At 42.1% G+C, this 60,948-nt stretch overlaps 3 protein-coding genes across 4 annotated transcripts in view; all 3 read left to right on the top strand.

Annotated features, from left to right (window-relative positions):
• The first annotated feature begins 215 nt into the window (after positions 1 to 215).
• On the top strand, positions 216 to 12,987 carry LOC134629680 (zinc finger protein GLIS2-like). Its single transcript, XM_063477205.2, has 5 exons — positions 216 to 255; positions 375 to 943; positions 8,408 to 8,526; positions 8,875 to 8,990; positions 12,308 to 12,987. Exons 1-5 carry the CDS (start codon positions 216 to 218, stop codon positions 12,985 to 12,987), a joined length of 1,524 nt encoding a protein of 507 aa, XP_063333275.2.
• Positions 12,988 to 26,813: 13,826 nt separating this feature from the next.
• LOC134628476 (beta-1,3-galactosyltransferase 1-like) lies at positions 26,814 to 34,847 on the top strand. Its single transcript, XM_063475157.1, has 2 exons — positions 26,814 to 26,897; positions 33,642 to 34,847. The coding sequence occupies exons 1-2, from the start codon at positions 26,854 to 26,856 to the stop codon at positions 34,750 to 34,752; spliced, it is 1,155 nt and encodes a 384-aa protein (XP_063331227.1). The 5' UTR covers positions 26,814 to 26,853; the 3' UTR covers positions 34,753 to 34,847.
• Positions 34,848 to 59,457: 24,610 nt separating this feature from the next.
• The window catches only part of LOC134628475 (beta-1,3-galactosyltransferase 2-like), a 4,367-nt gene continuing 2,876 nt past the window's right edge, over positions 59,458 to 60,948 (top strand). The window contains exon 1 of one of the 2 annotated variants that reach the window (XM_063475156.1): positions 59,458 to 59,669. The gene's annotated coding sequence lies outside the window, so the exon portion shown is untranslated. Of the gene's footprint in view, positions 59,670 to 60,050; positions 60,428 to 60,948 lie in introns of those variants that run through there. The other variant, XM_063475155.1, reaches the window with a different exon arrangement.

The following is a 60,948-nucleotide window of genomic DNA, read 5'->3' as shown; positions in this document are numbered from 1 at the left end:
GACAGAGGACGCCATAATAACAGCTCATCACTCAACCCTCACACATCTAGACAGTAGTAACACCTATGTGAGAATGCTGTTTGTGGACTTCAGCTCTGCCTTCAATACAGTTCGACCACAACTAACTGGTTAATAAACTAAAAAACTTAGGACTCAGCAGCTCACTGTGCACCAGGATATTGGACTTCCTGAGAAACAGACCCCAGAACGTCAGAATGGGAGCGCACACCTCCTTCACCCTCATTCTGAATGTAGGTATCCCACAGGGGTGTGTCCTCAGTCCCCTCTTATACTCACTTTTCACCCATGACTGTTCTCCAATTCACACCAGTAACACAATTATAAAATTTGCTGATGAGACACCACCATCATAGGACTGATCGACAACAACAATGAATCAGCCTACAGAGAGGAGGTTCAGCATCTGAAGCAATGGTGTGAAAAAAACAACCTGCGTCTGAACACAGCCAAGACCAAGGAGATGGTAATCTACTTCAGAAGAACAAAGCGATCTGAGCACTCTACCCTCTACATTGATGGGGAGGAGGTAGAAAGGGTAGAAAGCTTTAAATTCCTCGGAGTCCACATCTCGGCTAACCTTGCCTGGTCCACAAACATTTCCCACCAGGTAGGGAAAGCACAACAAAGGCTGTACTTTCTCAGGAAACTGCGTCAGTCCCAGTTACCCCAGACACTGCTAGTAAACTTCTACCGCTCCACCATCGAGAGCCTTCTGACTTACTGCTGCACACTCTGGTTCAATTGCTGCACCGCGGAGGACAAGAGGAAACTGCAGTGGATGGTGAGGGCAGCAAAGCGGGCAATTGGCACCTCACTAACCCCCCTCAGAGACATTTATACTGGCAGACTTCAGCAGAAAGTCAGCATCATCATCAAAGACCCCTCGCACCCTGGACACTCACTTTCCCCCCCCTTCCCTCTGGTAAACGTTACAGGTCCATCAGGACTTTAATGCAACCAACATTCGTAACGCTTTAAACTGTATTTATTATAACACTATTTATTATAGTTGCAACAGCACCCCCCCCCCCCCCCCCCACACACACACACACACACACACCGCACCCACTAAATGTGCAATATCACTGATCACACTGCACGTCACAATGCACCTGCTCCTCAGATGGCATGTATGTGTATGTATATATATATGTAAGCATGTATGTGGAAATATGTGTGTGTACGTATGTACGCATGCATATATGTATGTGTATGTACATATATGTATGTATGTGCGTGTATGTATGTATGGGTGTATCCGTATGTATTGTCGGCATACTGATGCCGCTCCCGATCCTTTTTTTCTGACCTGGTGAAAAACCAAAATGAACGACTCGAGACAGACTTCTTCAATTCAATCAACTTCTTTATTTCAACCCCTGCGCAGGAGGGAATCAGCTCAGCATGAAGCCTCTTGCAAATTCGAAGGGCAGTCCTTCGAACTTTACATTTATATTATTCCAAAGTTCCTTATTTACCTCCCACCTTTCCTGTTATTCTGATATCACGTTCGCCTATACGTCATACACAGTTTCAATCAAAACAACTTCTTCCTCATCTATCGTCTTCTACCTTTCCTTTTAAGGTCTTGCCCTATGTCTTAATTGTTTATGTGTGTGTGATGTACATGTCTCTATCTGTAATATGTGTGTGTGTTCCTGTCTGTACTGTAGGTGTGTGTGTGTGGGTCATGTCAAGTGTCATGAGTGTGCACTTTGTAGGTGTCAAGTGTGTTGCGCCGGGGGTTTACGCTCTCCTCCTTAGTTCTGCTTTTCTAGTCTATACTTAACCAATGTGTTAGACTGTTCTTAACGCTGCTCTTTCCCCCCGTTATCTACTGCAACTTCTGTACTATTTCTTAGTATCTCGCCTATGCATCTTTTTCCTGTGATGTTGCTTCAACTATTCTTACCCCTATAAGGTCACACAGGAGCCTGCTTAAAAGTATAATGTTTAAACAGTATAATGCTGAAAAGTATGTATGTGCGTGTATGTATGTATGGGTGTATCCGTATGTATTGTCGGCATACTGATGCCGCTCCCGATCCTTTTTTTCTGACCTGGTGAAAAACCAAAATGAACGACTCGAGACAGACTTCTTCAATTCAATCAACTTCTTTATTTCAACCCCTGCGCAGGAGGGAATCAGCTCAGCATGAAGCCTCTTGCAAATTCGAAGGGCAGTCCTTCGAACTTTACATTTATATTATTCCAAAGTTCCTTATTTACCTCCCACCTTTCCTGTTATTCTGATATCACGTTCGCCTATACGTCATACACAGTTTCAATCAAAACAACTTCTTCCTCATCTATCGTCTTCTACCTTTCCTTTTAAGGTCTTGCCCTATGTCTTAATTGTTTATGTGTGTGTGATGTACATGTCTCTATCTGTAATATGTGTGTGTGTTCCTGTCTGTACTGTAGGTGTGTGTGTGTGGGTCATGTCAAGTGTCATGAGTGTGCACTTTGTAGGTGTCAAGTGTGTTGCGCCGGGGGTTTACGCTCTCCTCCTTAGTTCTGCTTTTCTAGTCTATACTTAACCAATGTGTTAGACTGTTCTTAACGCTGCTCTTTCCCCCCGTTATCTACTGCAACTTCTGTACTATTTCTTAGTATCTCGCCTATGCATCTTTTTCCTGTGATGTTGCTTCAACTATTCTTACCCCTATAAGGTCACACAGGAGCCTGCTTAAAAGTATAATGTTTAAACAGTATAATGCTGAAAAGTATAATGCTAAAAAGCTATATAATGCTATAGAATTCCACAGTATGCAGGTGTATGTATAACTTGTACATATCTTTCTTGTGTAAATGTAAATTTGTCTGTGCTATTGTGTAAATACTTACGCTATTGTGTACTTCACACACATGGAGAGATGCCAAACTGCCTTTCATTGTTTTTGCAACAATGACAATAAAGAACTCTTCTCTTCTCTTCTCTTCTCTTCTCTTCTCTTCTCTTCTCTTCTCTTCTCTTCTCTTCTCTTCTCTTCTCTTCTCTTCTCTTCTAAAAAGAGCCTGCACATTATTCTGACTACTAAGTGTCATTAGCTCGCCCACTTTAAGCTTGTGTCACACATTCTTCTTTGTTTTGTAACGCTTTTGTTTCTTTTGTTGAATAAATTTGTTCTAAGATGGGTGTAGTCCAAGAAGTCACGAGTGTTGTGACTGTTATGAATCCGCAGGAATAAAACTTATAAAGATTTAGATTTAGATTAGGGTTACCGATCTATAACATGATGGCTTTATCCGAGCTATGAAATGACCTCGGAGTATGATCTTTTACTCGTAGCTGACTCTGGTCTTCTCAACATTCCTATCCTTTTGGATCTGAGCTCGGCCTTCGACACTATCTCTCACTCTGTCCTTTCAAAGCAGACTTTCCTCTCTTGGTATCTCTGACACACTCCTAGCCTGGCTCAAATCATATCTCCGTGACCGCTCCCAGTTTATTCAACTCAAATCATTCTGCTCTCGTCTTTTACCAGTCACTTCTGGTGTACCCCAAGGCTCAGTTTTAGGCCCTCTTCTCTTCATAATTTACATCCTCCCTCTTGGTACCATTTTCCGTAAATTTGATCTTCATTTTCACTGTTTTGCCGATGACACCCAGGTATATCTCTCCTGCAGGCCTGATTCCTCCCTCCTACCTCTTCTTTTACAGAATGCTTATCCGAATTAAAATCCTGGTTCAGCTCTAATTTCGTTAAGCTTAATGAGGATAAAACTGAAATCCTCGTTATTGGCACTAAATCCAACCTACTGAAGGCTAATCATTTCGTACTTACTATTGATAACTCCACAGTTTTGCCCTCACCTGAGGTTTAGAGCCTTGGTGTCATCCTAGACAGTTCACTATCCTATAAATCTCACATCAATAATCTCACCCGTTCTGCCTATTTCCATCTATGCAACATTAACAGAGTAGACCCAGTCTACATCCATTCTTGTCCATAGTCTCGTTACCTCCCGTATTGACAATTGTAATTCTCCTTGCATGGTCTCCCCCAAAAATTCCTCCATAAGCTTCAACTGGTTCAAAACTCTGCTGCCCGCATTATTACCAGAACCACCTCCTATCAGCACATCACCTGTGTTCTCCAGGAACTTCACTGGCTCCCTGTGAAATTGCAGATAGTGTACAAACTTCTTCTGCTCACCTTCAAGGCCCTTCATAACCTCGCTCCTCCCTACCTTTCTGACCTGTTGAGCACCATCTCTTCTGCCCGCTCACTTCGATCCTCTTCTTCTATCCAGCTTGCTGTGCCTTCTTTCCACCTCATCACCATGGGAAGCAGAGCTTTCAGCTGCTCTGCTCCCAGGCTGTGGAACTCTCTACCCCCAGGTATAAGAAACATTGATTCGCTCCCCCAGTTTAAATCCCTACTCAAAACCCATTTATTCAAATCTGCATATTCACCGTAAACCTATTGTTTGTTTATGTTGTCTTGTGCTTTTGTTTTCTTATTTTTCTTCATTGTCATTGCTCTATTATGGGTTTTATTCAGTTGTTAAGTGTGCTTGGGTCTCTTGAAAGGTGCTTTCAAATAAAATGTATTATTATTATTATTATTATTATTATTATTATTATTATTATCTTCTTATACTTAGACAAACTTATTACTTGTCATTTAAACTGTAGTTGACTCTGCCAAAGAGGTTATATTTTTGATAGCCTTTGGTTGAAAAGCTTTGAATAAATTCTGTTAAAACTTTATAGGGTGTAGAGTGGGGTCATGTTAACAATCCACTGTGACTTACCACCCCCAAGGTCTTCAAGTTCAACAATTTGATTTATTGGTCAGAAATTGACAAAAAGCCTTACAACTTAGAAAATATGATTATATGGTAATATGATTTTCACACTGCAAGTGTGCTGTGTATTGTCGACATAAAGAAGGAACCATGTAATCATGTCTCTTTTCATCTCTGACCTCTCATTCAAGGTCAGTAGACTGACCTGAAGGTCAAAGTGATAACAATGCTCAGTGTTGGGAAGGTTACTTTTAAAATGTATTCCACTACAGACTACAGAATACATGCTCCAAAATGTATTTTGTAATGTATTCTGTTACCTTACTCAATGAGAGTAACGTATCCTGAGTACTTTGGATTACTTAATATATTATCATGCTTTTTTACAACTACATGAATGTACTATTGCTGTGTGATTTATTACTATCATAGCTGGACTGGCCACGCATTTGCCCAGTGGACCGATGGTGATTTTTCATTTTTATGGGCCGATGTGTTTTTTTTTTTTTGTAACATAAACAATGAAAGGTGGTGGATTGGCCAGATGTGGCTGATGTGTAAAAATCACTTGTTTAGTGGTGGCTATGGCGGAGCTTCCACTGAGGCCAGAAGGTGGATGAGGGCAAGGGGAGGCAGGAGGAGGAGAGATCCGAGGCGGCCGCCGATCCGAGTGTCAGATGAACTGAACTTCAGGTAAGAAGTTATGACCTGCAGTCTATCTGGGTCAGATATAAACCAAGTTTAGGTGTAGTTTACTTTCGTTGTGCTGACTTTTTACAGTCAGTTACAATAACTCGTACTGTGTACTAGCTAGCATGACGGAGTTTCTATACAGCTGGGTGGGTGCTATGATGTTACTGATAGTGAACTTTATTTTATTCATAAGGTTAGTTAGTAGAGTTGCCAACCGTCCCGTAAAAAACGGAATTCTCCCGCATTCAGAGAAAATATTACGTGTTTCGTATTGAGCCGAAATGTTTGTCCCGTACTTCAGCTAGAATGGAAGAAGACACAAAGCTGGAGTTATTCTGTGTCTTTACGCTGTCAGCTGCTTCTTCTTCTCTCATTCTCTCCCCTTCCTCTCCTGTTTCTACTTCAATCATGAAACTGATCAATGATCAGCTGATCTGCTTTTCTCTCTTGTTTGTTTATCGCCCAGCGGAATCCAGCGGATGTCGCGCTAAACAACAGCAGCACGTTCAAGCTTGATCAGCTGTTGTTAGAATTTATTTACTAGTACTTTCTAATATCAGCTGATGTTTGCTGGAGCCATGGCTGTAAAAGCTGCTGGTCATGATATCGGTTTGGATATGTGGTGAGAGGGAAACATGAAGATGAAACCAGGAGATGTCCTTACTGAATCATCAGAGCTGAACAGGTGATGGAGAAACAGGTTTACCTTTTAGGTGACATGAATGAGTTGAAGGGAAGTTATGAACTGTTTCTGAGAGACAAATAACACCAGGATCCTTTTCTACGTAGCTGACAGCTGGCATCTGTGCAGGGGCGGGTCTAGCAAAGTTTTCCCAGGGGGACCAGGCAGGGCATTAACAGAGAAGGGGGGGGGGGCACAAAGAAATACTTTTCTTTCTTATTATAATTTAAAATGTCTAGCTTTTAATAAATTATTATCTGAATCTTACAACCAAAGTTTTCATCTGATGTAAAATGTACAGAAATCATACAAATACCAACAAGACAGTGTACATCACTGTCACAATAGCGTTTGTTTTCATTCAAAGGCTTTATGGCTTCTCCTATAATACCTGGTGAGCCAGTCTCTAGTCAAAATGCCCACGCCGATTTTTTTGCCCCAGTCCAGCCCTGATTACTATTACTGAAGGCTACTCGCCATACCAATAGCAACTAGATTTTTAAATCTTAAAATAAAATGAGTAACAGTAGGGTGGACATCAGGTAAGGCTGCACTTTTTGCAGCGATCTCGTATAGAAAACTATTCCGCGCCTATATAAAACAGGTTCGCGGCTCCGAACCATAGTAAAGGGACCTCTGGCTTTTATGTCTGGTTCCGTGTGGGGCTCGTAGCCAAAAACTAGCTTTTCTTTGTTGTCTTGGTCAACTTTGCTAGCGAGAGACAGAGAGAGGCATTGAAAGGCTGCTCCAACGGAGCTTATTGTTTCGGAGGAAAACACAAACACAGTGCACAGTTGAGTCTTAATAGCTTACTTACAACTGGGCTCATCAGGCACTCTTTTTGGCTGCAGTGGTTATTATTATATTTACATGCTTCCAGCTCCCGTTTCTGCTCGGTGACAGCTCGTACTTTTCCACTCTCCTTTTTCTCCCCCCCCTGGCGCTCACAGACACATAACGGGTATGGCAGTCCATTCTCCCTGCAGCACGGACTACACTGCCCATGAGGCTACATTCTTTAGGGCTATGCCTGTAACACTCTGCCTATTGCCCTCATATTAAATAATTTTTAAAGATATTTCTTCACGACATTATGAGACGCGAGATTGGGACACGCCGGTGGAAACCCAAACAAAATACCCATTAAGAGTATTTTGTTCGGGTTTCCACCGGCGTGGAATTACCAAAAATAGTGAGGGCATAGCCGAACATATGAAACAGGAAAAGACCGCCGTGTAATCCCTTTATTTCAACAAAGTAACTGTATTCTAAATACCATCTTTTTAAACGGTAACTGTAACGGAATACAGTTACTCATATTTTGTATTTTAAATACGTAACGGCGGTACATGTATTCCATTACTCCCCAACACTGACAATGCTATATAATAAGCTATATATGGGATTCTAAACATCACATTACTTTGGATGTTTTAGCTCTTCTTTAAGGTCAAATAAGGACAAATTATGTTTTTATCTTTAAAACTGTGATAATATTTTACTGCCTTTGTATTGGCAACATCTAAGGAATAATACTCAAATATCACATTATAGTTTGCACATTTGACCTCTGACCTCACTTTTATATGTCGCATCTGCTGTTCCTTCAAGTAGACCCCAGAACATGTTATATTTCTAGATATAACCTGAAGCAAAAGAGAGTGAGCTGTCTAGTTAGTTAGAAATATACTCTATTATAATGTTATATAATAAGCTTAAGTTATTTATGTCCACTTATTTACAAATCAATACCTATTATCCATGACGAACTCCTACATAATATAAATTTAATCAGAGAAAACATCTATCATGCTGCCCACATCTGATTTTTAGTTCAATATAAACTTTCTAAAAATGTGTTTAAAATGAAAAACAAAATACATTTATAGAAAATACTATTGCCTATTGGCTTGTTTTGTCTAGGATGATTCTGCTTTTTAATTTTATTTTTAATTTACATCGAATTTATAGATATAAAATCCATATCCTGGGACGATGCTGAAAATGCTGGAAGCAGTGGCTTATTTTCTCTTTGTTTTTCTTGTCTAAGTTTAATCCATAGAACTGTAGATACTAAAAGTTGCTTTTAATGACTTCTTGAAAGCATAATTAGGTGAGGCCAGTATACTGTTCAAACATTTTAAATAATAAAAAAAAAAACAGTGACATAAAAAGAAAAAAACATCAAGTGTCCTAAAAAGGTCACAATCAGGTTTCTTATCAGCCATCCGCTTGATTCCCTCTTCTGTCCTCCAGTGCCACCTGTTGTTCGATTCGCTGCAGGACCTGGTGGATCACATCAACGACTTCCATGTCAAGCCTGAAAAGGATTCTGGATACTGCTGCCGATGGGAAGGCTGTGCTCAAAATGGGAGGTATTCTGTGGCTTCATTCCATTGTCGTGAGGGCACAAAGCATATTTCTCATTAAATTTATACCGGTCTCTAGGTAACGGCTGTGAAAAGCAATGTAATTTCCTAAGTAATGCCTTAAAAAACAAAGACACAAAAACATGTTAGCAATAGTTAAGAAGCTAGAATCCAGTGTGACAGGTTATCAGAGTGAGTCATGACCTTTTCAGTATCATACAAGTACCATATGTCAGGCTTCCAAGATAAGACACATTTGAATATCAGCAGCCACATCCTAGGTAAAGATGCTGGAAACAATAAAAGCTGCATGTCTTGATTGTAAATGTGTGATTGATTTGTTATGATTTCTAGGTATAAAATGCTGATTCATATCCGCACACTTACCAGTGAAAAGCCACACCATTGTCCCACCTGTAACAAGAGCTTCTCATGTCTGGAGAACCTGAAGATACACACACTTACTTGCACATAGGTCTGTTCATTCAAAGCTGTGCAGTTTTCAGTTTTTATACCACAGATGTCAGACACACAGTGTTGATACAGTAATTTCCTCTCACAGCCATTGTGCTGTACTGGCAAGCACCTGTAGCTCAAAATAATGCCCCACCAACACAGTAAAGTTTGCTAAAAATACTGCAGCAGTTTTGGCAGATTTAACATATATTTCATTGAACTCACAAGCTGTCAAAAACACAGCTTGAAATGAATTACAGTGTTGGCTAGAATTTCTTTATTAGCCACATTATTTTGAACCCACCTCTTGTCTGATCAGGATTACGTTTGTAGTAATGACTTGACTGGTTGTACTCTGGTTATACTCTTATATAAAAGCGAGTGCGACTGCAAGTGATCACAGACCTGGTTTTTGACTTCAAAGCAACCATTTTGAAGGCAAGGGGATGGCAAGTTCATTGCACATGCTTGCAGTAGTTCTGGTTATGTTGCATTCTCCAACCACTGTTTTCAATGATTGACAGGTGACTGAATAATGGGACTAAAACACCAGCAGTAGACATTAAGCTAGTACGACAAACGTATTCGGTAAACAGTATCTTAGTTTAACATAGAGCAATATTATCATTCATTTGGAGCTGTGTGTGTATTCAATAGACAAATGTAAGCAGAACCTTTAGCTTCACACCACCTTTAGCTTTTTTTCTGGTCTCTTCCACCTCACTTTGAAAATGTCTCTAACTGTGTTAGCTGTTTGCTGCCGAGCACTGTTAGCTTTATGGATTTTGGAAACTGTCTTTCACATTCTTAAACACCACATAATTAAAAACACTTCTATCAGCTACCAGCCATCTTCTCTACAGATATGCTTTCCAGTATGTGCTGTGAAATGTAAATTACATCAACTGTTTCCAATATGAAAAAATTTAGCTACAAAATCCCGGTAATGGGGAAATGGTTTTAGAAGTAATGAACTGCTTCATGTATTACCTTATATACTGGTTCTTGCATTAATGTGCAGCTTCGTCTTCTTTCCTAGACAGTGTCATGACACAAGTGTCACATATGTATAGAACTGTGATATAGTCTGTTTGTAGCCTGCTTGACACATTAAAAATAGTCAAAAGTGAAACAGCAAGCACCATGATGCACACTTGTAACCCTTTAATACCAGCAAACATCCAACTATGCGGAATCTATGCTGAAACAAAGAATTTCTTTTTTAACTTTGTTTTTCAGAAAAGGAGTGGCCTAATCCTTACCTAAACCTACCAGGCTCAAAGAAAACATTTGATAGTTTTGTTTTCACAAGCTGTACTTGTGATCAGTAACCTCATCTTAAATGTCGTTATACAATGTGACATAATCGAGCATTTCCAACCAACAGCTTCTATGCTTACATTTTCTTTTCTGGAAAAACACTTTTTAATGACTATTTTGTGTACCTGTAATGTGTCTTTTGTTGCAGACCATGTTTACCGTTTCATGGCTGTGGCCTCTTTGAGCAGGATAATGCATCCTGCCACAAAGCAAAAACTTCTGGGGTGGTTTGAAGAGCACAAAAATGACTCTAAGGTTTTGACTTGCCCTACAGACTCCCCAGATATTAGTCCAGTTGAGTAACTGTGGGATGTGCAGACAAATGGGTCTGACTCATGCAAGCCCCACCTCACAACTTCAAGGACTTAAAAGACTCTCGATGCAGATACAACAGCACACCTTCAATTGTCTAGTGGAATCTGTGCCTTGACAGGTAAAGGCTTTTTGGCAGCAAAAGAGGAACCAACATAGTATGAGGCAGTTGATGATTGATCAGTGTATACAGCAGTGTATACAAACCGTTTCACATTGGACTGGGTAACAATGACAAAAGTGAAACATGAGGAAACATTGTGAATTAGTGTATTAATGCTGGCAATTGAGTTTTTTTTTAATTAATTAATGGCAAAATGGCAGATTAGCTTGAGATAAAAGACTGAAACATCCTGTGAAGTTGAGGCATACAACCATGTGTCCTGCTGGTAAAGTTTCTGGGCTGCCTTTCCTCATAACAGCCATCCCTCAAGACTTCCTCCATTTGAAGCAATGCACTATCACAGATTGTAACATCTAGTCCTTTTACTGAATCAATTTTAATTTTTTTTGTGTGTGATTGGCAACAAACGTGCTGATCTTAAAAGTTTTGAAAGCCCTTTGTTAATCTCATTTGGGAATATGCCAGTTACATTTTTCCAACTACAAAAACAAGTGTCTTTTCCTTGTAGCTTTTACCTGTTTAGCCAGTGCCAGAAAAACATTTTCTTGTAAAAGCATCATTTACTTTAGAATAGAACAGTATAGAAACCTTATTATGAAATATTAGTGGTTGCTGAGTGCTTGAGCCCTCAAGCTGGTGTACCATGGTCTTGAACCACTGTTTTGTGGTATTCTTTGTAAAGGATAACGTTGTCTGTCAAGCGAAAAGCCCCCACTCAAGCTCCCTCCGACACTTAAAAATCCTTACAGAAATGGAAACCAAGGCACCATAAAAAAACACAATACAAAAATTGGGTATCATTTTTTTCCCTCGTCCACTTTCCCATGTTTGCTTCTTTGTTAACAGAATTTAATGTGGTATGTGTCTGACATCTTTTGTTTATCGTTTGTTGTTTGCAGTACCTTACAGTACTGTTTTCTTCAGTCAGCTGAGACTGAAGAAGTCACTTGGACAAGTGACTAAACATTTTTTCGAATTAAAAAGAAACATCCAGATGACTCAACTTTTTGGTATTTACTTATCTGGATGATTAATCTTCTCATGTTTTTCTTCAGAAACAGCTCCCTTCAACAAACATCTTACTGCAACCTCTTTTGGCTGGGTACCCACAAACGAGTTTGTGAATTTACACTATTTAACTTCCTGCTTAAATAAAAGCTACAACACACACACACACACACACACACACACACACACACACACACACACACACACACACACACACACACACACACACACACACACACCTTCACCTCTCAAAATACTACTCTCTCCCATTCTCCCAGTGAGGCTCTTACAAAAGGTGACATCTTGGGATTTGACCATTAAAAATAAAGTATTTGTCATTATGCAGTATTTTAATCTTTTTCGTTCTTTTAAAAAGTGTCACACCAGAATAACACTTTCTTCTTTGTTCCTTTCCCTGTAAAGCAATGACACACCATGAATCTTAAGAGTTAGAAACAAACTGACAACATCCTTCTCTGTTTTCATTTCTTCATTTCTGTTCCCTCCATTTCTCCTTTCCTTTGTCCTTCTGTTTCTGACTCATATTTGTTTGTTTCTCTTTTCTTCCAGGGGAAAAGCCCTACATCTGCCCCTATGAAGGCTGCAGCAAGCGCTACTCCAACTCTAGTGACCGCTTCAAGCACACTCGCACCCACTACGTGGACAAGCCTTACTACTGCAAGATGGCAGGCTGCCTGAAGCGCTACACAGACCCCAGCTCCCTACGCAAGCACATCAAGGCTCACGGGCACTTTGTTGCCCAGGAGCCAGGAAGTTCAAGCAGGTCAGGGACAGGGCTGGGCCTTCCTACCCACCAGAGTGCCACTGAACAGCCCTCTGTAGGCGGGGCTCCTGTCATCATCCCTGGGGCTGCTGCAGCCCTTCTTGGGGGCCTTGGGACCTCCTTGCAACTCTCTGCTTTCTGCCATGCCAGAGCTCTAGGCCACCACCGGGCACCGCTCTTTTCCATGGGTGGAGGAGGAGGAAGCATGGGATCGCTCAGCCTTTCAGACTCCCCACTGTTGCGCTTTGGACTTTCAGCTGCGTCTATGTTTGGGTTGGGGGCTTTGGGAGGTCTGGGGCAGGTGGCAAGAAGGGAGCCAGAGGACGGGGAGGAATCAGAGGAAGGAGAGGACGGGGAAGTGCTGAACCTCTCTGCAGGCGTTGGGGTGAGACGAAGTGACGCTTTGTCCTGGGTGGTGGTTCCATCAAGGGCGCTACTCCTCAAACCAGCTGTTGTTAATTAAGATGAACTGATCATGGAAAATCATGGAAAATCCAGATAATTCTGTCTACAGTCCTTCAGTGTATGGCTACGTCATTTCCCTTTGTTGATATATTGTTGCTCTTTAAAACAGGACCTTTACTTCCTCATTTGGGTGTTGTATTAAGGGGTTAAACCAAAGGTGTAGATCTCTGTGAAGCTGGTGGCTCCTGACAAAACACTAGTATTTAATGCCCTGGGATGAAAACTAACATAATCTTAGTTATTATGTTTTACTAACATAATGCAGTGCATATGACTGTGGAAAGCTTTTGCGGGTGTATAAGGTTATAAAAATCACTTCCACATTTAGAGCCATGCAACAGTTCACCCATTCCAACCAATAATAACTAAAGACAGACTTGAGTACAGCGGTCTTGTAATGAGCAAAACTCTAGCAGGGCCTTTTTGTACTGCATTACAGTTAGTTTTTACACCATACATGCATTTAGCTGTCTTAACTTTGAAAAGGTCAGTTCACCCATATTGCAAAGAAAAGAAAAAAAAGGTCAGATCCCTAACCGGAGCATGCAGATCCACTTTGTATTTTCTGACATTGACCTGAGATACCTACTGAGTGTCATGGTCCCCGTGTCTGCCCAGCCGGCCCCGCAAGGCTACATGTGTTTTGTATTCTTTCTCTCCCTCTCCCTCTCTCTCCTCTCTGCCTGGGTGGAGCTCACTGCGGGCTCCCGCCCTTGGCCCACACACCTGTTCGCGATTAGCTGTCATTACCTGTCCACTATTTGAGGCTGGGACGCAGATCCTCTCGTCGCTGGATGATTGTGCGAGACACGTTAGTGATCCCCTCAGCTCCCGTGAATCTTTGCTTAAGTGTTTTGTGACTTGCGAGTAATTTCCCTCTCCTATGTGATAGTTTTCCTCCCCGGACCTGTGACCTTCCTGCTCTGTGAACGTGTGTGAGTTTGGGCGTGAAGACGAGAACGAGTGTGAGAGAGATTCCCCTTGGACCTTTGGAACCCTGGATTTTCCACCTCACTGTATATATTCTCCACTGGTGTTGTAAATAAACTACGTTTGGAAACGTCAACCTGCTCTGCGCTTGAGTCCCTGCTATTGACCGTGACAGAATCATCCAGTCAAGAAATTGGACTCAGCAGATTCGGCAACCTCGACCCCCACTCCCGCCACACTGGCTGCGATGCTGGAGCGACATGAACAAATGTTTATTCACATTCGGGCAGAGCTCGCAAACCTCACGCAGGCCGTGGCCCAGCAAACACCTCTGCCGGCAACTCCACCCACCGCCGAGGTGCCAGCTCCAGCAGTAAGTGCCACACCACCTGCTCCTACACCTGTTCAATCTGACAGATTTCTTCCTACACCGAGAGCTTTCACTGGAGAGTTTGATAAGTGCGCTGGTTTCCTCACTCAATTTGCCCTTCAGTTTCGCCAGCAGCCGCAAGCCTTTTCTAATGATGGTGCGAAAATCGCTCATATTGTCCAGTTGCTCCAGGATCGTGCTCTGACCTGGGCACTAGCTGTGCTTCAAGTTAACCCTGAAATCACTTTTTCTGATTTTCTTGATAAGTTTAAAAGTGTGTTTGACAGGGAATCCACTGCAGCCACCGCCGGCCAACGCTTACTCGTGCTCAAACAAGGTAAGCGGAGCATGGCCGATTTTTCTATTGATTTTTCTACTTTGGCTGAGCAGACGAAATGGGGGGAAGAGGCTCTTAAAAGTGCATTACTCGCTAATATTAATGATGGGATAAAGAATGAACTGATGCTTCGTGAACTGCCTTCCTCCCTGGATGCTCTTATGACCCTGTAAAGATTGTGCACGGTCCCTTCCCCTCCACCGTCTGTACGATTGCGCCATCAGTCTCTTTCCCAGAGCCCTGTTGCCATCTAGCCGACTATACAGCCTCACCCAGCCCGAGAGAGATGCTATGGAACGTTACATCACGGAGTCGCTCGCAGCGGGGTTGAGTCGCCCTCTTCCCCTCTTGCGGCTGGGTTTTTCTTTGTGGACAAGAAGGATAAGTCGCTTCGTCCATGTATTGACTATCAGGGCCTTAACCAGATCACTGTAAAGAACAAGTATCCTTTGCCGTTGCTTTCCTCTGCTTTTGACCTGCTTCAGGGCATGACTGTCTTTACCAAACTAGACCTGCGCAACGCTTACCATCTGGTGCGAGGGGGATGAGTGGAAGACTGCATTCAATACACACTTGGGCCACTTTGAGTATCTCGTGATGCCTTTTGGTCTGACCAGTGCTCCCGCTGTGTTTCAAGCCATGGTTAATGATGTGCTTTGTGATTTTGTTAACCACTGTGTTTTTGTGTACTTGGATGACATTCTGATCTTTTCTAAAACACTCGCGGAGCACCAAGTTCATGTGAGGCAGGTCCCGCAACGCCTCTTGGAAAACTGGCTCTTTGTGAAGGGGGAGAAGTGCGAGTTCCACGTGACCTCGGTGGCTTTTCTGGGCTATATCATCGAGAGGGGGAACTTAAGGAATGACCCAGAGAAGGTGCGAGCGGTGGTGGAGTGGCCCACACCTCCAAATCGCCGGCAACTGCAACGCTTTTTGGGATTCGCAAACTTCTACAGACGATTCATTCGTGATTTCAGCAGAATCGCTCTCCCTCTCACTAAACTCACCTCTCCAAAAGTTCCTTTTCAGTGGGATTCTGCCGCTCAGCAAGCCTTCACCCTGCTCAAAGAGATTCACCACTGCACCCATTCTCTGGCAACCGGACCTCACACGGCACTTCGTTGTGGAAGTGGACACATCGGATACATGTGCCTTCTATTCTCGCCGTCTCTCTCCCGCAGAATGTAACTATGATATCGGGGACCGGGAGCTCCTAGCCATCAAGCTTGCCCTGGAGGAGTGGAGACATTGGTTGGAGGGAGCAGCGGAGCCGTTTATCATATGGACGGATCACAAAAATCTGGAATAACTTTGCTCGACCAGACGTCTCAATTCCTGGCAAGTCAGGTGGGCGCTGTTCTTTACTCGTTTTGACTTTACCATCACCTACAGGCCAGGGTCACGAAACGTGAAGCCAGACGCCCTGTCCCAGCAGTTCTCCGTCACGGGGGAGGAATCGGACCCCGGACCCGTTCTCCCGGCCGCCTGTGTGATTGGAGCTGTTCCTTGGGAGATCGAGTCACTAATCCAGGAGGTGCAAGAAACCGAACCAGATCCGGGAACCGGTCTGCCCGACCGCCTCTTCGTTCCTTCGGCCGTCCGCCCTCAAGTTATCCAGTGGGCTCACACTGCCCATTTTTCGTGCCATCCGGGGGTCCTCTGCACCATATCCTTCCTCCGACGCTACTTTTGGTGGCCCACCATGGCTAAGGATGCCCGGGAGTATGTATCAGAGTCTGCCGCCCTCTACAGGTAACACCACAATACTTACCATTGTTGACCGTTTCTGTAAGGCTGCACACTTCGTCGCCCTCCTGAAGCTCCCCACTACCCTGGAGACGGCTTGGCTCCTCACCTCCCATGTGTTCAGGCTCCACGGGATCCCCGAGGGCATCGTCTCAGACAGAGGGCCGCAGTTTACATCCTGAGTATGGAGGGAGTTCTGCTCCGTGCTGGGGGCCAAGGTCAGTCTTTCTTCCGGATTCCATCCAGAGTAATGGACAATCGGAGTGGGCCAACCAGGAGCTTGAAGCTGCCCTCCGCTGTGTCGCCTCACATAACCAATCGACCTGGAGTGAACAGCTTCCGTGGATTGAATACGCACAAAACAGCCACACCTCTACCGCCACGGGCAAGTCTCCTTTTGAAGCGTCCCTGGGTTACCTTTGCTGCCAGCGATCGAAGGTGAGCACACTGTTCCCTCTGTGCAGGCTCACCTCCGTAGGTGTCGCCGTGCCTGGCGTGCGCTCTACTCCGCACAGCAGAACGGAACAAGGCTCTCGCTGACCGTCATCGGACACAGGCCCCAGAGTATACCGTCGGACAACAGGTATGGCTGTCTACTCGTTTTGTGCCATTACGGACCAAATCCAAAAAACTGTCACCCCAGTTTATTGGTCCTTTTCCCATAGACGCTATTGTCAATCCTCTGTCCGTCCGTCTCAAACTGCTGTGCAACATGTGCGGTCATGTGTCCCAGGTCAAGCTGGTGCTCTCCAGCCCATTGTGCCCTCCTTCCAGGCCTCCGCCGCATTTTTACTCCAAAGAGAAACAAAACCACATCGCTGCACAGCTAAATAACAGAAGTTAGGGAATATGTGTAATCTGAGTGACCTGAGCCTCCATAAACCCATCTTCTTATTTTCATCTACATCTTTTTTTTTTTTTTTTTTTTTTTTTTTAAACCTGTCCCGTTTGGTTCTTTTGCCATCAGAATTATTGTCTAAAGGCGAAGAAAGATGCCCAACGGATTTACTTTACCAAATGGACCATCCCAGCCTTGCCGTAATGGTCCATTTGACTTACCTTTTATTGTTTATTTTATTTTATTTTTTTTTTACTTGCTAGATACGGGACAGGGGAAAAGAAAAGGGAGAAAGAAAGAGGGGGAAAAAAAAAACAGCGGAGAAGAGGGACGGGGATAAAGGGCAAAAAACAAAAACCAACAAAATAAGCAGACAAAAAATACATATATCGATCACCTGGATCACCTGTTGAGAAAGAAAAAAGAAAACAAGCAGAAGAAAACGAGAGTAATAGAATAAACAACATCACAATGATATATGGGAATATAACACTAAATACTTAATATTAAACATTATTGTGCAGCACGTAAGATCGACAGCGCACAGTGTGCTTTGAGGTAGGAGCCAAAAAGGGTGTAGTTTGTGTGTGTGATCACCTGTGTGTACACCTGTGAGCATGAGCGCGCTTGTATTTAAAAGGTTCCTTAATGTAATGATCTGCTAGAGGGTGTGGGGGGCCACAGTCCCATCCTCCAGGGCATGAAGCAGGTATGGAGGAGATCAAAACTCCAGACATCCAGAGGCCCCCAGAACACAAGAGACCAAGGAAGACCAACAGAGGGGCAGCCGCGCCACTGTCCCAGAAAGAGCTGAGGAGAGTCCCAGATGAGGGATCACTCAGCAGCCGCGGAGCAGAAGCCAGGGGGGGTTGCAGTGACGTGCCCGTGAGCTCCGCCGGCAGCCAGCTGTGCCTGAGTGACCGAGCCCCAGGCCGAGAGGCCGAGGGCACCCCACCCCCGAAGTGGCCCGAGCGAGCCCCAGGTTCCAGGCCCCGATAAGCAGCCACCAAGGAGTGAGCCGGTGTGTACCCGGACGCCCACCCCCGGACACAAAGAACCACCAACGCATCGATGTCTGAGGGCGTCTGCCACCGGCAGGGGAAGTGGTGGGGGGAGATAGGCCTCCAAACCTTGGAGGGCCTGAGATGTCCCCAGAGAGGTGGCGTCTGATACCCAACCTGACATATAGACACAGACATACAGGCAAACTCAAATACAAACATCCATTCCCACCCTCATGCTCTCATAGGCAATTACTCCACACTCAACCAACGTGGAGACAGACATAAAGAGACGCTGTACACACAATCACACTCCCCAAGCGTACTCTAAGAACCGGGTCTAGGTACCCTTGCCCCTGGAGGGGGAAACTGCACCCAGACCCAGGTGGTGTTACCCTTTTCCCTGCAGTGGGGAGAAGCAGACTGCCCCGACTCCGCAGCAGCAGGGAGGCCCCACACACCAGACCCCAGTCGGACGGCCAACTCCTCCTCCTAGCCCCCCCGCTCCAGCAGGCCGCAGAGACCGGGGGTGTGAGAAGACTCCAAACCTCCCTCTACCCGCTCATATGTAGTGTTGATGTATATGTGTTCTAAGGTGCAATTAAAACCCAGGAGGGCATGGAGCTACCTGCCAGAGAGCAGCAGGTAAGCACATAGCCCCTCCTGATAGCCCTCAATGTCTACGTGTATTTAAAATTGAGAGGTGGGCAACGACGCCAGGGGTGAGGTTATACACCCTGATGGTAATTTGGAGTCCGTGTTGTGAGCCCACCCCCAAGATCCTATATGTATGTGTTATGAGAGTGTGAGTAATGTGAATGTCTAAGTTGTGAGATAAAATTGAGGCAGAGGCAGCCAGAAGGGGACAGAGGGGGGGGGGGATGCCTCCTCTGCACCCTGGTGACACACCCCTACCCCAAGGCCCTGCATGTGTGGGTGATTGTGGTGGAGCGGGAAGAGGGAGGCAGCTGGAGATGGGGAGGGAAGAAAGGGAGGGGCAAGTGACCCCTCCCTGGGGCCAGCTCCCCCGCTGACCCCAGTAGGCACCCCCATACTCTGCAACCCGCCAGGGAAAGGGGGCCCAGGCCCATCCGGACCAGGGCCCAGTGCAGCAGCGCCGCCCGGCCCCACAGAGCCCGGGACAGCCCACCCGACCCCATTACAGAGAAAACTGCACCCACCCCATCATCCACTCATCTTCCAGACTACGCAAGACAATAGACGCCCAGGCTGAGATCTTCCTCCACCTCTCCTATATCTCCCCCTCCTGCAGAGAGAATTCCTGAGGAGAGGAAAGCTCCTGCAAGATGTGACAACCTCCCCCACCAGTTGAAGAGTCCCCCAGGTGGCTCGATGCACTGGCGGCGCCCTGCGCCAGGACTGGGCCCCCATATACCCACCCGCCCACAACCCCAGCAACACACCAACCAGGACCCGAGCCCCCGAGGCCCGGCCAGGGCCCCAGCCCAGAGACGGAGCGCCCCCAGAACCTCACGCCCGTCCCGGACCCACCCAGGGGCAGCCAGGCTACCAGGTCAGTAACCCACGTCCGTCAGCACAGACCCTCCCCTAGCCCCGCTGCACGCAGCCACGAGGAAACCGTCACCTAAGAGCCAACAGAGCCCTTAATTGGCCATGACCGCTACCCCGGGTTGAGCCCCCCAAGGAAGATGCTCCTGGGGAACCCCCCGACGCCCTAAGCCTGTCCCTACCCCCACACCAATCACAACAGTGAAGGTGGGACAACCCCCACAGAGTGCTTCCATCGATTAAGATTGTTTCCTCAACAATAAAGCTGTGAGGAAACAAGGATGTGGGGAGCAATAGGAAGTACAGTCCACACGCCAAAACACACAACTGTGTAATATTAAAACATACAATGTAGAGCTACCCTTGATACATTTGATTTTATTTGAGCAAAGGTGTTTACACAATGTTTCTGCATATGAAGAGGTAATTATGTGTTTATGGAAAAGATTTTGCACAGCAGTCTGCTTATAGATTGTACTTAAGTCAGTTTGAAATCATAAGCTTTGACTCAGTCTGATCATGTAAAGGTTTCTGTGGTTTCAGTTTGGTACACCAGTTGCTACGTGCAATATGTACTCCTGGTATATCCCCTCACCTGCTTAATTTCCAAGCCAAAAGCAAACAGAATAATTGCCTTGCCTCCAACCCCCAAGAAACACTAAATCACGAGAGGTCTCACGCTACACAGGACAATGTCAGCAATTATCTCACTAATTTGCACATAGAAAAGTGCTCAGTGTTGCTCTCATCTCCACTGCTGTTTATTTTAGCTAACAGTAAAACCTTGACTCAGACTTAGAACACAATGACGTGTGACAGATTTTATTCAACACAAAGCTATATTGACCATGTGATTTTTCTAATCGCAAGAAGAACGAACAACCCCCCCCAAAAAAAACAAACATATTGACACAAGTGAAGGTCAGAGCTCCTTTACTCGCAGATTATATTAGCTTAGTGTTTGTTGTACTAATCGTTTCAAGACAATGGTCTAAACAGGATCAGCCCTGCCTGAAGGAATCATTCTTATGGGTAGACAAAGGTGTGTATACGGCAATAATGATTACACATTTGCTTTGAACAAACACTGAGACGTGGCATAAGTAGGAACAGGAAAACAAAGCAGTCTGTCCAGCAGCAGTGAAGGGGAAGTGTTTGACGATGGCCACACATGGCCAGTATCTGTGTTGACCTGTTTGCACATCCTGATCAGTATTTCAAAGGTGCCCCAGTAAGTGCCTTGTGTTTCAGCTAAACTATATCACTCAGTATATGGAACATATGTACTCAGCTGTAAAGTGCATATATATGCTTTTTTTTAAAATTACATTTTAGGAAACGTTAAACTTTTTAAAGGCTTGACAACAGATGTGATTTGTACATCAGGGCGACTGCAACACCTTTTAAACACTCCACTAGTGTTTATGACTATGGCAATGACTCAGTGTCAATAAATGCATTAATGGAGAGAGTGTGACACCATTGTGTATTTTTTGTGTTGTGATGTTTTTTGTTTTGTTATTTTAGAAGTTGGAATAGAAGAACACATGGTAGAAAAAAGAATTGTTATAAATTAGGGTTTTTCTTACTGTGCGTGTCCACTCTTATTTGTGTTTTTGCCCACTCACAGTTGGAGTTTACTTACCTAGTCAGTTTTGAAGATTAACAATGACTAACACTGAGCAGTGCTGATTTTCTAACACTGGAAAATAACTCAAAATGTTAGAAATATTCCAGTGTTAGAAAATCAGCACTGCTCAGTGTTAGTCATTGTTAATCTTCAAAACTGACTAGGTTACTTTTAAAAATATAACACTGTCAAAAGTGTTCATTTAACACTCAACGGTGTTATATTTAACACTCAGAGGAGTGGACTCATATAGACACTCTCTAGTGTCAGTTTAACACTGGAGATTTTGCTGTGTGGAAAGCAGGAAAAAGCAGACAAACAGGTATCTTCTTCTCGATGTAAAAGATTACCACGTGAATGTTACTGATAGCTCCAAGGAGAAACAGAAAATGGTCGTTATAATAATACATCTCCACGTCTCAGGTGACATATTAACAATAAAACGTCTCTGATGGGTGTTGCAATGGCATGCCTGTCACAGCTTTGGTTATAGTAAAGGCCCTCCTCCCCTCCAGGTAGGTAATTGTAGGCGAGAAAGAAAATTAGTAAATATCTGACATGGAAATACACCTTTGTGATGACAGCCTTAGGTTTCAGCACTTGGAGAAGTAATACACTTGTATAAGCATTGTAAAACAGCAATCTTTCTCTGGACTGAAGACAGTGGATTGGTTGCAACAAGTTTTATACCTCCAATCCAAAATGCATGGGGTGATGACACTCAAAATCAAATCAAATCACTTTTATTGTCACATCACATGTGCAGGTACACTGGTACAGTACATGCGAATGAAATTCTTGTGTGCGAGCTTCACAAGCAACAGAGTTGTGCAAAAATACAATAACGTAAAACAAGCAAAATATAAGAATGGCTAAATCTGAGAGTAATAAATATATGTACAATATATAAGAGTGTATGCATTACTGGATGTGTATACTAAATATGTTTTTCTACGTGTGTGTGTGTGTGTATACATATTTTACAAATTAAATAGATTAAACAATAAAATAAAATATATAAAATATACAGAGGTTGGTAGTTGGACATGTGCAAAACAGTGGCATTAATGTACAGTATGGAGTGCATAATGTTGAAGTTCCAGTAGTGAAGGTGAGGTGTCTATGACGTGTTCAGCAGTCTGATGCCCTGATGGAAAAAGCTGTCTCTCAGTCTGCTGGTACAGGACCGGATGCACTCAATCTGCAAATGCTCACTTAGACCCCTAGTCCCCACCCTAACCCTAATTCTAACCCTGATTGGACAGACATGAACTGGCAGCCTGAGGGAATAGGAAGTTTAAATGCAGTGGCTGTAGTATATAACATTCACACACAAACACACAAAAAGAAGGAGGGAATGGAGGGATGGGACTCCAACCAGTTACTGGCTTATTGTGGTTAACCACAGAAGTGTCTGATAAAAATGTCATGGGAAAATCCCCCCAGTGGGGAAAGGTTAATTGGTAGTTCTAAATTACCTGTAGGTGTTAATGTGAGTTTGAATCCTTGTCTGCTCTGAGTTAACCCTCCAACAGACTGGTAACCTGTCCAGGGTGTATCCCGGCTCTTGTCCTGTGGTAGCTGGGATGGGCTCCAGCCCCCTCTTGACTTTGATTTGGAGAAGTGGAACAGAATGGATGGATGTGGTAAAAAAAAAACTCCACTGGACTGTTTCTCTTGGATTCCTGCAATTCAGACAGAACACCCACGTCTTTACTAAAAGTGGTCCTGAACAATAGCTCTTTAAGCTTTTTGAAGATCTTTAATTTTTTTTTAAATTAAAGCACAGTTGCTGTATTCCTCCATTTATAAAAGAGCATTTTATTTTTTGTTCCGCATCAACCAGTTACAGGAACACAGAATTTGTTTCCATTTCTTTAACCGAATCTATGAAAAATGCCAACAATAAAACAGTTTGATAGGCATAAAAATATTATTTCTGCACCAACAGGATGATCTCCAAAGAGCCATCACCTGAAAACCTAGTGGATCTCTGCATGATGTGGAACGGTGGAGGACAAAAGAAAAAGTGAAAGTAAAAACTAACTGCAATAGATGAATAGTATCTGAAATTAAGAAATTGGAAAAAACAAAAATCCACTAAAGACCTGAAATGAGAAGCCTCATTAGAAATGGTCTCAGAATGTTAGCTGTCAAGGAAGGTTAACATGGAGCAAAGGCAGAGGTTGCCAAATTACAATTGTTACTCCTCTTATCAAGGAGTGAAATCAGATTTCAAAATTTTGAATCAAATGGTCATGAACTTATGAGGCGTACAACAGTGACTGCTGCATTTCAGCCAGTGATGTTGAGGATTTTGTCGAAATTGGATGGAACTGCGAACATATACAAACAATACCATCTGATTGGTGATGGCTTTTGTTTCGGCATGACAATGACCCCAAACACAATGCCATTCAGTAAACATGTACCTGTATGGGAAAACACACAGTAGAATACTATCAGTCATGGACTGGCTTCTCCAGAGCCTGGAGCTCAAACTTATTGAAGCAGTGTGGAATCATCTGGACAGAGAACAGAACAAAAGGCAGCCAACACCCAAAGAAGAGCTTGGAATGTCCTTCAAGAAGCCTGAAAACTACTTAAAGAAGTTAGAAGAAAGAAGCTACCTCATAGAATTCAGGCTGTGTTGAAGAAAAAAGGTCAGTGCATTTATTAACAGTGACTCAATGTGCAACATAGAAGATCAACATTAGTGATGGTCCCAGTCTCCTCAAAGCAGGATGATTTTCAGATTCACACAGATTCTCCAAGACACAAAAATTCACTGCTCTCCAGCAAAGTTTTCTCTAGAAGAATTTGCATACATGGAAAAGGCAGATAAGTTCCTCTCTCACAGGTAAGTAGCGCAATCTCAAAAGTTGGGAGCCAAACTGTAGCAATACAACAATCCAGAGAAGACTGAAGGTCTGGCACTACCTTAAGTAGCGGTCACAAACAAGGACATCAGGGACAGGTGTGTGATTACTCCAGGTGTGTGGAGGTAGAAGGCGAGGAGAGTCATGCTTCTGCACAAAACCCAGACCAACAAACACACAATATAATGGAAAAAAACAGTAGTGTGCTGACTGGAGAGGACAGAAGGACCATGAAAGCATTTTTATGTATGTTTCTACATTTTGATTAAATGCTGCACCTATTTTCCATTTTCCAAACAAATTTCAAAGAAGTGATGGGTGGCTCAAACCTTTTGCAAGATATTCCATAATGTCTGCAGATACCTAGTTCTGTGGTCTAAAGCATAAAGGCATTTTCCAAACTTAAAGTGTGTTGAATAAATATAAGAAAGGGCGTATATGTTCGGTCAGCTTAGTGAACTAAACAGAGCAGTTTGAACTTTGGACTTTTATGTCATTGTTTCTGATTTAGTCAGAGCACTGCAGTAAAGACAAAGCCAAGCTTGTTTTAATAATGAGTATGCATTTAGCACAATGAGTGTTCTACATACTGCCATTTTACACACATGCTGGCAGCTCTTTGAGCTGTACTTTGACCTAATCACTAATATAAGCACGTTAATATCCTCAATGCTTACAAGTGAAAGGAAATAAGTTGTAATGCTAGCCATGTTTAATGCTTTATTATAGCATGTTAGCATGCTAATATTGGTGAATTACTAACAATAACACTTACAACAGAGTAATACTTTTTGTTTTATTATAATTTTTTCATTATTTGAATGTTAATGTTCATAGTATAACTGAATAAAATCTTGATATGTTACGATAAAGATACTTAGTAAAATATAAAATGTAGCCTGAGCTCTGCACACTGTCAGGCAATTTGTCAAAAATATTAGACAAACAGAACTTTTGATGTAGTTATCACACAAGATAAAAAAATCATATAATGAATATAAAAGAAAGATATATCTACCCTAATGTCATTACCATGTTGTTGTTATATTGTTTAAGCTACTAAAATCTTATAAGAAAAAAATGTGTTAAGATGTGGATAGTATTAAATTAAATATTACAGATTAAAACTATGTTTGATGCTGTGACAGTCAAACAGATTCTTTGTATCCCTCTGTGTAACTCAATCAGGACAAAATTATTTTACAGTATACATATGTTAGTTTTAAGGGAACCCATCATTTATTTCTAATTTCCAAGGAATATTTCAAAGAGGTTTCATCTATTTGCTGAACAAACACTAGTGTGCAAACAAATAGAACATACACAGAAAAAATAGTTGTGCAATTCAAACATGCTTTAAAGTCAAAGTTTATTTAGGTATTTGATATGACCTATTTCCGACCTTATTTTAACCTTTATTCTTCAACACAGCCCGAGCTGTCTTAGGCAAGCTTTCTTCAAATTTCTTTAAGCAGTGTTAAAGGAATTACAGAGAGTAGTTCTCCGGTCTTCTTGGTGGCTGTTGATAGTCACTACACAAGAGTTGTTGCAATGATGTTCAGCGGAGGAATTTTGTCATTTAGAATACAAAAGCCTTTTACCGCCCTCCTGTTTCCCTTCCTTAAGAATGACTTGTTGACAGACACAACTGCAAATTACACTTGCAGGAGCTGCTCAGCAGAGGAATCTTTTTTCTTTTCTTTTTTTTAAAGCATAAGAAACACAAGCTCTTTGTTTTTCTCGTTACATGGCATGTGGCGTTAGAAAGCTATCTCGTTCCAAATCGATGCTTAGACGAAAAGGCGCTACACTATATGGATTAAAGCACTGGGCCACACTTCTTCATCTTTGAATTCAAGTGTTTTCAGGCACAGGTTTATAAAATCGAGCACTTGGCCGTGCAGTATGTCTCTAAAGAGCTCACTACTCTCAAAGTGCACAGCGTGGTACAAGCCAGGTCATGATATATCTTCCCACCTAGATATCCCGGTATTCGTCTGATAATGTTGTCGCACAGGGAGAGATTGTTAGGAACCACAGCACCTCAGCCGTTAAAAGGCACTTGACAGAGCCGATGTAGAGTGCCGAGAGGAGCACTGTGCGTAAAAGTTGTCAATACTCGGCTGACTCCTTCAATATTAAAAAGAATGCGTCTCCTCCCATGCGCGCAATTTTTGTGGTTAAGACCCTTCCTACTCCCAGCCCTAGACATCCATAGTAATACCATAAAAAACCACATGAAGTAAATTTTCAGATTACAGTTAACTTGAGTGGAAAGATGAGCTGGTTCTAATTAGGGGAAAATTACAAACTATAATTTCCCCCCCATCTGTGTCTCGTCTCTCTCCTCCCCCTTCTCAGTGCCCTCCCCAGTCTCCTCCTGCGCCTCCCTCCTTCTCTCACTTATCCTATATCACACACAATTTAAAAAACAACGAAAGGAAAAAGACAAAAAGAAGTCGCTTCATTCATTTATCTGGAAACATTAAAGGATGGAACTCCTTAAGTGAGCCACTTAAATAAATAATCGCTGGATTTTGTGGCTGAAGCGAAGAAGAAAGAAAGAGAACAAGGAATCACGAAAAGAAGGGACGGGGCCGATCATGGGGGATCCCGACACTGGCTCAGGTGCGAATGGAACGAAGAGGTAAGGACTTATCAAACTGCTTCCTAACCAAAACTCAGCTTTGGTTTCCTGAAAAGCAGCAGCATGTAAAGGCTCTGAATTCATCCTTCTGGGACGCATTAGTCGCTATTCTTTAGCTTTCATTCATATTTGTTTCCATTTTTTGTGATGAAAAAAAATGACAAGACCAGTATGAAAACGTTTAACTGATTAAGCTTAAATGTTAGCGTTCGGGGAGAAGCTGACTTATGCGATATTATAAGCTATAAATTTTCTCTACTTGAATACTGGATACCTGACAGACATAAAACTGATTAGCTGAAGTCACTTTCAACTTATTTAAAAGCAAGAAACAGTTTCGGTGGCAATGAATGATTAAAAAACAACACAAACAAAGAAACGAAAAACTAACTTTTTTTAAAAGATAATATTTAACGTCTTTTGTGTGTTTTATTGTTGATGGTGTGTTAGAGCTATTGTTCTGCCTGGCAAGTTAGACAAAGTTGACCGTCTTGTTCTAAGCAGGAAATGATTGATGATTAATGATTGATGACTTGGATCTAACTGATTTCTCATGGCTGAAGTTTGTTGCTACACATCAGTATAACAAAACATAGTGAACACAATGGGTAGACTATTAAAATGCAATTTGTTTAATCAGTCTGGCTGACATAACAAAATAAATAATAAAATACAAAAAGCAGTGTGCAAATAAAACATTCCCTGAACTGCAATGCTGCGTATACGGGTCTTTCCACTTGGCTTGATTGAAGTACAAGGAAAAACTTTTGGGGAGTCAAAGTTACAGACAGTAGTAATATGAGCAGTATTACTTGAGAAAAGAAAATGAGTCAAACTGGTGTGGCTCTACTGAGGCAACCAGAAGTTTGGTGAAACAGAAACCAGTGTTTAATCGTAGGATAGGCACGTTTGAATCCAGGTTCTAGATGGCATCCATTGTCACGCAGCATACATTAAATAAAAATGTTGAGGAGGCAGAAAAATACATTTTGCATTTCTTCCTCCAGATTACCATTAACAAAATAATAAAGATAAGATAAGATAAGATAAGATAAGATAAGATAAGATAAGATAAGAGAAACCTTTATTAGTCCCACATATGGGAAATTTGTTGTGTCACAGCAGAAAGTGGACAGTGCAAAGTTACAGCAGCAAAAATTAAGAAGAACAATTGAATAGGATAAGATAAAAACGATAACATACTATATACAATAGAATAAAATACTACATGGTCAAAAAAAAAAAAAAAAAAGGTGCGACCAATGTTCCCTCTAATTTTTCACGTGTCTGAGCGAACACACAAACTCCCTGAGCGATCCCTTGGACCGCTGTGAGCAACAGCAGATGTGTGCACTGTGGTCACGCCAGCGTCGAATCCATCCAAGTTACAGGGTTTATTAAAATAATCAAATTACAGCATTTATGTTAGACTACTTTTAATTAACTGCTTTAGCCCACTTACAATAAAAATTTAAAAAAATCTTGTTCATGACCTGTGTAGTATGTTAACACTATTGGAAGTAAAAATAACTTAAACTCCAATTTTGAAAACACAACTTTATTTTTATTTTTATTTTTAATAAAGCTCTGACTTGTATTATGAGTATGAGTCTGTGGTCTGGGAGAGAGTCCTGTAACTCTCTGTCTGCAAATAATGACCAATGTTGGGCAATTAATTATATAGTTACTTCTTCAAAAAAGTAACTGAGTTTTGCAAACAACAAAGTTTTTTGCAGCTGTTTACCTAAAAATGCAGCCAAGGCGTTTTTTTAAATAAACATTTCAAACTATTTACAGAACAATCAGCTGTTCTGCATCAAATTTGATGCCACACAAATTATTTGTGCCACTCCAAAAAATAATTTCTGTCCACTATGAGATAAAGGAGAACAGCAGCCTGATACCTGCAGGCCTGACAACAGGAGATGTATCACTCCTGTAACACCTGTAACATTCAGCAGTCGCCTCATTGTTCTGACACACAACAAAACTATTGACTACACTACACACTAACTACACAAGATTTGCGCTAAACAAAATCTCTCACATCTCAAAACACCGCCGTCACTCCTAAAACTCCCCCCTTCCTAAATAACTAAATGCCATGTTGCCATATCATTTTTTGATTTCACATGATACATTTTTCGACCAATAGGAAAGGGTGGGGTTTTTTTGGTTTTGTTTTTGCTCACAGGCGGAGAGTGCTTTTGAGCGTTTTCCTTATAAAACGCCGTTTTTACCGTTTCTTCCTGCAGTAAATATAAACAACGATAGTATTCAGGAAGAAAACCAAACATTGCATATACTTTTATAACTCTGGTTTTACGTGGCCTATCAATACAATTTTAAAAACTGGTATAAAGTCCACACTTTTCCCGTTAATTGTTCCGTCTGTCCTGCTCACATCTCCAATGGTTGTACACGTTGTCATTAACGTGGCTTCACTCCACATCAGCCACGCCGCTTTGCTAGCTAAAACACCGGTGTCGGCACATAAGGACGCTGTCATAGCCTGTCAACGACGTTGATTAGCTGCGTATATACGAATGTGAATCGCATTATTGGCTGCGCTATGGGATAAAGTGGCATCGTTCTAATCCCATACGGGAGCAGCCAGTCACTTACTGACTAACACTGCAAAACAGAAAACTTGTTAAAGTTTTAATTTTAATTTCAATTCAGGTTAGATTTTCTGTGCGCAGAGACCGTGCCAGCAGTGCGCAATCGCACACGCGCGCAGCTTAGAGGGAACATTGAGTGCGACATACTGATTCTGATGGGAGACCTGAGCACCAAGGTGTGCAGTGACAACACTGAGAGAGAGAGAGAGAGAAAGAGAGAGAGAGAGAGAGAGAGAGAGAGAGAGAAATGGCCTTGGTGAAATGAAAGGAAACGTAAAACTGGCAGACGTCTGTGCCTCCAGTGAATTCACCTTTGGAGGCACGCTCTTCCCACACTGATGCTCCCTTAAAGTAACTTGGGTTTTATCAGATCTTCAGAAGAAGAACCGGATTGACCATGTCAAAATATGCCAACACTAGAGGAGGATGTGAGGGCCAAATGGGGACAAGACATTGATCACCAATTAGTTATCGCAACACTGAAATTGAAGCTGTCGGCAAAGGCAAGGAAGCAGAACCCAAGAGTCAGATTCAATATCAGCATGGAGGCCATAAAGGAAGCTTTCCAGATTACACTACAAAACTGCTTTCAGAGAAACAAGACAGGTGCTCACTTCAGTGAAAGACCAGCTCGTGAGATGGAAGGGACACTTTAAGGAAATGTTAAACAGTTTAACAGAATGCAGAAGTTGCAATAAGCTGAAACTTCTACATTCACGCTTTATCTCTACAAAGGATAAATGCAGAAGTTGCAGTAAGCTGCTGTATCAGCCAAAGGAGATATTTTATTTCAAACCAACATCAAAATAATCAGGAGAAACGTTTAACTAGATATTATTAACACATTTACATGTAAATACATATTAGCTACATAGTATAATCGATTCTGGCGATTAAGGACCCTATAATGTACTTGAAAGCGCTTTTGCTCACTACTGACTTCTTGGCTTTATTATCTCCTCCTGCTGGTATTGCAACTTATTGCATGTAATAATTCAAATCCTGCATGTGTTTACATTTCACGCTTTGGAGGCAAAGCATTAAATTGACACGGTGACTCAATTTGTGTATTACACGTTTTGCCATTATACTGGGTTGGGACATCTGGAATGTCCTGAAGAGCCTGAAGAATGGCAAAGCAGCAGGAGAGGATAACATCCCAGCAGAAGCACTGAAAGAAGGTGGAGAAACCATTGTGGACCAGTTTCATAAACTGCTTGATTTGGGTGAGATCCTATCGGACTGAAAGAAAGGCATCTTTGTGAAGTTACTAAAAAAGCAGAGACCTCTCGCAGTATGGCAAGTGGAGATGAATCACTTTGTTGTCATTCCCAAGTAAAGTTATCATCAGAATAATCTTGGAGCCTGTGAAGAATGCCATCAACCAGCAACTCAGAGACAAGCAGGCTTGGTTTAGAAAGGAGAAATCCTGCACAGAGCTTATTTTGCTATACTCAGAATCATGGTGGAGCAGTCATTCGAGTAGCAAACTCTGCTCTATGTGTGTTTCAGTGGTTTTGTGAATGAATTCGATAGTCTCCGCAAAATTGGTGGACAGTGCTGCAACACTATGGTGTGTGTTTCAACCTGCATTGTGGCGCTGACTCTCAATAATCCTCCCCCTCCATCTTTCTGGTGTTAATTGAGCCTCAGGGTGCTGGACTTTGGAGAGCTCTGTGCATTGTGAGGGGTTTTGCATGTTGATATCAGTGGCCTCTATCTCCCCCTGTGGCCAGCTGGGTGTCTGATGACAGGTAGGGCATATACTATTATGGCTTGGATCTAATTTCTACTGTTCATGTGGCTTCTCAGCACCTGTTTTACCTTCTGGAGATACTTGGCTGGATTGACCTTTTGTGTCTTTATCATTGTTCCCGTTGGCCTGTGGGATATCCAGGTAGTTGTAGCTGTCCTCCATATCTATTATCTTGCCTTCTGGCAACTCCACCTCTTCAGATCACCATCCCTCTTTTTCCAATCATTTGGCCAATCTTATCCAGTCCAAATGAAATCCTGATGTCCTCACTGTAGATTCTGCTGAGGTGGATAAGTGAATTGGTGTCTTGCCCACACCCGGCGTACATCTTGATGGCATCCATATACAGGACGTGGGTAGTAGTTATGCCACTTTACTATATCATCTGCCCTTAGCCATGAATTGCTGTAGGGTGTCGAGGTCTCGGCAGAGCAGCAATGGGGATAAAAAAAACTTTAATTAAGGGTTCTGAACCCAAACCAGAACTAACATTATAAAGCAGATACTCAAATTAAGCAACAACTCATGCAGCTGAATCCTAGAATCCATAACTGATAATCACAAACTACTAGAAATAATATCTGAAGTAATTTGGAAACTGCGTCAACTTCAGAAGTAGCAAAAGCACAGACTTTCTTTACTTAAGTAGAAATAGAGATACCTAGGTTTAAAAATACTCCAGTCAGATTAAATGCTAATTCAGCTCTGCTGCACTGTGCACCAATCCAACACAGTGCTTTACTGTGAATTCAGCACACCAATGCAAATTAAGCTATATATTTTAGACAAAACTACCCACTGACATGCAACATTTGAATAACACAAAGTTAGCACAGCTTAGTTTTATATATAAAACTTGTGATAATATACATAATTTATCACAACACATGATATATAAATTCAACATGTGATTGAAAATGATGACATCATATGTAAGCTTTAAATTTGCAGTTAATTTGCCCTTACTTTTAAATATAACCTCTCGTCTTCCTCTCCTGTTCTTTCTGTTTTTCTACATCTTTCTCCATCTCTGAGTGAAGTTAGTCCTCTCTCTTTTCTCTCCCTGGAAATACAGCAGCTAAGCCTTTAGCCAGCAACACACCGTGCGACAAAATGCATACAAACAGTTTGTGTGATTGTTGATGTTTGTTTAGCTGATAGAACATTACATTTGAAATTACCTAACACTTAAAAAATGCCACTCCTTTCATGCTTCCCCCCTTCTGTAGCACTAGATTCTGATGTATCACAAGCACAACATAGACCTACACTCCTTTCCCCGACTTAAACTCCAGAAGTAACAAGTCTGTTAGAAAATATAAGAAGTGGAAAGTATAGATATTTATGTAAAAATGTAGAGAGTAAAGCAAAAAGTTGTCAGAAATTAAAATACTCAAGTAAAGTACAGAATCCCGAAAATTCTACTTAAGTAGAATAACGTAGGTATTTGTACTTTGTAACTTCCCACCTATGGTCACCATTAGATGTCACAAAGTGTGGAGTGCAGAGATGAGAACTCAAATCACATTTAATTAAAAAAAAAAGAAGTCCAACAGGTAATAACAAATTCAAAAGCTCAGAGAGAAAACCTCAGAAAAAGTTTCACACAAGGCATTGGTGACAGAAGATAATCTAAACAGGCATCCGTGACTCAGTTTCAGTGCTATCGTTACAAAAAAAAAAAAAAAAAAATGCGGGAAATCTTCATAGACCCTTTGATAAAACCTGCGCAAGTGATCATTTTCCAACAAAGGGCACAGTGACTTCTGATGTTTCCATGTGGTTTTCTATTTATGTCCAATATATTTGGACATAAAAAGATATGCCTGAAGTCTGTTTAGTACAGGTAAATAGGCTATAGTAAACACAAATTACAAAGGGATTATATATAAAACAAAGAAATGGCCTGTTTTTCAAGTATTATCATGACTGTATTATCTCCCTCCAGGAATTTGTTGCCATTTGTGAGTCCTTATATGGATGCTATAAATATTGTTCCCTATACTGTGGTAATGATTGTTATTCTTTCACTGATAAATTCAAAAACTGCAGCATAAAAGTAGCTGGAAACATGCAACAGAAATTGGCAGTACTAAAGAGGCCGATCACAATATCTGTGGGCTGTGTTCACCTGGCTTGTACTTACATCATTAAGGAGGTGCACATCAAGTTGTTCTATAGGTTATGGCACAGGGTTTCAGAGGAGTGTTGATATGGTGCAGATTTCCCACTGAAGCATAAATCTTCAGTATCAGTGAGCTTAGAGATTTTCAGCTCTAACTCTAATGTTGTGAAGCTGTGCACTTTGTTAACAATGGCAAAGAAAGATGATATAACTCACTACTTTTATCTTTCTTGTCTTTTTAGGGAACTTGTCCAGAGCATCTTTCCACAGAAGAAGATCTTATTTCATTCCTGGTTTCAGCTCCTGCTTCTGTTTTGTGTTTTGGCCTTAGGCTTGTGTTACACCCTGTCCAGCCGCTCGCTGTCACTATGGCAGAGCTTCCCACTGCAGGAACAATACCAGTGGTTTTTAAACCAGAACAGTAGGGTTAATGCACCTGCTTATCGCATTCACCCCAAACACAAAGTTATATTAAATGACATTAACAAAACCACTGAACCTTCGACTGTGCGATCTACCTCCCTTCAGTACCACCAAGCCTATCCACGCAACTACCATTTTCTTATGGATAACACAGAGGTTTGCAAGAACAAGATCCCATTCCTGGTCCTCATGGTTCCAGTGGCACCAAAAACTGTGGCAGCTCGGGACGCGATCCGCCAGACATGGGGCAAAGAAAACATAGTTCAGGGTGAGCTGGTACTCACTTTATTTATGTTGGGTGTCTCTAGAGAAGATGATGTTGAGAAGCTCGAACAGGAAAATTTGCAGCACCATGACCTGATCCAGAGTGACTTCATAGACAGTTATCTAAACCTAACAATCAAAACCATGGTGATCATGGACTGGCTAAGTACACACTGCCCTGCAGCAGCCTATGCCATGAAGATTGACTCTGACATGTTTCTGAATGTTGACAATCTAGTAATCATGCTAAAACAGCCGGGCATCCCCAAGACAAACTACCTGACAGGGATGCTTATGTGGAACAGACCAGTCATTCGTTCCAAGAACTCCAAGTGGTATGTGCCTGAGGAATTGTATCCAGAGCCTAAATACCCAACCTACACACTGGGTATGGGATATGTCTTTTCCAATGATCTTCCAAAGAAATATGTGGAAATCTCAAAGTCAGTCAAACCCTTTAACATTGAGGATGCTTATATTGGGATGTGCATGAAAAAGCTTGGACTTGCCCCCACAGCACCACCAAAACCCTCCCAGTTCAAGGCCTATAACTCTGCATATAATCGCTGTGAATTCTCCCAGGTCATCACATACATTCTTGGTTCTTCTAAACAGCTGCTGGATTATTGGACAGACCTGAAAAAGCCTGGGCCACCTTGTCCTTAACACCTTAGCTTTATGCTAGAGTTTTAACGTATTTATAGATTGTTATACAGTACTGAAGTTATTTATTTTTTTAAATGTGATTTAGGGTTACTTGTTTGGAAAACGTGAAGGTGAACAATTGCTTGATGTATAAGGTCTTATAGGTTTACCAGGTCTCATCAGGGTGCACTTTTACATGTGTGATTATTATGTGAGAATGCTGAGGTTACTTAAATGTATTTACAAATAATACAGCCAGGGTTAAACTTTAAATTGACTGCTAGTGAAAGGTGTAAATATTTTAAAAGATTATAATGTTTATTTTACATATTAAAGTATATTTAAATTAAATGGACTGTTCTTATTCATTTGAATGTACTGAATATGTTTTTCCAAAACCTCAACCTTTCAGTGTTCTCTTGAATGTTGTGAGAAGTGTCATTCACATACTTGAGTCTATGATAATACCACAGTAGAGCACTGTCCTATTTTGTTTTCTATCACTGGCAAATCTGGGATCCTTAAAAACCCTTAGAGGACAGTTTCTGACATACAAAAAGATACTAGTTACAGAATATATATTTTCTCTATATTGCCTCAGATTGTTTTAATCTGCAAAGCGATTTCAATTCTTTTAGACTATTTCTTTATTTCAACTGTATTCATGTCTCACTGCATACATCTGTTATGTTCCCCTTGTGTCTTTATCTCTCCCACCTGAAATAAGACACACCGACAGCAAAGACTCAAAAAAGTCAAGGTTCACTGCACATCTTAACCTCCTAAGACCCGAACTCTTCCATGGCATACATTTTTATTTTCTCTTCGATATTTGGGCATATTGGGATCCGATGGATGTAAAAACAAAGATCACCAGATTTTTTTTAAACCTAATTTTTGTTTCTAAGAAAAATGAGAGCCACATATGAGGATATTTGTTTTAAATTTCGATTAAACAGAGGCAGTATAATGTCCTCGTAAGTGGATATCAGGCCCTTGTAGAGCAAAATTTGGTCTAGACAACCAAAAATGTGGTGTCCACATCATAGCTGGACTGGCCATCGGGCATACCGGTGGGCCAATGGTGATTTTTCTTTTTTATGGGCCGATGTGTGTGTGTGGTTTTTTTTTGTAACGGTATAAACAATGAAAGGTGGTGGATTGGCCAGATGCTGGCCGATGTGTAAAAATAACACAGTTGTTTGGTGGTGACTATGGCGGAGCTGCCACAGAGGCCAGCATGTCACGGCCCGTGGCTCGGCATCCAGGGAGCCAGGGGAGGCTGCGGTGGCCACACCCTCGGGCTGGGCCGCCTCCAAACCACCTGCGTCTCATCTGAGGCAATCACCGGAGGGCTACTTCAGCCAGCTCTGACGGCTTCTCCCCGCCAGTCCGTACAAGTCTTCCTAGCGTGACCTGCATTCAGCGTGGAAATCCGTGGCCTGCCTGTCCTCCTGTCTCCCTCCCAAGGATTCCCTCCACGGGCTCTTCCCCCCCAAGCTCCACGGTCCTGCTCCACCTGTAAGCCCCGGCAACTCATAAAGCTTAGCTGTTCATCTCTTGATAACCTGCGTGCTGTTAACTGTGTCTCCCCCTTTCCGTTGCAGTTCCCTCGGTCCCGATTGCGGTGCTCCTGGGCTCCGCGCACCTTGTTTTCCCGTGGCACGAGCCTTAGCTTTTCGTTTCCTTAAGCGTTGTTAAAAGATTCCTCAGTTCAATAAAAACTTGTATATAGTTCAGAGCGGCGGTGTGATTGAGTCTGTTTTGGGGCCCTCTTACCTGAACACTCCGTGTTCCGTGACAGTACGGACTGGCCAACAATGGACCCCGCAGACCCAATCCACTCCGCTATAAGTAGGCAAGGCGCTATGCTGGGCCGGCATGACCAGCTCCTACAGTCGCTCCAAGATCAGTGCCAAGAGCTCAGCGAAGCTCAGGACGGGCTGCGTCCCCGTCCCCCCGATTCGGCGTACCGCGGTCTCTCATCCCCGCCACCAGAACCCTTCCATGGTGAATTGGACCTGTGTGGGGGGTTCCTCTTTCAGTGCGCTCTGTTCTTCAGCCGCACGCCACAGTCCTTCCCCAATGACGCTGCCAAAATCTCCCACTTCGTGGGGCTGCTAAGAGGGAGAGCGTTGGCATGGGCTGAATCGTATTTATCTTTTCACCTGATTGATCGCTGTCGCTATGACGATTTCCTAGACGAGTTCAAGGTGACTTTTTCACCCCCGGTTTCTGAGGATAAAACTACTGGCCCTCCGGCAGGGTAGGCACAGCGTTGCGGAGTATGTGGTCGAATTCCGCACCGCAGCGGCTGCTGTGGACTGGCCCGACTCGGCTCTCCGCAGCATTTTTCTGCGCTCTCTAAACGATCAGATGAGGGACCAGCTTGCTTTTCATGAGGAAACAGGATCTTTCGAGGAGCTGCTCACCCTCTCCCGCAGAATCGATAATCGTCTGCGGGAGAGGGAAGCGGAACGCCGGTCCAGAACTTTTCGATCGGTATCGCGTCCCGAGGCGCGCGCGGCGCCGCTGTTGCCCCCGCCTCTGCCCGCCGCTATTCCTCCCCGCTCCCCCTCTCCTCCGCCGCCTGAGCCGATGCAGATCGGCCGCTCTCGGCTCCCTCCGGAGGAAAGGGAGCGCCGTTTTCGGGCTGGGGACTGCCTGTACTGTGGGAGACCGGGGCATCGCATCACCGCCTGTCCAGTGCGCCCAAACGGACCAGCCCACCGGTAAGTCCGGGGCTACGGGTGGGCAGTACTTTAAGTTCCACAAGACCCCGACTGTTGCTGAATGTTTCTATAGTGACCCACAAGACAACCTTTTCCTGCTGTGCATTAATTGACTCCGGGGCGGAGCAAAATTTAATGGATATTCAACTGGCGGAGAAATTGGACTTGCCACTCTCACCACTAGAGCCTCCCATTCCAGCCTCCGCTTTAAACAACCAAGTCATTGCATATATCACTCATCAAACGGCACCGGTGAGATTAGTCACCTCCGGCAATCACAATGAGCAGACGAAGTTTTTTATTTTCCCGTCCCCTGACATGCCCCTCATCCTGGGTTACCCTTGGTTGCAAACGCATAATCCCCAAATCGATTGGGCCGGAAAGAGAATCTCCAATTGGAGTTTGTTTTGTCTGGCGAATTGCCTGAGGTCAGCTGTTCCCTCTACATGCGCTAGACCAGCCTCACCAGTTGTACCGCCACCTGATCTCTCCTCAGTCCCAGCCGTATATCATGACCTGCAGGAAGTGTTTCATAAGGATAAGGCCTGCTCACTACCACCTCATCGTCCTTACGACTGTGCTATAGATCTGTTACCTGGGGCTCCGCTGCCTTCCAGTAGGCTATACAACCTGTCCCGCCCGGAGAGAGAGTCTATGGAGCGCTACATCCAGGAATCCCTCACAGCTGGTATTATCCGACCCTCCTCATCCCCAGTCGCTGCGGGTTTTTTCTTTGTGGGGAAGAAGGACGGGTCGCTGCGGCCGTGTATCGACTATCGGGGCCTGAATGACATTACTGTGAAAAACAAATATCCCTTGCCTTTGATTAATTCTGTTTTTGAATCCCTCCAGGAAGCCACCGTGTTCACCAAGTTAGATCTACGAAACGCATACCATCTGGTTCGTATACGTGAAGGGGACGAATGGAAGACTGCTTTTAACACCCCGTTGGGACATTTCGAGTATTTGGTAATGCCTTTCGGCCTAACAAACGCACCCGCGGTCTTCCAAACCCTTGTGAATGATGTGCTTCGGGATTTTCTGAATCTCTTCGTTTTCGTGTACTTAGATGACATCCTTATTTTTTCCAGGACCCCCGAGGAACACCAGGTTCACGTGAGGAGTGTGTTACAGTGTTTGCTGGAGAATAGACTGTTTGTCAAGGCAGAAAAGTGTGAGTTCGACGTTTCATCTGTTTCTTTTCTGGGTTATGTATTGGCAGGAGGGCAGGTGAAGACGGACCCAGTGAAGGTCAAAGCGGTTCTGGAGTGGCCCATTCCGGAGTCCCGCAAGAAGCTTCAGCGCTTCCTCGGCTTCGCCAATTTTTACAGGCGTTTCATCCGGAACTACAGTCAGGTGGCCGCGCCTCTCACTCATCTCACCTCCCCTAAGGTACCGTTCACCTGGCACCCAGAGGCTCACACCGCGTTCACCAAACTGAAACAACTATTCACATCAGCCCCAATCTTAATACATCCCGATACCAGTAAGCAATTCATTGTGGAGGTGGATGCATCTGACGCGGGAGTGGGGGCTGTGCTGTCTCAGCGATCAGACTCTCTAGGGAAGCTCCAGCCGTGCGCTTTCTTTTCGCGCCGACTCACCCCTTCTGAGAAAAACTATGATGTGGGAGATAAGGAATTATTGGCCATCAAACTAGCCTTAGAAGAGTGGCGCCACTGGCTGGAGGGAGCTGAGCAACCGTTTCTCATTTTAACTGACCATAAGAACTTGATCTATCTCAGAACAGCCAAAAGGTTAAACTCTCGCCAGGCTCGCTGGTCTTTATTCTTTTCCCGGTTTAACTTTACTCTCTCTTACCGCCCAGGCTCCCGCAACACCAAACCCGACGCTCTCTCCCGCCAATACTCCCTGGATGCGGAATCATCACCGCCAGCAACTGTCCTGCCCACTGCCTGTGTGGTAGGGGCCCTCACCTGGGACATAGAAGAAACCATCCGTCAGGCTCTCCTGGGGGATCCCGACCCAGGTACCGGGCCTCCTGGACGGCGTTTTGTTCCTGCTGCCGCCCGTGGAGCCGTCATTCACTGGGCTCACACCGCACGGTTTTCTTGCCACCCTGGCGTGAACAGGACCATTAACCTGCTAAAACGACAGTTCTGGTGGAAATCTTTAATAAAAGATGTAAAAGACTATGTGTCGGCCTGCTCCACCTGTGCCCGTAATAAACTGTCCACCAAGCACCCAGCGGGCCTGCTCCACACCCTCCCTACGCCACACCGTCCCTGGTCCCACATTTCGTTGGATTTCGTAACCGGCCTCCCCAGCTCCTCAGGGAAGAGTGTAATTCTCACAGTCACAGATAGGTTCTCCAAAGCTGCACACTTCGTCCCTCTGGCAAAGTTGCCCACTGCCGCTGAGACTGCTCAAGCCCTAGTGGATCACGTCTTCCGGCTCCACGGCATCCCCTCCGATATTGTTTCTGATCGGGGCCCGCAATTCACCTCGCGCGTCTGGAAAGACTTTTGTTCACTCCTAGGAGCCAAGGTTAGCTTGAGCTCCGGCTTCCACCCACAGTCGAATGGCCAAACTGAGCGGCTTAACCAGGAGCTGGAAGCTGCGCTGCGCTGTGTCGCCTCACGTAATCCCTCCACTTGGGCCTCCTATCTCTCCTGGGCTGAATACGCCCACAACTCCCTTACCTCCTCCGCTACGGGACTGTCACCGCTTGAAGCCTCCCTCGGATACCAGCCCCCGCTTTTTCCCGAGAATGAGCTTGACCTCGCTGTCCCCTCTGCACTACATCATCTCCGGCGCTGTCAACGGATCTGGCGCAGGGTCCGCCAAGCTCTCCTGCAGTCCAAGCAGCGATCGGCGCGCTATGCGAACCGCCGCCGGACCCCCGCCCCTGCATATCACCCTGGCCAAAAGGTGTGGCTGGCTGCTAAACATATCCCGCTGCGGGTGGCGTCCCGCAAGTTGGCTCCGCGCTTCATCGGCCCGTATGAGATCGAGGCTGTCATCAATCCGGCTGCTGTTCGTCTGAAGCTCCCTGACTCCTGGCGCATACACCCCACGTTCCACGTTTCCCAAGTCAAGCCTGTTCGGCATAGTCCTCTGTGCCCTCCGTCCGGGCCCCCGCCTCCCGCCCGGCTCGTTGGTGGTCGCCCTGCTTATGCGGTCAGTCGGATCGTGGTGGCGCGTCGGCGCGGGAGGGGGTGGCAGTACCTGGTGGACTGGGAGGGGTATGGCCCTGAGGACCGTCTGTGGGTTCCGCGGTCGTTTATTCTTGACTCCTCTCTCATCACTGACTTCCGCTCTTCCCTTCGCAGGCAGCAGTCCGGGCGGCCGCCTGGAGGCGACCCTTGAGGGGGGGGTGCTGTCACGGCCCGTGGCTCGGCATCCAGGGAGCCAGGGGAGGCTGCGGTGGCCACACCCTCGGGCTGGGCCGCCTCCAAACCACCTGCGTCTCATCTGAGGCAATCACCGGAGGGCTACTTCAGCCAGCTCTGACGGCTTCTCCCCGCCAGTCCGTACAAGTCTTCCTAGCGTGACCTGCATTCAGCGTGGAAATCCGTGGCCTGCCTGTCCTCCTGTCTCCCTCCCAAGGATTCCCTCCATGGGCTCTTCCCCCCCAAGCTCCACGGTCCTGCTCCACCTGTAAGCCCCGGCAGCTCATAAAGCTTAGCTGTTCATCTCTTGATAACCTGCGTGCTGTTAACTGTGTCTCCCCCTTTCCGTTGCAGTTCCCTCGGTCCCGATTGCGGTGCTCCTGGGCTCCGCGCACCTTGTTTTCCCGTGGCACGAGCCTTAGCTTTTCGTTTCCTTAAGCGTTGTTAAAAGATTCCTCAGTTCAATAAAAACTTGTATATAGTTCAGAGCGGCGGTGTGATTGAGTCTGTTTTGGGGCCCTCTTACCTGAACACTCCGTGTTCCGTGACACAGCAGATGTATGAGGGAAAGGGGAGGCAGGAGGAGGAGAGACCCAAGGCGGCGGTCGGTCCGAACTTTATTTTATTCATAAGGTTAGTTAGTAGAGTTGCCAACCGTTCTGTAAAAAACGGAATCGTCCCGTATTCAGAGAAAATATTATGCGTTTCCACTGAGCTGAAAAAGAAGACAGTTTGTCCCGGACTTCAGCTAGAATGGAAGAAGACACAAAGCTGGAGTCATTCTGCGTCTTTACGCTGTCAGCTGCTTCTTCTTCTCTCATTCTCTCCCCTTCCTCTCCTGTTGCTACTTCAATCATGAAACTGATCAATGATCAGCTGATCGACTTTTCTGACGCAAGTCCCGTCTCTCTTGTTTGTTTATCGCCCACTTTGCGCCAAAAAAAGGAAACCAGCGGACGTCGCGCTAAACAATAGCAGCATGTTTAAGCTTGATCAGCTGTTGTTAGAACTGATTTAATATTACTTTCTAGTATCAGCTGATGTTTGCTGGAGCCACAGCTGTAAAAGCCGCTGGTCATGATATGTGGTGAGAGGGAAACATGAAGATGAAACCAGGAGATGTCCTTACTGAATCATCAGAGCTGAACAGGTGATGGAGAAACAGGTTTACCTTTTAGGTGACATGAATGAGTTGAAGGGAAGTTATGAACTGTTTCTGAGAGGCAAATAACACCAGGATCCTTTTCTATGTAGCTGACAGATGGTAACTGTGCAGGGGCGGGTCTAGCAAAGTTTTCCCAGGGGGGCCAAGTAGGGCATTAACAGGGAAACGGGGCACAAAGAAATATTTTTCTTTCTTATTATAATGTAAAATGTCTAGCTTTTAATAAATAATTATCTGAATCTTACAACCAAAGTTTTCATTTGATGTAAAATGTATAGAAGTCATACATATACCAACAAGACAGCGTACATCACTGCTACAACAGCGTTTGTTTTCATTCAAGGGCTTTATAACTTCTCCTATAATACCTGGTGAGCCAGTCTCTAGTTAAAATGCCCGGGCCGATTTTTTTTGTCCCAGTCCAGTCCTGGTCCACATATGTGGACCACCAGGTCCTAGGAGGTTAAAGCAAAATGCACCTAAGTTGGAGGGTTCTGATCTCAAAGATGGCCAGCATTTAAGGTTAAAATGGCCTGGAAGACTGTAATTGATTCACACTCTCTAACTACACAAACAGACTGCATGAATTCAGATACCACCATGTAGTACTTCATTTAGTATGCTGTAGTAACAAGTGGTACACTTACTGGAAATGACATTTGCAATGGTTGACATGATATTTGCAACATGTCATGCAAATTGCAAATATCATGTCAAAAATAGATAAATTTTAACTAAGACTAAACAAATGCCTAGTGGCAGCTAACAAGCATCTGTTGGTGGCAAGCTTGTTAGCACTGACATCGTCATTGTGGCTGATGATATTTTGTACTTATGCAACAGTTTTTGGTGGATTTTCTTGGTGGATTGTTTTTCTCTACAGCTCTTATAGATAAGCAGTTCCCGGTAGTTCAATTCTGTGGAATTGTTATTCTGCTTGGCTAGCAGTTCTGCTCATCAGTTCCAGTTACGCTTATGGTACAATCTGATGATTTCAGTTCATGTGCCTGAGGAGGACTATAGTAGCACAGTTTTCAGCGTGGATATGAAAAATACTTTTATTTTTCTTGTAGAAAAAGTTCTCTCTCACAAGTAACTTTGTGACATAGGCATGTGTGCATATATGGAGTATGAGCATCAGAATGATGCATACATAGCTGACAGCTGAATATGCGGTATTATTGTTATGTTTTTCATGTGATGACTGCTAAGCAGGTGTATTCATGATGACTTATATGTTTCTTTTTATTTCAGTTCACATTAAAGGGACAAGCTGTGTGTCATTTTATTTGTTTATTTACTGAAAACGTCTTCAATAAAGGAGCCCTCTCTCAACTCCAGATGCATTTTAGGAATGGAGACATTCTTCAAGATGGCATGCTGACATCCATTTTGAGGTCCCAAAAATGAAAAATGTGAATAAAAATATCATAAAAGTAAAAAACAAAAAACAAAACACCAACAAAAAACAATATAGTAGGATTCAAATTTAGAATTTTTGAGTATTTCAACAAGGTTGCTATAAAGAATTAACTACTGAGTTAATAAATTGTAGTTGCATTTTATTAAGTTTATGACAGCAGACAGGCAGTAATCTGTCAGGATGCTTTTGACAATGTGTTATTTCTTTGTTAGATGACACATGACTTCCTTGAAAGGCAACTGATACGCAAATAACATGAAAACGCTGCAGAAATATGATACAAGAAAAACACACCTTCGTCTGACGCCAACAACAGGCATTCAGTCTCAGCTACATTTCTCTTTTTACTTTATTTATCCTTTATGAAATGCTTTATGTAATGCATCCTTTCTCCCTTATGAAATAATAACAGTATTTCAGCAGCTCAACTGGTAAAATGTTTTGAAAACACTTTTTCATTAGGCTTAGAAATTCTTCAGTGGTGTGCTGTTTGAACCTCTGTTGTCTGCGACATTCAGGGACAGAATATCAAGTTGCATTCAAGGTCTGAAGTGTTGGGTTTGATGACGCTTGTACATCTTTGCTCTGCTCACTGCGTAGTCTCATCTCATCTGGGCCATGATGGTCGTTTTACATTATACAGTTTTGCAGGCAGATAAAAGACACCATTTTTTGTTAAAGATAAAGAAATTGTTTTGCATGTAAAGAGTTTGACAGTTTGACAGAATGCTGTTTCGTGTCAAAGCACTATGCGGATATCATTTGGGGCCAGGGGAATTTTTCCAACCTCAGAAACGAGTGTCATATTTTGCAGTGAGTTTGCATTTCCAGGTAGTTCAGAAAACCAGGCTTTCTTCAACTATCTGTTGAAGAAAAGGGTTATTTATAAAATAAAGAATAACCTGTCTTGCAAGTAAGAAGAATATATATGATACCTATTTGGGGGGGGGGGGGGGGTGGGGGTGTGGGGTGGGGGGTGAGGGGTCAGGGGGTCAGGGGGTCAGGGGAGGGGGGTTTTGCCTGTGGGCATTGCCCCCCACACCCCCTTTGCCGAGCTTAAAAACTGACATCTTGTGCACGTACGAGCACGCGCGCATGCACTCTCATGTACGCGCTTTCACTCTTCCGAAAAGGGACGCTTCCTGCGGTCCCACTGCGCATGCTCTGTCTCCTCCTAGCAGGGTGTTTTTTTAATTAAAGGTTCATCAACCGCTGTAGGCATTTCGGGCTTTTCACGGTAAATTTACACAAACAGGAATGACTTTGTCTTTTATTCTATAGAAAGACTTTTGTTGTCAGAAAATCAAGCTGAAACGTCAGTGTGTTTTATAAGCAGATTTTCTACAGTTAGTAGCTAGTTAGTTGGCTGTTTCAGACTTTAAGACGCTGTTTATCTCAAGAAATGGTGAATAAGGATGTGGAGAGAGACCAAACTTTTATCCCTTTCATTAAATAACTGCATCCCCCCCAAAAAAACCTTTCACCTAAGAACAGCGCCGTTAGTTCGCATTCATTTTCAGTTAAAATTTAAAATAATTAAAACAAAAATAGGCGAGGGCTTTCCCAGACATTCTTTAAAACACAGATGTGCAACGCATTATTTAATTAGTGTTTATCAGCCGATGCGTTTTAGTTTTCAGTGTGAATATATACAAACAGGAGTTACTTTTGCAATAGTGTTTTACACACTCTAACCGAAATGGTAGATTTTGTGTGTTTTTTAACAACTGCACTTTGGGGAGGGGGATAGTTAAGGCGAATTTGAGGTCTGTGCTTTGGGGTGGGGGAAGAGGCATAAAGGTTTATAAAAGCCAGCAAACTCTATCCTTGAGCCTGACACCCGCACGTTAGTTTGTGTATTCGACCGTAAATTTTTAGAGAAAATACGCATTGAATTTTGATGCAATTTTTAAAACATAGATGTGCAATACATTATTTTAATGTCGTTTATCAAACGCTGTGTGCGTTTTGGTTTTCACTGTGAATGATTTACTTTTGTAAATGCAGGATCACATTTTTTTAATGGTGCTTTTGAGACACTGATCTGAAAGATAAATGCTTTCGGTAGAAGCAGCTTTGCTGGATTTTTTTTTTAACTTGGTGAAACATAGTGCGAAACTTGTAATTTAGTATTTTTACAGGTTTTAACTGTGTGGTCTTTCTGTCTTTCTGGAAAATGTTGGTAAACTTGTGACATGAGAGCATGCACCGTACTCTTCAGACCTGTCAGCTTTGCTCGTTTCATAGATTCTCTGTTGATAAAACTGATAAAACTCTAGATGTAAAATTTTAAGGCTACATATTATTTATCTCGCACTAAGTCTGCTTGGCATATGCTATGTATAAAGGCTCTTTCCAAAAAAGTGTAGAGGCGACTTTAGCGTGATTAATTTATTACAGTGTCAGTTTTCCCTCCTTTGTCTAGCTGGTGCAAGTTTTTTGTTTATTTGTGAAACTGAGCGCGGTTGTGGACAATTCCGACTGTGCTGTTTGATTTGTGTTTCGTGCTGGATCACTTTCTTTAATTGTTACTTCTCTGCGAGCAGTGAAGAACCAAACTAGTACTTCAAAGTTTAGAATCAGTTTTGCCCCAGTGGCCAGTGCGAAGTTGTGCTGCAGATCCCAGTATGAAAGCTGAGGGTCCAGCCAGCCGGCAGAAAGGCCAGTTGATGCCTCGATGGGCATTGGAACCGGTTTTGCCCGCACAGAGCGTTTCTGACATGCTGGCGTTGCTTATGCATAAGAGAAAAGCAACAATACAGCGTGTTCTCTGCTCCAGGACATCCTTTCACACGGTATGTATGTATGTCTGTCTGTCAGCGCTAATTATTCAAACCCTGTTTAAAAGGCGACTCATTTGTTGTCCAAAAACATTTCCTCTAAATTTGCAAAGTTACTGATTTAAAAATATATATTTTCGATTTTAGCTGGATGTCACACTCTAGACTCTTGAGCATATTTATATAGCAAAATTCACAATGGTATAACCATGTTAAATAAAAGATGCCCAAGTGTCCACCAATGCACTCTAATGCATGCCATTAATTACCTCTATAGCTGAAAAGAGTCTGTATCTATAATTTGTGGATCTGCTGATTTGTTTTTAATGTGGCACTTTTTTTTCCACGAAATGCAGATGATGAAATCCTCTTTATTTGAGAAAGTGTCCCTAAGCTATTGTTGTTCACACTTACTGAGTTCCCTAACCACTTCTTTGCTATGTCAGCAAACTTTCTGAACAGGAAAGGTATCGTAGATTTAAAGACACATCTTCATTGAAGCAAAGGCAAAAAATTGGAATGAATTTTATGTTCATATTAAAGAGTGAAAATCCAAAATCTGCTGCAATCTTTTGTATTAATGATCTCTCTCTCTCTCTCTCTCTCTCCCTGTGTGTGTGTGTGTGTGTGTGTGAGTGAGTGGGTGTGTATAATGTTGCGTGTGTGTGTGTGTATACAGGAGAAAGGTGATGGCAGGAGCTTTTTTAATGCATTTCGAATCAACTTTTTTTTTTTGTTTTACAAGAAGTGTATTTCATACATTGGAACAAATGTAATCTTTTCTATACTTTATAACTATGAAACTCTAAAGATTTTAAGTTCATGCACATTGTGAAACAAGAATCTAAATCTTTCTGTCACAATGATTTCTATAAACGCATGTTGTTTATGGGGATAATGTGAAAAATCTTTTGTGGGCTCTAATAATGATCAGTGTTGATTGAAGAGGAAGCTTGAACCCTGGCTCTGGAGATTTTCATGACAAGTGACAGTGCAGACATTTGTTAATCAGAGAACATGTTTTATCATCATAACGACTGTGAATTTAAGCGTCGTTAAAGTGTCACTTCAGCAATGCTGCCAGGAGAAAGAAGTGTTGACTGATGTTTTTTTAATAGAAGACTTAAAACACTAAACTCTAATTTCTGGGGTTTATTTTAAGTTTACAGAATATAACGTCTGGTATGACAATGAGTTTTACTCCTCACTGTCTGTGTTATGTGTATCCATTTGTCATGTATGCTACTTTGCTCTGTGGACTAAAATGTTTCATTGTATTCATGAAATAAACCAGAATTTCAATGTCCGAATCTTTTTACTGTTTTTCTGCTTTTGTTCACTCCAAGTTTGACGAAACCCACAGCTCACTAACAATGTGGAGCAGTCTCAGTGTATTTAGCTGCTTTTTCCCTAAACACAATCAGTTGACTGAGAGAAATGCCTGTAGTCCTCACTTTGGTCATTGTGAATGTTGAAGGAGATTTGTTTCATAGACACCTTATGCTAGTGTTTCCTACACTTAATCCAACACTACTATGTTCTATTTAAACCCAGATTCCTTTTATAGTTTGCAGTGAAATTTGTTAAACCGTTGCTTAATGGGACAGCAGTACAAGTCACTCTTTCCTAACACATTGTAGATAAGTTTATCGCTGGACAACACAGCTAGCAGTCTCACACACTCTTTAGGTTTTTGAAGTTTTGTGTGTAATGGTTTAGTCTATCACACCTTACCCTTTTCTCCCAGTATCACAACAGTATGACTCCCAAAGTACAGAGCAGTAAACAAGCAAGGACTCTGAAGTCAGAACAGAAAGATACAGTTGGAAGATGAATGATTGTGTTTTTATGATGCGTAGTAAACTACCCCGTCTTCTTTTTCTCTGTGTTGTTGTTCTTGTGTGTGTGTGTATGCTTTTAAAAGTCAAAGTATACATTAGCCACACTTACAAAAAACATTTTGAATTTCATTTAGAACTGAGATTCTACGTTGTAAGCAGAAATCTTATGCTCAGCCAGAAGCGTGTTTCCCCACTTTCACAATGCTAAGGTGTCAAATCCACAACCCCCAACAGATGGTTTGTCACACACTGGGTTCAAACACTCAAAAAGCAACACAACAGCAGGTTCATGAAGGACAAGCCCCCCTTTATTTGCACAGCCTCACACACTATAGATTTTTAAAGTTGTGGTGTACAATGGTATAGCCACAGATGTGACTTCTACTTTTGATAAAGATCACTCCACATGCATATTTCTTAAGAAATGAAGCGTCTTTATTAAGCTCTTATTTATACATGTCTACACAATAATAGACACCGTGTGCTCTGTGACATTATAGTCTTCTACTTCTGCGTCCATTGGTTTGCATTTTCAACTCCCAACCTTTCAGGTTGTTATGAACGGCTTATATTTCTAACATTTTGTGATGTAAAAGTGAATCATGCAGCTTTTTTATTTTCTGTCTGATGGAAGGACTTAAGACACGAGTTATTTAAACAATTCTAAATGACAGTGTGACGTCCATAGTACTTTATGCGGGTGAAATATGTTAAGGATAATGTTTCTCAATGTAACATGGCAAAGAACTTTTGGTTAGGATACAACATTTTGTAAACAGTTACCTCAGAAGCTGTACTGTCAGATCTATGCATGTAAGGTTAAACTTTCCACAGTACTTCCACTTAAGTAAGTAACCAAACACATAAAGTCACCCTCACCAATAATCAACTGTTCCTTGAAAAAGGTAGCACAAACAGACAACTGACTCAGCAATGATAAGTAGAGCTACCCTAGGCCGATACTCAAGCAGAAGAAAATTAAAAGTTGTTTTGGCTCGAAAGATTGAAGAAAAATATGTTTAATAATTCAACAAGACCCTGCACCTTCAACACATGTACATTCAAATTTTGGAACAGGCTCAACATTGCTGTTGTTCAATAGTTTTTATCCACTTTCAAAAGTCATTTTATGGTTTTAATATTTCCAGCTGATAAGGAGACTTACAGCATTTCAAATGCACGTCCAAATGCTTTAAACATCCGCGTTGTCTGTAACGACAGCATCAAACTGCAGAGCATTGTTTTTACTCAAATTCAGCATTTTCTGATGAAAATTTAGCTGCTTTTTTTTTTCACTGTAACACCCCCTCAGTGCCATTTTTTAGGATGATATTCTTGGAGATTCATTTTTTATATATATACACTTATGCTTTGGGAGTGAGGGTATCTAATACGCACGTTGTCACTGTGTTTTGTACTACCAACTGTGAGGGCTCTGCTTTTACTTTGAGAAGTCTGGTTTTAGTCTCGTGAGTGTGTGTGTTTTTCAAAGGAGATCTTCATCAGTTTCATTTTGTTACCACAAACTTTGTGTAAAGTTCACAACAGAGGTAAAGAGATTTAAACACACCAGTTTATGGAGGCATGCAGGGGTTGGACCAGCTGCACATGACAGGTGAAGAAGAGAGTGTCAGCGGAGATGTGCAACAGAAGCAGAGGGAACATTTTACAAGATGATAAATGGCAGATTTAGATGATTACGGATTATGTTGACAAGATTAAAAGACACGTCCGTCAGAGTTCAGCAACATTTCAGTTTGATTAAATTAAAGTTGTTTTTTTTTTTTTTTTTGTTTTTTTTAACTACACAGGGTTTATTTTCTCCTTTGATAGTAATCATATTGAACATGTCAGTGATGGAAACAAAAATATAAAGAAAAATGCTAAACGTGTGTCTAATTAAACTGTTCCTGTGAACTATAAATCATCCTTTAGTATGTTCGGTGTTACAAACTTGAAAAAGCACAGAAAAGATCATCGGACATTAATCTAATCAGTTTTCAGCCTTCATTCATATTGAAATGTTGAAATCTTTCCTGCTAGACCGAAGTGTAGCGTTTGATACCGTTGGCCATTACATTTTATTACATCTATTATTAAATGGAGAGTCCTCTTCACACACTGAAGTCAATTATGAAGCTCCACGGCTTCTGTGCAAAGACTAGTTCTGTTTACATTATACTTGCTTTAGAAGGCATAGCATATATTTTTACTGCTATGTAGATGATACCCGCTTTTATTGGTTAAACTGCTGGTATGTCTTAGATACATAATGAGCTTTAATTTTCTGCTTCTAAATTCAGATAAAACTGAGGTTATTGTAATATGGCATAAAAATCTTAGAAACACTGTGGCTAACAAGATCCTTTCTCTGGGTGGGATCGTCTGTTGTAGGGATTAGACACATTATAAGTAAAATTGAGGCACACAATCCCGTCGCACAACATCAACATTTATTTATATACAAAAATAAAAATGCTTTTTTTACATAAAAGAATTGTAACTTTACAATTCATCACCGATTACGTGGGTACATAGTCCTCATCCTTAACCCATAGTGGTTCGGGTAATTCCTCAGGGCCTAGGAAGGGCGGCCATGCCCAGTCTATCTCATCAATGTCGGGAGAGTCGCCGAAATACAAAAAATCTTCCTCGTCGTCGGTGTCCATAGTCCACACTTGTGGCGGTGAAGGGGGTGGGCTCCACTCTGATACTGGTGAATACGGTGCGTCTTCACTCCAATCTTCAAATGTAGGGTTTGTGGATGGATCTTCAGAGACTAAAGATTGCCCAGCGTCCCTGATAGTACCAAGTACCAAGTATGTACCAAGTTCTGCCACTTTGATGGTTGATTGAGCAGAAGGGCTGCAAGGTGTCATTTTTTCATGGAGATATTCAACCCCAACAGATAAGAAAGGACATTACTGTTCTTTTCTAAAGTTGACGGCCAGCTCTCCGGTTTTAAAAATCGCTGCCACTCCTACCTGCCCCTCTAAGAACATCCCACTTCCAGACCACGCCCGCCTTATTTTACTCTAAAAAGAAGACCGCTTTCTCATTCTTTCAAAAACCTAGCTCAAAAACAGAAAGAAAGATGGACTCTGCACCCCTGCGTCGCGCTGAGGAGGACAGTTCCTTGGCCAGTTCCTCGGTTGAGGGCACAATAGTACCCGACACGCCCGGTTACTATCGCCCCTTGGAGAAACTGCAGCAAGCCGACGAGCTTGATGGTTGGGCACCTTCTTTATTCATAGATACCGTGAAAACCGCGGTGTATCATCTAGTCAACCTTGTAATCAACAAGTACCGCACCGAAGAATGCAACGGCTGTAAGTTCGATCAACCCAGCCAGAGACAGCACGAGTGTCTGCAAGTGTTGGAGGATGACTTTTACGCTGAAAATTATTACAGCATCAGAAAAAGACTCCTCACCCCTCGTTTCATTCCTTCCATTCAACGCCTGCTGATTGCCCGGAACATCAAAACGGACGACCTCAAAGTCGGCACAGTGGCGGAGACTCTCTTGCATGAGCTCAAATCAGTGAGGAAAGTCTTTGACGCCATTACCGAGGCCTACGACAATCTAGTGGGGGAGGATGTGGTGAAAATCGGACAGCTGTGGATGGTCACAGAATGTTACAAAGGAGGCCGCTAATGCTTTCTCTGAAAGACTGATTCTTTCCAAAAAACACGTATGGTACCGTATCTTTAAACAGTTACCCTTTTTTTCTTTCTTAAAACATGTAATCTGCATTTTGCCACATCTTTTAAAAGCATGTATGCTTTTTCAAGCATGTATCTTACATTTTAGCACATTCAAAAACAAACAAACAAACAAAAAAAAAACATGTATCCTGTTTTCAACCATGTATCCTGATATGGCCCTGAGGAATTACCCGAACCACTATGGGTTAAGGATGAGGACTATGTACCCACGTAATCGGTGATGAATTGTAAAGTTACAATTCTTTTATGTAAAAAAAGCATTTTTATTTTTGTATATAAATAAATGTTGATGTTGTGCGACGGGATTGTGTGCCTCAATTTTACTTATAATGTGTCTAATCCCTACAACAGACGATCCCACCCAGAGAAAGGATCTTGTTAGCCACAGTGTTTCTAAGATTTTTATGCCATATTACAATAACCTCAGTTTTATCTGAATTTAGAAGCAGAAAATTAAAGCTCATTATGTATCTAAGACATACCAGCAGTTTAACCAATAAAAGCGGGTATCATCTACATAGCAGTAAAAATATATGCTATGCCTTCTAAAGCAAGTATAATGTAAACAGAACTAGTCTTTGCACAGAAGCCGTGGAGCTTCATAATTGACTTCAGTGTGTGAAGAGGACTCTCCATTTAATAATAGATGTAATAAAATGTAATGGCCAACGGTATCAAACGCTACACTTCGGTCTAGCAGGAAAGATTTCAACATTTCAATATGAATGAAGGCTGAAAACTGATTAGATTAATGTCCGATGATCTTTTCTGTGCTTTTTCAAGTTTGTAACACCGAACATACTAAAGGATGATTTATAGTTCACAGGAACAGTTTAATTAGACACACGTTTAGCATTTTTCTTTATATTTTTGTTTCCATCACTGACATGTTCAATATGATTACTATCAAAGGAGAAAATAAACCCTGTGTAGTTAAAAAAAACAAAAACAAAAAAAAAAACAACTTTAATTTAATCAAACTGAAATGTTGCTGAACTCTGACGGACGTGTCTTTTAATCTTGTCAACATAATCCGTAATCATCTAAATCTGCCATTTATCATCTTGTAAAATGTTCCCTCTGCTTCTGTTGCACATCTCCGCTGACACTCTCTTCTTCACCTGTCATGTGCAGCTGGTCCAACCCCTGCATGCCTCCATAAACTGGTGTGTTTAAATCTCTTTACCTCTGTTGTGAACTTTACACAAAGTTTGTGGTAACAAAATGAAACTGATGAAGATCTCCTTTGAAAAACACACACACTCACGAGACTAAAACCAGACTTCTCAAAGTAAAAGCAGAGCCCTCACAGTTGGTAGTACAAAACACAGTGACAACGTGCGTATTAGATACCCTCACTCCCAAAGCATAAGTGTATATATATAAAAAATGAATCTCCAAGAATATCATCCTAAAAAATGGCACTGAGGGGGTGTTACAGTGAAAAAAAAAAGCAGCTAAATTTTCATCAGAAAATGCTGAATTTGAGTAAAAACAATGCTCTGCAGTTTGATGCTGTCGTTACAGACAACGCGGATGTTTAAAGCATTTGGACGTGCATTTGAAATGCTGTAAGTCTCCTTATCAGCTGGAAATATTAAAACCATAAAATGACTTTTGAAAGTGGATAAAAACTATTGAACAACAGCAATGTTGAGCCTGTTCCAAAATTTGAATGTACATGTGTTGAAGGTGCAGGGTCTTGTTGAATTATTAAACATATTTTTCTTCAATCTTTCGAGCCAAAACAACTTTTAATTTTCTTCTGCTTGAGTATCGGCCTAGGGTAGCTCTACTTATCATTGCTGAGTCAGTTGTCTGTTTGTGCTACCTTTTTCAAGGAACAGTTGATTATTGGTGAGGGTGACTTTATGTGTTTGGTTACTTACTTAAGTGGAAGTACTGTGGAAAGTTTAACCTTACATGCATAGATCTGACAGTACAGCTTCTGAGGTAACTGTTTACAAAATGTTGTATCCTAACCAAAAGTTCTTTGCCATGTTACATTGAGAAACATTATCCTTAACATATTTCACCCGCATAAAGTACTATGGACGTCACACTGTCATTTAGAATTGTTTAAATAACTCGTGTCTTAAGTCCTTCCATCAGACAGAAAATAAAAAAGCTGCATGATTCACTTTTACATCACAAAATGTTAGAAATATAAGCCGTTCATAACAACCTGAAAGGTTGGGAGTTGAAAATGCAAACCAATGGACGCAGAAGTAGAAGACTATAATGTCACAGAGCACACGGTGTCTATTATTGTGTAGACATGTATAAATAAGAGCTTAATAAAGACGCTTCATTTCTTAAGAAATATGCATGTGGAGTGATCTTTATCAAAAGTAGAAGTCACATCTGTGGCTATACCATTGTACACCACAACTTTAAAAATCTATAGTGTGTGAGGCTGTGCAAATAAAGGGGGGCTTGTCCTTCATGAACCTGCTGTTGTGTTGCTTTTTGAGTGTTTGAACCCAGTGTGTGACAAACCATCTGTTGGGGGTTGTGGATTTGACACCTTAGCATTGTGAAAGTGGGGAAACACGCTTCTGGCTGAGCATAAGATTTCTGCTTACAACGTAGAATCTCAGTTCTAAATGAAATTCAAAATGTTTTTTGTAAGTGTGGCTAATGTATACTTTGACTTTTAAAAGCATACACACACACACAAGAACAACAACACAGAGAAAAAGAAGACGGGGTAGTTTACTACGCATCATAAAAACACAATCATTCATCTTCCAACTGTATCTTTCTGTTCTGACTTCAGAGTCCTTGCTTGTTTACTGCTCTGTACTTTGGGAGTCATACTGTTGTGATACTGGGAGAAAAGGGTAAGGTGTGATAGACTAAACCATTACACACAAAACTTCAAAAACCTAAAGAGTGTGTGAGACTGCTAGCTGTGTTGTCCAGCGATAAACTTATCTACAATGTGTTAGGAAAGAGTGACTTGTACTGCTGTCCCATTAAGCAACGGTTTAACAAATTTCACTGCAAACTATAAAAGGAATCTGGGTTTAAATAGAACATAGTAGTGTTGGATTAAGTGTAGGAAACACTAGCATAAGGTGTCTATGAAACAAATCTCCTTCAACATTCACAATGACCAAAGTGAGGACTACAGGCATTTCTCTCAGTCAACTGATTGTGTTTAGGGAAAAAGCAGCTAAATACACTGAGACTGCTCCACATTGTTAGTGAGCTGTGGGTTTCGTCAAACTTGGAGTGAACAAAAGCAGAAAAACAGTAAAAAGATTCGGACATTGAAATTCTGGTTTATTTCATGAATACAATGAAACATTTTAGTCCACAGAGCAAAGTAGCATACATGACAAATGGATACACATAACACAGACAGTGAGGAGTAAAACTCATTGTCATACCAGACGTTATATTCTGTAAACTTAAAATAAACCCCAGAAATTAGAGTTTAGTGTTTTAAGTCTTCTATTAAAAAAACATCAGTCAACACTTCTTTCTCCTGGCAGCATTGCTGAAGTGACACTTTAACGACGCTTAAATTCACAGTCGTTATGATGATAAAACATGTTCTCTGATTAACAAATGTCTGCACTGTCACTTGTCATGAAAATCTCCAGAGCCAGGGTTCAAGCTTCCTCTTCAATCAACACTGATCATTATTAGAGCCCACAAAAGATTTTTCACATTATCCCCATAAACAACATGCGTTTATAGAAATCATTGTGACAGAAAGATTTAGATTCTTGTTTCACAATGTGCATGAACTTAAAATCTTTAGAGTTTCATAGTTATAAAGTATAGAAAAGATTACATTTGTTCCAATGTATGAAATACACTTCTTGTAAAACAAAAAAAAAAAGTTGATTCGAAATGCATTAAAAAAGCTCCTGCCATCACCTTTCTCCTGTATACACACACACACACGCAACATTATACACACCCACTCACTCACACACACACACACACACACACAGGGAGAGAGAGAGAGAGAGAGAGAGATCATTAATACAAAAGATTGCAGCAGATTTTGGATTTTCACTCTTTAATATGAACATAAAATTCATTCCAATTTTTTGCCTTTGCTTCAATGAAGATGTGTCTTTAAATCTACGATACCTTTCCTGTTCAGAAAGTTTGCTGACATAGCAAAGAAGTGGTTAGGGAACTCAGTAAGTGTGAACAACAATAGCTTAGGGACACTTTCTCAAATAAAGAGGATTTCATCATCTGCATTTCGTGGAAAAAAAAGTGCCACATTAAAAACAAATCAGCAGATCCACAAATTATAGATACAGACTCTTTTCAGCTATAGAGGTAATTAATGGCATGCATTAGAGTGCATTGGTGGACACTTGGGCATCTTTTATTTAACATGGTTATACCATTGTGAATTTTGCTATATAAATATGCTCAAGAGTCTAGAGTGTGACATCCAGCTAAAATCGAAAATATATATTTTTAAATCAGTAACTTTGCAAATTTAGAGGAAATGTTTTTGGACAACAAATGAGTCGCCTTTTAAACAGGGTTTGAATAATTAGCGCTGACAGACAGACATACATACATACCGTGTGAAAGGATGTCCTGGAGCAGAGAACACGCTGTATTGTTGCTTTTCTCTTATGCATAAGCAACGCCAGCATGTCAGAAACGCTCTGTGCGGGCAAAACCGGTTCCAATGCCCATCGAGGCATCAACTGGCCTTTCTGCCGGCTGGCTGGACCCTCAGCTTTCATACTGGGATCTGCAGCACAACTTCGCACTGGCCACTGGGGCAAAACTGATTCTAAACTTTGAAGTACTAGTTTGGTTCTTCACTGCTCGCAGAGAAGTAACAATTAAAGAAAGTGATCCAGCACGAAACACAAATCAAACAGCACAGTCGGAATTGTCCACAACCGCGCTCAGTTTCACAAATAAACAAAAAACTTGCACCAGCTAGACAAAGGAGGGAAAACTGACACTGTAATAAATTAATCACGCTAAAGTCGCCTCTACACTTTTTTGGAAAGAGCCTTTATACATAGCATATGCCAAGCAGACTTAGTGCGAGATAAATAATATGTAGCCTTAAAATTTTACATCTAGAGTTTTATCAGTTTTATCAACAGAGAATCTATGAAACGAGCAAAGCTGACAGGTCTGAAGAGTACGGTGCATGCTCTCATGTCACAAGTTTACCAACATTTTCCAGAAAGACAGAAAGACCACACAGTTAAAACCTGTAAAAATACTAAATTACAAGTTTCGCACTATGTTTCACCAAGTTAAAAAAAAAATCCAGCAAAGCTGCTTCTACCGAAAGCATTTATCTTTCAGATCAGTGTCTCAAAAGCACCATTAAAAAAATGTGATCCTGCATTTACAAAAGTAAATCATTCACAGTGAAAACCAAAACGCACACAGCGTTTGATAAACGACATTAAAATAATGTATTGCACATCTATGTTTTAAAAATTGCATCAAAATTCAATGCGTATTTTCTCTAAAAATTTACGGTCGAATACACAAACTAACGTGCGGGTGTCAGGCTCAAGGATAGAGTTTGCTGGCTTTTATAAACCTTTATGCCTCTTCCCCCACCCCAAAGCACAGACCTCAAATTCGCCTTAACTATCCCCCTCCCCAAAGTGCAGTTGTTAAAAAACACACAAAATCTACCATTTCGGTTAGAGTGTGTAAAACACTATTGCAAAAGTAACTCCTGTTTGTATATATTCACACTGAAAACTAAAACGCATCGGCTGATAAACACTAATTAAATAATGCGTTGCACATCTGTGTTTTAAAGAATGTCTGGGAAAGCCCTCGCCTATTTTTGTTTTAATTATTTTAAATTTTAACTGAAAATGAATGCGAACTAACGGCGCTGTTCTTAGGTGAAAGGTTTTTTTGGGGGGGATGCAGTTATTTAATGAAAGGGATAAAAGTTTGGTCTCTCTCCACATCCTTATTCACCATTTCTTGAGATAAACAGCGTCTTAAAGTCTGAAACAGCCAACTAACTAGCTACTAACTGTAGAAAATCTGCTTATAAAACACACTGACGTTTCAGCTTGATTTTCTGACAACAAAAGTCTTTCTATAGAATAAAAGACAAAGTCATTCCTGTTTGTGTAAATTTACCGTGAAAAGCCCGAAATGCCTACAGCGGTTGATGAACCTTTAATTAAAAAAACACCCTGCTAGGAGGAGACAGAGCATGCGCAGTGGGACCGCAGGAAGCGTCCCTTTTCGGAAGAGTGAAAGCGCGTACATGAGAGTGCATGCGCGCGTGCTCGTACGTGCACAAGATGTCAGTTTTTAAGCTCGGCAAAGGGGGTGTGGGGGGCAATGCCCACAGGCAAAACCCCCCTCCCCTGACCCCCTGACCCCCTGACCCCTCACCCCCCACCCCACACCCCCACCCCTCACCCCCCCCCCCCCCCCAAATAGGTATCATATATATTCTTCTCAAGTATCTTTGTGACTATGACTCTTTATGACTATGATGCAAACGTCTTGCGACACCCACATCATTTCTCTATATTTTGCATAAAACAGTCCAGACTTGAAGTTGTTTCAAACATGTTCTTTAGACATCTGCTGCTTTTTAAAATCATTTTCACTCCAGCCCTTGTAACTGTAAGGGGAATGTATTTTCAAGCTCATTTTTAACCTCGCAAACCAAGCAAATGAAAGTGTATAAAGTTTAATTTGCTTGTTAACTTGATAGTACATCCATCATGTTGACCAGCGATAATGTGATGGATGTGCGTGTAACTCTTATCAGGTGTTTGGACTTTGGAGTTTTGCAGGTGTCTGGATGACGGTTTGGAATGGATGCTACCTTGGACAAGGCAGTGCACACCCTGGGCAACATTTACTTTGTATATTCATATTGATTTCTTTGTTCTCTTTAAATGCACTTTAAGAAATTAGTCATGCAGTAAAAATCAGATAAGGGCAGCCTGACGTCTACTTTGATCACACAAACATAACATAGAAGTAAGTCGTGGATAGGTACTGACTTTGAGCTTATATTTATTACATATTTATTACACAATATTATACTACAGTACATTTCAAAATAACTACCCAGTTAGTTAGCCAAAGATCAGAGGTCAAATGTGACATGTTTGTGATCTTTAGAATCCCCGTACAGCATACAAACAGAGGCAACCAAATTTTAAGCACAGCTTTAAAAATAAAAACATTTTATAAAAGTTTGGCCTTATTTGACCTGAAGAAGAGATCAGATGCCCATATTATTCCCCAAAGGCATATATACTGTGAATTTAAACAATGGCAGTAAGAAACCGTTTTTGATACCTCTACACGAATGATCAGTTTCATCAAAACCTTCTAGGAAAGAATTGAGAAATAGCAGAATATTTTTTGACATATAGTATTTGTTTAGGTTCCCCATACAAATATTTAGTACGGGTTTATATATTTCATTTTTAAAAAGTTAATTAAAACATTAAATACATACATTTAGGATACTTTGTTTCTAATTGTAGTGTTTGGAAAATTAAAAATCCTCACAAGCGAACAGTTGGAAGTGTTTGGAGTGAAAAATATCAATTGTTAGAAATTTGTTATAAATATAATTTCAAGATGATTTCCTGCCGACTGAGTTCATTGCGAATAAGCGGAAGAGACTGGATTGACGCGGGCGGTGCTCAGACTCAGGGTGACTTCAGGTAAACTGTGCACTGGGACGGTGTGGTCATAGGAACTCTTTGGAGTTTATCTGCGTAAAATCTAACTGTTTATTTAAATGTAAAGACAAAAGCGTAGAAGACCGCTTTTCACAAACAAGCGGATGGAAATCAAGGAACAACACAACCTACGTGGGTTTGTATTCCCGTGTTGAAAAAACTTTCCACCCAATCTTTACTTCGTGCTCCGATTTGATGCCGAACGCTGGGGGCAAAAACAGGTGAGCACTGAATGTTGTTGTTATGTAAAAGGATTACCAGATTCTGGAATAAAGAAAAGTTCTCCTGATAAGACAAAGTCGGCTTGCATGCTTCGGCTTGCATCATTTCTCACCGAACGCGGAAATGATGGCTAAACGCCTACATTCATGGTGTCTATAGTTTTCCCGTCTGCATAGCGGTTTCCGTTTGATCAGCAAACGTAGAGGTGAATTCACAAACGGCAAACACTGCCGGTGTTCTGGAGACCATCGGGCAATTCTAAATGTTAGCTGCACGTCGCTGGACACGGATGACCCATACGTAGGTCGAATGCTGATTGGTTGATAAGTGGGCCGGAATAAGGAAAGGGGTGACATCGGCGTTCACCGGGCACCGGAGAAGCTGAGAAAGATCAACACAGATCTAGAAGTACAGCATGAAATGCACAGGCGTGCATATTTTTTCATTTTTTTTTGAACCCTCTTTTTCGCTTCAGCTGTTTGTTTGTTTGGACATCAGTCATCTGTGCAGCTAGACTAACACTACACGTTGACTTCCTCATTGGAGTGTGGTGATCTCTAAAATGGAAAAAAGGCCAAAAGAGTTGCTCCTAGGCTTAATATTTCCTTAGAAACAGCGAAAACAAGCAGAACAGTTGTACATATGTGATTGCCACAGTTTTCAAGTGTTATATTACAAGTGGAAGTGCTCTCTGCATTATACTCCATGAGTGTCTGTTGACTGCTTTCTTTCTACATCCGCTCCAGCATAAAACAAGGTAGGTTCAGTAGCCGATGTAAAACATTTCACTGAACCTAAAATACAGAATCTTTAACAGTGTACTCTGGATGTTGCTTCTATATTGACTGTTAAGATATTTGACTTCATAAATGAATGGCAAGGGTAGAGGGTTGTTAGAAATAGCCAAAGCTTTCTGAGTCATTATCTACCGGGTATGTTGCAATTTTTTTTTCCGAATGTGACCCTGTCCTGTAACATAAAGATGTACTGAAAGTGTTGTGGTTTTGTGAAAAATTAGTTCTCAAAAAAGAAACTGAAATACATGAAGTCGACATCAAGTGACGATGAGCTGGTCCTGATGTTTCTGAACAAGAAAAGGAAGAAACAGAGATTCTGAGATTCTTGCCAAGTGCAGTGGTCTGATTAGGTTAAACCTGTTTATTCGTGTCCAAAAAAAGATAAATGCCACAACATTGTTCTGTGTGAATGGCTGCAAGAAAGAAAATAGGTGAGCCAAAATTTTTTTTTTTAACAAGAAATATTTACACAAATTTTAGG

Source organism: Pelmatolapia mariae, linkage group LG6, assembly GCF_036321145.2.
Source record: "Pelmatolapia mariae isolate MD_Pm_ZW linkage group LG6, Pm_UMD_F_2, whole genome shotgun sequence".
NCBI lineage: Eukaryota > Metazoa > Chordata > Actinopteri > Cichliformes > Cichlidae > Pelmatolapia > Pelmatolapia mariae.
This window is presented reverse-complemented; position numbering and strand designations above follow the sequence as displayed.

Bases quoted from the DNA above. Each gene is read 5' to 3' on its own strand.
- LOC134629680 (XM_063477205.2), top strand. From the start codon at position 216: ATGGGAGCGCACACCTCCTTCACCCTCATTCTGAATGTAG. The intron at 256-374 runs GTATCCCACAGG...CCACCATCATAG, and splicing joins CACCCTCATTCTGAATGTAG to GACTGATCGACAACAACAAT. The intron at 944-8,407 runs GTAAACGTTACA...TCTGTCCTCCAG, and splicing joins TTTCCCCCCCCTTCCCTCTG to TGCCACCTGTTGTTCGATTC.
- LOC134628476 (XM_063475157.1), top strand. From the start codon at position 26,854: ATGGGGGATCCCGACACTGGCTCAGGTGCGAATGGAACGAAGAG. The intron at 26,898-33,641 runs GTAAGGACTTAT...TTGTCTTTTTAG, and splicing joins GGTGCGAATGGAACGAAGAG to GGAACTTGTCCAGAGCATCT.